General features: G+C 42.2%; 1 protein-coding gene across 2 annotated transcripts; it reads left to right on the forward strand.

The window, feature by feature from the left end:
* The first annotated feature begins 7,064 nt into the window (after positions 1-7,064).
* Positions 7,065-40,912, forward strand: LOC110496814 (voltage-dependent calcium channel gamma-7 subunit). 2 transcript variants are annotated; one of them, XM_036952720.2, is made up of 7 exons: positions 7,065-7,516; positions 9,610-9,784; positions 14,320-14,515; positions 30,249-30,338; positions 32,829-32,969; positions 35,383-35,528; positions 36,805-40,912. In XM_036952720.2, exons 3-7 carry the CDS (start codon positions 14,326-14,328, stop codon positions 37,279-37,281), a joined length of 1,044 nt encoding a protein of 347 aa, XP_036808615.1. In that variant the 5' UTR covers positions 7,065-7,516; positions 9,610-9,784; positions 14,320-14,325; the 3' UTR covers positions 37,282-40,912. The 2 variants fall into 2 exon arrangements, with proteins under 2 accessions (XP_036808615.1, XP_036808616.1); XM_036952721.2 differs by lacking the exon at positions 9,610-9,784 and having other exon boundaries at positions 7,094-7,516.
* Positions 40,913-50,627: the final 9,715 nt, after the last annotated feature.

Genomic DNA, 50,627 nt, shown 5'->3' on the forward strand with positions numbered 1-50,627 from the left:
TGGAATCGTGACCTGTTCACCGGACGTTCTACCTGTCCCAGACCTGCTGTTTTCAACTCTCTAGAGACAGCAGGAGCGGTAGAGATACTCTCAATGATTGGCTATGAAAAGCCAACTGACATTTACTCCTGAGGTGCTGACTTGTTGCACCCTCGACAACCACTGTGATTATTATTATTTGACCATGCTGGTCATTTATGAACATTTGAACATCTTTGCCATGTTCTGTTATAATCTCCACCCGGCACAGCCAGAAGAGGACTGGCCACCCCACATAGCCTGGTTCCTCTCTAGGTTTCTTCCTAGGTTTTGGCCTTTCTAGGGAGTTTTTCCTAGCCACTGTGCTTCTACACCTGCATTGCTTGCTGTTTGGGGTTTTAGGCTGGGTTTCTGTAACGCACTTTGATATATCAGCTCATCAGAAGGGCTATATAAATACATTTGATTTGATTTGATTTGTTATTGCTTTAAAAGCCTAAAGAAATGATTCAGGCGCACTTCAACAGAGATGGCGCCAAATCTTAATGCGTCTTTTGAATCCTTGACAAATTTCTCAACCCCCCCCCCCCCCCAATGATTCCATAATTCCCTCCTCCATTTTCCCAATCTTTCGTTTCTTCTCTCTTCCTTTACCAGCCACTGTAACCTTTTCCTTCTCCTCGTCATTCTGGTCTTCCTCTCATTCAACCCCTCATCCTCCCTTACCTCCCTTATCTCTTATTCCAAGCTTCATTCCTTTACTGCATTCCTCCATCTCTCACTTCTCCAATTTGACCCGGTCTCCTCCCTATTTTCTCTCTTCCGCTCCCACTCTTTCTCTATCGCACCTCCTCTGTCCTCCCTTTTTCCTCAGTCTGCAGTCATAAGATGCTGACCACTCCGTTTAGTAATGGTTGAAACAGCAAAACCTCTCTTTTTTTCAGTAACCCAAGCCTTCCTCCTCATCCCTCCCTCCCTCCCTCCCCACCACTTTCTTCCTTCTCCTTGTCCTTCTAAATTTCGATCTAAAAGTCTGAACGAAACTGCTCTACCTCTCTCCCTCACCTCTCTCTCTCGCTCCCTCCCTCCCACCCACCCCCCCATCTCTCTCTTGCCCTCACCTCTCTCGCCCCCCCCTCTCTCTCTCCCTCTCACCTCTCTCCCCCCCCTCTCTCTCTCCCTCACCTCTCTCGCTCCCACCCCCCTCGCTCTCTGTCTCTCTTTGTCTCTCTCTCTCTCTCGCCCCCCTCTCTCTCTCCCTCACTTCTCTCGCTCCCCCCCTCTCTCTCTCTCCCTCACCCTCTCTCTCTCTCTCTCTCTCTCTCCCTCACCTCTCTCGCCCCCCCTCTCTCTCTCCCTCACCTCTCTCGCTCCCCCCTCTCTCTTTCTCTCTTTCTCTCTCTGTCTCTCTCTCTCTCCCTCACCTCTCTCGCTCCCCCCCCTCTCTCTCTCCCTCACCTCTCTAGCCCCCCCCCTCTCTCTCTCCCTCACCTCTCCCCCCCCTCTCTCTCTCTCTCTCTCTCCCTCTCTGTTTGTACATACAGGTAGCTGTGCTGTATACATTACTGTTGATGTATATCTCTCTCTGCTTGTTAGTTTCAGTGTTTGTATCCCACCCACATTTCCCACCACTTTGTTTGGTCACCCTCCCTCCCCCTTTCTCTCGGTAGACCGCACCTCAACTGCTTCCCTCTCCTTTTCACCCCCCTCCCCCTTTCTCTCCGTAGAGCGCACCTCAACTGCTTCCCTCTCCTCTTCACCTCCCTCCCCCTTTCTCTCCGTAGACCGCACCTCAACTGCTTCCCTCTCCTCTTCACCCCCCCATTCACTCCGTAGACCGCACCTCAACTGCTTCCCTCTCCTCTTCACCTCCCTCCCCCTTTCTCTCCATAGACCGCACCTCAACTGCTTCCCTCTCCTCTTCACCTCCCTCCCCCTTTCTCTCCATAGACCGCACCTCAACTGCTTCCCTCTTCTCTTCACCGCCCTCCCCCTTTCTCTCCGTAGACCGCACCTCAACTGCTTCCCTCTCCTCTTCACCCTCCTCCCCCTTTCTCTCCGTAGACCGCACCTCAACTGCTTCCCTCTCCTCTTCACCTCCCTCCCCCTTTCTCTCCGTAGACCGCACCTCAACTGCTTCCCTCTCCTCTTCACCTCCCTCCCCCTTTCTCTCAGTAGACCGCACCTCAACTGCTTCCCTCTCCTCTTCACCTCCCTCCCCCTTTCTCTCCGTAGACCGCACCTCAACTGCTTCCCTCTCCTCTTCACCCCCTCCCCCTTTCTCTCCGTAGACCGCACCTCAACTGCTTCCCTCTCCTCTTCACCTCCCTCCCCCTTTCTCTCCGTAGACCGCACCTCAACTGCTTCCCTCTCCTCTTCACCTCCCTCCCCCTTTCTCTCCGTAGACCGCACCTCAACTGCTTCCCTCTCCTCTTCACCTCCCTCCCCCTTTCTCTCCGTAGACCGCACCTCAACTGCTTCCCTCTCCTCTTCACCCCCCCCTTTCTCTCCGTAGACCGCACCTCAACTGCTACCCTCTCCTCTTAACCCCTTCCCCCTTTCTCTCCGTAGACCGCACCTCAACTGCTTCCCTCTCCTCTTCACCTCCCTCCCCCTTTCTCTCCATAGACCGCACCTCAACTGCTTCCCTCTCCTCTTCACCTCCCTCCCCCTTTCTCTCCGTAGACCGCACATCAACTGCTACCCTCTCCTCTTCACCTCCCTCCCCATCACGAACTCACAGCTCACTGTCAAACCCCCTCTGCTATTTTTTTGTTGTTGCTGAACACATTTTTTTTCTCTCCCTCTCTCCCTCTCCCACCCCACCTTTTTCTTCTGACAGAATTTCTTTGAAGTCATGGTTGTCACAGCAACAAGATAATGGAAGTATTCAAGACCATCTTTATAAGGAGAGTGGGAATTTCCAACAGGACGCAGCCCCCCAAAACAAACACACGGATCACACGTCTTCATATACATCAACGTAGGCAGAATTATATTGTAACATTCCTGTTATAGCTTTGTTCTATTTATCATGCCACACTGGACATATTCATTGGCATAGGTTCAAGCATCAACATTGGCCTGAAATTCTAAGCAGGTGTCTCTGTTCCTTACATGCTAATTTGGAAACCATGTCATAATATGTCATAACAGCTGACATAACTTGACATAACTTGTCATGATCATAACACTGTCATGACACACATTTTTAGACCTGTTGTGACATATCTTGTGTTAGTCTATGGCTGGTTATGACACCTACATAAGAGTGTCAAAACCCATAAAACCTACCATGGTAGTTATCCTATGGCTGGTTATGACACCTACGTAAGAGTGTCAAAACCCATAAAACCTACCATGGTAGTTATCCTATGGCTGGTTATGACACCTACGTAAGAGTGTCAAAACCCATAAAACCTACCATGGTAGTTATCCTATGGCTGGTTATGACACCTACGTAAGAGTGTCAAAACCCATAAAACCTACCATGGTAGTTATCCTATGGCTGGTTATGACACCTACGTAAGAGTGTCAAAACCCATAAAACCTACCATGGTAGTTATTCTATGGCTGGTTATGACACCTACATAAGAGTGTCAAAACCCGCCATGGTAGTTATCCTATGGCTGGTTATGACACCTACATAAGAGTGTCAAAACCCACCATGGTAGTTATCCTATGGCTGGTTATGACACCTACATAAAAGTGTCAAAACCCACCATGGTAGTTATCCTATGGCTGGTTATGACACCTACATAAAAGTGTCAAAACCCACCATGGTAGTTATCCTATGGCTGGTTATGACACCTACATAAAAGTGTCAAAACCCACCATGGTAGTTATCCTATGGCTGGTTATGACACCTACATAAAAGTGTCAAAACCTACCATGGTAGTTATCCTATGGCTGGTTATGACACCTACATAAAAGTGTCAAAACCCACCATGGTAGTTATCCTATGGCTGGTTATGACACCTATGACAAAACGTTCCATTACACCATAGCCTACTTGTCACCCGTATGTTTTTGTTATTGTAACATGTTCTGAAAATTACCATATTAAATGATAATTGTAATTGCACAAACATTGATGTCAGACGTGCACCTACCCCCAATGACTGGGATGAATGCAGGAGCATATTTTAGGAGCAGGACAAGACACCCTCTTTGTGACTGAGGATTGACATAAGGGCATGTATGTGATAGGCCTTATCTGGCTTAAATGATTGTGAGGGTCATAATGCTTCTTGACAGTGTCATAAAAAGTGCATTTTCTTAGTCCAAGTAAAGCGACACAGGAGGGTCATAATGTTTAATGACAGTGTCATAAAGTGTCTTTTCTACAAGTTATTTCGGATGTAAAAAAAAAAACATGACTGTAAAGAATTAATTGCAACAACAGCAAAGGGCTTCAGAAACAAACTTTCAAACTAATGGAAACTTCTTGGCATTGAACAAAAACAAACACATTTAATGAATGAGGGTTTTGACAGTCAGTATGTAGGTGTCATCACCAGCCATAAAATAACACAATATATGTGCAAGTATATGGGTCATGACAGTGTTATGACCACATTATGACAGGTTATGAACAAGTTATATCAGTTGCTATGACATATGATAACATGGTTATGACCGTGTCACCTTTTATTTCATGTGTGGCGGTCAATGTACAGCATGCTATTTATATCACTGTTCATGTATTGGATTTCCCCAGCATGCATCTAAAAATAGACTGAAAAAAAATAGAGAAAGGAGGAGGGAAGGGGGACCATAAATAAATACAAAGGGGAAGGAAGAGGGAGGGATGATGAACGATTAAAATAATATGTCCTCTTAGTGTTGTTGGTGTTCCATGAGCTGGCTTGGGGTGTTTGGGTCAATGAGGCCCCACTTGCCCCTCTCTCAAGGGGGCTGTGTTCAAATGAAGGCTTCTTTTTAACATATTTCAGAAACATATCGTTTTTTTTTTCTGGTTTTTGAATCCTATTTTGTCATCTCAGATTTTCTGTTTTTTTTCCCCCCAAGTGCTTGATGATTCTACTAGCCTGGTCCAAGATCTGTTTGTGCTGTTTTGCCAACTCCTTTGGTCATTGTCACCTTAGGAGTTGGGATGAGAGCACAAAACAGTTCTGTGACCAAGCAAGTTCTGCAGTTCCCAATCCCCTTGTTCTAATGCATTGGTGCCATAGCAATAAACAGTTATACTCAAGTACAGCAAACAGGGAGTTACCCATTATTATAAACTGGGTGGTTCGAGCTCTGAATGCTGATTGGCTGAAAGCTGTGAAAGCTGAAAGCTGTATATCAGACCATATACCACAGGTATGACGAAACATGTATTCTTACTGTTCTAATTACGTTTGTAACCAGTTTATAATAACAATAAGGCACTTCATGGGTTTGTGGTATATGGCCAATAAGAACAGCCCTTAACTGTGGTACATTGGCCATATACCACACCTCCCCTGGCCTCATTGCTTAAATATAAGCAACGTAGAACCTGGAAATAGCTAACGGCTAACTACTCATGCAACTCAATGAAAACTTTACTAAATGTCAAAGAGCATCAGATCGGACCAATGATTGACAGCTATGGTGATAGCATCCATAGGGTTGAAAGGTCTAATTTCCCCCATCAATAAAATAATCTCTGATCTACTTTGTGACCTTTCAGTCTATTATGCAGGACTGGCGGTACAGTCGGTCCTGTGTGTGGTTGTGTGTGGTTTGGAAAGGGATAGAGTCCAATGCTGAGCACACACCTCTGTGACTCACAGCCATTCCTATCAGTCTGTTAAGGTTATTGTGGCTACTCGGGCATGAATGGGCGCATGCATGCATGAACATACACACACACACACACACACCATGGCGATTTATACATCTGGATGACCACAAAGTCAGGTATGCCCAGTGTGTGTGTGCGGCTGTGCAGTTGGCTGTAGGCATAGAAGCAGAGCGGTGTACGTCATGCGGTGGAGCAGCAGCCTGAACTGAGCTACTACTGCCAGTCCCTCCTCCCCTTCCCTTATACAACTTCAGCTCCCTCTGCAAGCTAGCGCAGCTCACTCGCTTGCCTTTTTAAGCATGCATCAAATATACACTGAAGAAAAATATAAAGGCAACATGTAAAGTGTTGGTTCCATGTTTCATGAGCTGAAATAAAAGAGCCCAGAAATGTTCCATGCACACAACAAGCTTATTTCTCTCAGATTTAATGCACACATTTCTTTGAATCCCTGTTATGTTTGCATTTCTCCTTCGCCAAGATCATCCGTCCGACAGGTGTGGCATACCAAGAATATGATTTTATAGGTATTTATTTATTTATTTATTTATATAGACATTTTTAGATCAGCTGTTATCTCCAAGTGCTGTACAGAAACCCAGCCTAAAACCCCAAACAGCAAGCAATGCAGGTGTAGAAGTACCTGCATGGCATGATCATTACACAGGTGCACCTTGTGCTGGGGACAATAAAAGGCCACTCTAAAATGTGCAGTTCTGTCACACAATGCCACAGATGACTCAAGTTTTGAAGGAGCGTGCAATTGGCATGCTGACTGCAGGAATGTCCACCAGAGCTGTTGCCTGAGAGTACAATGTTAATTTCTCTACCATAAGCCGCCTCCAGGGCCTAACAAATTTATTTCAATTGACTGATTTCCTTATATGAACTGTAACTCAGTAAAATAATTGAAATTGTTACATGCTGCGTTTCTGTATTTTTGTCAGTATATCTGTGAGCATGAAATAGTATTGATATATGATTCAAAACCATACATATATTGTCTCTGATCACTCCTCTCCGTAAAAAAAAACATTTTGTATTGAAAATCCTAATTAGACTCTAACTCAGGAGCAGTTTCTATATGCTTCCCTGTTCATTCTCTGTTTCAATTCAAATGATACATTAATTGGATGAACCAATGCAATGTTTCCAATTAGCACTGTGTTGTTGCGCGAGACTGGTAGAATAATCACTGTCCTCATTACCCTCTCCATACCACGTTGAATGCAATGTGTGTGTACGTGTTGCTAGTTGCGTGCGGGCTCGTGCTTGCGTGAGTGCGATAGCCAACCCAACTGCGTGTCCCTGCCTGCTTCTGTGTCGTAGGATTTTGGCTCCTTGCAAAAGTAGCACGTCTTCCGCTCGCAACTCTCCGCGGTCTTTCTGTCCCTCGATCTGTGTGGCGCTTTCCCCGCGCTTCAATGCATCTTCTGCGCGTTCCTCGGTGTAGCCCATTCAACCTATTCTCCGCAGTGCTGAAATAGAGAGTGAGTGAAAGGAGGGTGGCAAAAGAGAGAGAGAGAGCGGGAGAGAGAGGAGCAAGGGGCGATACGGGGAAACACACGAGAGAGAGTCAGAGAGAGAGAGAGAGGGAGAGAGAGAGAGAGCGGGAGAGAGAGAGAGAGAGAGGGGGGGGGGGGGGGGGGGGGGGGTGCCAAAGGAAAATTGCACAATCCGTCAAAGCTCCCTAGCGCGCGGATCTTTCGACGGCTGCACCATTAATTTGGACGGTCGGAAAGAGTGAGTAGTGCCTGTTGCTTATATGTCATCATTACGCTATAAAAATGACCATTCGTTTCATAAACCGTCTTGAAAAATGTCTCATCATACATCATCATAGTTTTCATTTTGGGTTATAGCAGTTCACACGTTTCATGATGATGTCCGTCTGTCAGTGTGTTGTGGGCTACAGTCAGTCTGTCTATAACATTTGCTGCATCTATTTAGTCTAGCTGAATACACACAGGAAATGCATGCGACTGACATTTGGTTTTGAAACATCTGAAAAAGAAGTCAATCATTCCATAATATACTGCCTTTGGTCTCTCGCTCTCTCTCTCTCGCTCCCCGCAAGATGTGCGTGTGGCAGGCTCTGAGAATGTTACCTTCGTGAATATTTCCTTCCCAAGACATTTCTTGATGATTAGAATCATTTTCGTGTCGCTTTTGCCACTGGTGAGCGTTGTTCATTGCAGTGCAACAGCGCACTGTAGTGTGTGGTGAAGCTCTGTGTGGAAGTGTGAAGGGAATGGGAATCACGACAATTTTGTTATGTAGTTGGTATGGGAGACTAAAAGTAATGCCTGTTACTTGGTGAAACCTGGGGGGAAGGTGATGGTATATGATGTGTGCTGCAGTAGCCTAGTTGTTCTGTATCTGGGTCCATGTGCATGTTTAAAATTGTGTGTGTGTCGAGTTTTTGATTGGGGGGGGGGGGGGGGGGGGGGTGCCAGGAGGAAAGAGAGGGAGAGGAGGAGGAGAGCTAGAGAGAGAGGGGGGGGGGGGAGTGTGGCTCTGGGTGTCCAATTGAAATGCTCGGATGGGTTATCCCTGTCTCCATCAGTCAGTTTTAATAGCTTTCAATGCCTCTGCATATAATGCTAAAGAAAACAGACATGGCTGTTTATAGATCCTGGATGTATTTGTGAATGGTGGTTGGTGCCCGTAACTGTAAGAAGAGTTGGCTCTGTACAGGCATGTTCAGTCAGAGCTCTTGGATGCTCCTACATTTTTGGGGGGCCAAGGTCTTTCCCTAGACATGTCCACCCCCCCCCCCCCCCTTCCCTCCCAGACATGTCTCCTCCCCGCCCCTCTCTCCATCACTCTCTCCCTACGGTTTATCTTCTTCCCTCATTGAGCACATTTGATGTTCGTTATCTCTGTATCATTCATGGATTCCAATGTACTACACTCTGTACATTCATACAACGTACTGCACTCTGTGCATTCATACAATGTACTACATTCTGTACATTCATACAATGTACTGCACTCTGTACATTCATACAATGTACTACACTCTGTACATTCATACAATGTACTACACTCTGTACATTCATACAATGTACTACACTCTGTACATTCATACCATGTACTACACTCTGTGCATTCATACAATGTACTACACTCTGTGCATTCATACAATGTACTACACTCTGTACATTCATACAATGTACTACACTGTACATTTATACAATGTACTACACTCTGTACATTCATACAATGTACTACACTCTGTACATTCATACAATGTACTACACTCTGTACATTCATACAATGTACTACACTCTGTACATTCATACAATGTACTGCACTCTGTACATTCATACAATGTACTACACTCTGTACATTCATACAATGTACTACACTCTGTACATTCATACAATGTACTACTCTGTACATTTATACAATGTACTACACTATGTGCATTCATACAATGTACTACACTCTGTACATTCATACAATGTACTACACTCTGTACATTCATACAATGTACTACACTCTGTACATTTTTTTTATTTTATTTTTTATTTTACCTTTATTTAACCAGGCAAGTCAGTTAAGAACAGATTCTTATTTTCAATGACGGCCTGGGAACAGTGGGTTAACTGCCTGTTCAGGGGCAGAACGACAGATTTGTACCTTGTCAGCTCGGGGGTTTGAACTCACAACCTTCCGGTTACTAGTCCAACGCTCTAACCACTAGGCTACCCTGCCGCCCCGTAGTACATTCATACAATGTACTACTCTGTACATTTATACAATGTACTGCACTCTGTACATTACTGTGTTTTTCATGTGCTTTCTCCTGTGCATGGTTTTTCTCACTCAAGAAGCTGATGTCAGACCTACTTTCCTGTCCCTGCTTTAAATACTGCATTCTTCATGCCAGTTGGCCGAGCCTGCTGACAGTGGAACATATTGCCGCCTCAACAGAAAACGACACCCTTCCTGAGCCTTCATTGGCCGCTTAGCTGGGAATATCAACTGTGGGGCTGGTCAGAAAGAGTGAGTAGTGGGTGTTGGGAGTTGTAGTTTCTGTACCACTCAGCAGTTGTCTTTGTCCACTTGACCCACGATCGCTCCAAATTGCCTTACCCATCCATCCCTTCTTCTTTCCATCATACTGTCCTGCGACGTTTAATCCAATGCTGTTCTAGGGAGACAACGGCACAATGAAGCACTCTGACTCTCCATAGTATTCCAAGTATTTCTCCCTATTGGATTCTATAAACTGCCGTGTGTCCTTGAAAGTCGCTGTATCAGCCACATTTCATTGAGAGAAGCCTAGTCCCATTGGACTGTACCTACACGCATGTCATCACACACTCAATAGAATTACGAGACCTGTCATAACACGCTATGACGGTTCATGTCAAGCTATATCATTTTGTCATGACACGTGGTGATGTTTTCAACACCAATGTTTTCATGCAGGCTGACATTGGATTCGCCACTAATGTCCCATCATGACATGTTAAGATAATGGATCATGCTATTCGTATGACAGCCCTATATGCTGCATGCTGCAGGGCACAATACCTCAAGTAAAGTGCCTATTCCCAGACTCCATTTCTCACTGGTGGAAGGTCTCAATTATTAAAACATATTAATATTATTACATACTTATTAACACCTGTATGCTAATGACCCAACATTACTACCTTAATGAATAAACCTATCTAATTAATTAAGTGTGACATTTGTTATTTAAGCTAAAAAAAAAAGAAGCTGACCCAGTACAGTAGTGTGCTTGGTCCCATACATGAGACTATAGGCTAATAGTGTCCTTGGTTTTACGCTATCTAGTTTTCTGGTATTTCAGCACCTCACTCGTGGACAGCTCCACACTCTAACCATGACCTCAAACATATTCCCCCTTAGCCAGTCTCTCTCTCTCTCTCTTGCTCTCTCTCTCTCTCTTAGTTTTAAGCGTTCTATTATTCTGTTATTTCAGCACCATACTAGTGGACAGATCCACACTCTCACTGACCTCAAACATTTTTTCCTTTGAAGCTTCTCTCTATTTCTCTCTCTCTCTCTCCAAACTCTCCCTCTACTGATCCCTCCTTTTATTTATCTCTTCATGGATTCCCTCCCCCATCCATGCTATAGCATAAGCCACCATTCACTATTCACCCCCCACATTCAAGTGGCATTCCGTACATTTGCTCCCAGAGACCTAAGCTCTCCCAGTCCCAACACAAAGTGGTGGAGCCTAGAGCTGGGACGATAGACTAAAAAGAATCGACACTGACCGCACCCATCACTTTACGCAGGCTTTTTGCTGATCAATATGATAAGTAGCCTATACTAGAGAAATGTGAAGTTTTAACAAGAAATAAGTTTGCTAATATTGGTAATTTTTAATGGGACAATTGATTTGACCAACCATCAAACTAGTAGTAGTAGTTTAAAGGATCATAAAAAAAAACTGTGGTGCAAATTCATGTTATAAACTTATCATTCTATTTCTCATTATCACATCAATTCAGGCAATTCATTGCAATATAGATGAATGTCCAAATTGCCTAGCTGTAATGGGTGCCTCATGGGAATTGTGGTTTATTCTGTAGGCTTTAACTACAAAGGGAATCTCATCCACCCCAATGCCCCATCTTAGAGAAACATAGGTCTCTTCATGTTACTGAAGTCCAGAGTGTTTCAAGGGAATGAAGAATCAAGGGAATTGTTCTTTCTCGTCTCTTTTCTCGCTTCAAAATGTGAGAGCCCATAATGAATGATCCATGAGGGATTGACCCGGTCCACGATCCATGCCTCTTACTCTTACTTTTGTCCATTCGTAAGGCCAGATGGTATCTATCACCCTTTCCACACATCGTGCCGACCCCAACCAAACTGTGCAGGCTTGGATATTTTATTTTTTACGTTGCCCTTTTCAGAACGGTTCCAACAACTATGTATACTGTGCATTCCATAAGTATTCAGACCCCTTGTCTTTTTCCACATTTTGTTACGTTATAGCCATATTATAAAATATCTTAAATGAATGTTTTTCCTCATAAATCTACACACAATACCCCATAATGACAAAGTGAAAACCAGTTCTTAGATTTTTTTGCAAATTTATTGAAAATAAAAAACAGAAAAACTTTATTTACATAAGTATTCAGACCCTTTGCTATGAGACTCGAAATTGAGCTCCGGTGCATCCTGTTTCCATTGATCATCCTTGAGATGTTTCCACAACTTGATTGGAGTCCACCTGTGGTAAATTAAATTGATAGGACATTATTTGGAAAGGCACACACCTGTGGTCCCACAGTTGACAATGTATGTCAGAGCAAAAATCAAGCCTTGATGTTGAAGGAATTGTCCGTAAAGCCCAGAGATAGGATTGTGTCGAGGCACTGATCTGGGGAAGGGTACCAAAACATTTCTTAAATGGAAGAAGTTTGGAATCCCCAAGACTCTTCCTAGAGCTGGCCGCCCGGCCAAAGAGCTGGCCGCCCGTCTGGAGGAAACCTGGCACCATCCCTAAGATGAAGCATGCTGGTAGCAGCATCATGCTGTGGGGATTTTTTTCAGCGGCAGGGACTGGGGAGACTTGTCAGGATCAAGGGAAAGATGAACAAAGCAAAGTACAGAGAGATCCTTGATGAAAACCTGCTCCAGAGCACTCAGGACCTTAGATTGGGGTGAAGGTTCACCTTCCAACAGTAACAATGACCCTAAGCACACAGCCAAGACAACGCAGGAGTGGCTTTGGAAAACAAATCTCTGAATGTCCTTGAGTGGCCCAGCTAGAGCACAGACTTGAATCTGATCGAACATCTCTGGAGAGACCTGAAAATAGCTGTGTAGCGACGCTCCCCATCCAACCTGACAGAGCTTGAGAGGATCTGCAATGTAGAATGGAAGAAACTCCCCAAATACAGGTGTGCCAAGCTTGTAGCGTCATACCCAGGAAGACTCAAGGCTGTATTCGCTGCCAAAGGTGCTTCAACAAAGTACTGGGTAAAAGGTCTGAATATTTATGTAAATGTGATATTTCAGTTTTGAATTTGTCATTAATGTCCTTAAAATGTATAAAAACTTGTTTTTGTTCTGTCATTATGGGGTATTTGTTTATCCATTAGAATAAGGCTGTAAATAGCAACATTTGGAAAAAGTCAAGGGGTCTGACTACTTTCCGAATGCACTGTAGGTTGGTTTGGCTTGGTTCGGTTGCTCAGTAGTGTGACGGACATTTTACTGCAAATTGTCATAGTATCTGTTTGAGAATGGTGTTTTCCCTCTCTCGGGCTGCCGTGTCTAGCACTCACAGTCAACACTGTTTATAAAGAAGCCTCTTCTCAGCTCCCATCCAAATGCGATGGCGTGCCTCATCTTCACATTCTGTTTGACCTTGCAGACACAACTCCCGAGCACAACAGATGCTAACGGTTTCACCTCCTTACCACCATCATCGGTCGCCTTGAGGGAATCTTGTGAGGGAATCTTGACACGTACACAGTCCTCCTTTTACCCTTGGTCACTGTCCTCTTGAGTTGACAATGTTTATTCAACGGATTTCTGAAGGTCTGGGTAGACTATTCACGCGAGGGAGACAGGATGGGGGGGGGGCTGCTTCTTACCATATCAAATATTTGTAACTGGTGAGTCATCATGAGTGAGAAAAATCCATTGTGACACTCATGAATGTGCAGTGCTGCATCTCAAATCGGTGATGAGGTCATTGGTTTTCGGGCACCACAGTTGCTCTCCTCCTCTCCTCCTCTTTTCCTCGTGCAGGTTTTTCCCTTTTTCTTTCTTCTCACCAGTGAAACGGTTTGAGTGGGTAAAGCCACACTGTCATCAGTGGAGGAGCCTCACCTGTAATTTGCAGCACGCTGCTCTGTGGCGGTGAGGTCGTTCCCATTCACTGGCATAGCGGGCTGTGCGGTCATGTGTTGCATTTTGACCACTGCTTATGCTACCTATAGCCTACCCGCTGCACACAGACGTCAATTTGACGTCTATTCCGTGTTGGTTCAACGTAATTTCGTCGGAATGATGTGGAAACAACGTCGATTCAACCAGTGTGTGCCCAGGGGGGTAGTTAAACCAGACTGACTGACTGCAACATTCAGCTTGGTTTAACCAGGTTAGTATGTACAGGATATGTACCAGTAGTCACCACTATGTATCCAAAGACACTGGCAGATAATCCTCCACTTTACACTGTCTGTTTCTCTTTTAAGATGAGTTGAAGACAGAAAACAGTTATTTGGTTAATTATCTTCAATGAAACGTGAAGCAATGTCATAAAAGGGATCATTCAGTCACGTGGAGAAGCTTTCTCTTCCTCTAAAACTAACCAAGTGATAAAACTAACCAAGTGGTTCCTCTACTGTAAATTGGTCTCTGTTCAGTTATTCTGATGAGAAAACCCACCAGGGGAGAGGCCAACTCCATTTCAACCAGGCTTTCCCATTCATCTGCTGAATTAGCTGCACTGAAATCGACTCGACCCCAAACCTCACCTGTCCTCTCACCTCCATCTCTCTCTTCTTTCTTATCCTCTCTCCTCTCTCCCTCAGACGAGCATGTTCAGCACGCGGGCACTCACGCTCCTGTCCTCTGTGTTTGGGGCTTGCGGCCTGCTCCTGGTGGGCGTGGCTGTGTCCACAGACTATTGGCTGCTGATGGAGGAGGGCGTGGTTCTGCAGCAGAACCAGAGCATGGAGGTCAGGATGGCCCTGCACTCCGGCATGTGGAGGGTCTGCTTCGTGGCAGGTATGCTGGAATAGACACATTTCGTTTATATGTACAGAAGCACGCATGAACGTATTGTACACATAATGCTTTGTGGCAGGTTTCACGTGAGGAAAGCGCTACGTATAAACAGTAGTTCATATGTACACAGGCACACAGTACCTTACTGTAATGCTTTGTGGCAGGTACTGGAATCAACATAGGCTATATTTCACATTTCGTTCTGTCACACACACACACACACACACACACACACACACACACACACGTGTTTTATTGTTACCCCATTGTCTTGCGTCAGATCGCATCACTCATACACGGAGCTCATCCCTCAATGGTTGTCACTAGTTACCAAAGCCACAAAGTCAAAATTGGCTATATTGTAAAAATTCTTAAAAAACAAAAATGTACTTTTTGGTCTTAATTTATGGTTAGGGTTAAGCATAATGTTAGCAGTGTGGTTAATATACACTGCTAAACCTTAATACCACACCATATACAATCGTTCTAGCAATGGATATAGGCTGAGCTTACAAAACTTTAGGAACACCTGCTCTTTCCATGATATAGGTGAATCCAGGTGAAAGCTATGATCCCTTATTGATGTCACTTGTTAAATCCACTCCAATCAGTCTAGATGAAGGGGATGAGACGGGTTAAATAATGATTTTTAAGCTTCATCACTCATCACAAGCAGGCTGTCATGTGCCTTTTACTGAGGAGTGGCCTCCGTCTGGCCGCTACCATAAAGGCCTGATTGGTGGAGTGCTGCAGAGATGGTTGTCCTTCTGGAAGGTTCTCCCATCTCCACAAAGGAACTCTGGAGCTCTATTAGAGTGCCATCGGGTTCTTGGTCACCTCCCTGACCAAGGCCCTTCTCCCCCAATTTCTCAGTTTGGAAGAGTCTTCTTCCATTTAAGAATGATGGAGGCCGCTGTGTTCTTGGGGACCTTCAATGCTGCAGACATTGTTTTGTTACCCTTCCCCAGATCAGTGCCTCGACACAATCCTGTCTCGGAGCTCTACGGACAATTCCTTTGACCTCATGACTTGTTTTTTTCTCTGACATGCACTGTCAACTCTGGGACCTTAATTAGACAGGTGTGTGTCTTTCCAAATCATGTCCAATCAATTTAAATTACCGCAGGTGGACTCCAATCAAATTGTAGAAACATCTCAAGGATGATCAATGGAAACAGGATGCACCTGAGCTCCAATTCGAGTCTCACAGCAAAGGGTTGTGCAAATAAGGTATTTCCGTTTTTTATTTAATACATTTGCTAAAATTTCGAACCAGTTTTTGCTTTGTCATTATGCGGTATTGTGTGTAGATTGATGAGGGAAAACATTTATTTAATCAATTTTAGAATAAGACTGCAACGTAACAAAATGTCTGAATAGTTTCCGAATGCACTGTATACTTATACTGTGTATTTAAAGAGTAATACACTGAGTATACAAAGCATTAAGAAACCTGCTCTTTGGAACGTCTTCAACACATTGAGTCAATGTCCCAAACAGTTGAGACTGTTCTGAGGGCAAAAGGGTGTGTAAACTCAATATTAGGAAGGCATTCCTAATGTTTTGTACACTCAGTGTATAATTAAGTGATAAGGCCTGAGAAGACAGTGTTTTGGAGGATATATTGGCAAGGGTGCCGTTACACCCGAGACGAAGAATAGTAACTTAGAGCACCCAAACAAAACTCGAATTAAAAACTCTTAAATCAATTGCTATAGTATTATAATGAGGTTTTCTCTAAAGCAGGTCATGGTCACACAGGGATTGAAAAAAACATTGTAAAAAGTGGGCAAAATTTGTAAGAATGAGGCAGGTGGATTTGAGCGTGCATTATCACCTGAGCATTATCACGGGCTTCAGTGAGCATGGAAGTGAACTGGGTAAGTGAAAGAGCTACTGTACCTCTATGCTAACATTATCTAGCTATAGAGCTACCGCATTTAGCTCACGACTTCCATCTAAATAACACTGATAAAACAAACCAAATGTTAACATGTCTGCCAGCTGTTGGTAGCTAACTGCTGGTGCTATCATACTATACATAAACTCAGCAAAAAAAGAAACGTCCATTTTTCAGGACCCTGTCTGTCAAAGATAATTAGTAAAAATCAAAATAACTTCACAGATCTTCATTGTAAAGGGTTTAAACACTGTTTCCCATGCTTGTTCAATGAACCATAAACAATTAATTAACATGCACCTGTGGAACGGTCGTTAAGACACTAACAGGACGGGGACCGATTTGGAGGTGGTGGGTTCGTCATGGTCTGGGGCGGTGTGTCACAGCATCATCAGACAGAGCTTGTTGTCATTGCAGGCAATCTCCACGCTGTGCGTTACAGGGAAGACATCCTCCTCCCTCATGTGGTACCCTTCCTGCAGGCTCATCCTGACATGACCCTCCAGCATGACAATGCCACCAGCCATACTGCTTGTTCTGTGCATGATTTCCTGCAAGACAGGAATGTCAGTGTTCTGCCATGGCCAGCGAAGAGCCCGGATCTCAATCCCATTGAGCACGTCTGGGATCTGTTGGATCGGAGGGTGAGGGCTAGGGCCATTCCCCCCAGAAATGTCTGGGAACTTGCAGTTGCCTTGGTAGAAGAGTAGGGTAACATCTCACAGCAAGAACTGGCAAATCTGGTGCAGTCCTTGAGGAGGAGATGCACTGCAGTACTTAATGCAGCTGGTGGCTACACCACATGCTGACTGTTACTTTTGATTTTGACCCCCCCTTTGTTCAGGGACACATTCTTCCATTTCTGTTAGTCATATGTCTGTGGAACGTGTTCAGTTTATGTCTCAGTTGATGAATCTTGTTATGCTCATACAAATATTTACACATTAAGTTTAAGTTTGCTGAAAATAAACACAGTTGACAGTGAGAAGCCGTTTCTTTTTTTGCCGAGTTCAGTACGAGTATGGGAAAGAGTAGTTTTGGCTACGCCAGAGGTCACTGTTACGGTAGAGAGCCCTATGGCTGGGGCCAAAACGATGTGCGTGGATGACTTGTCGGATGGATCCGCGCGGGTTGATGCAACACCTCCAGTAGAATTTTATTCTGACATCTACATGGACTTGGGCAGTGGTCTCCAAGGCTTTCCTAGTCAATCGCCAAATACTTCAGTAAAAAAACCCAACGATAGCCTTGCTTTCCTGTTTTTTATTAGTTTTGCGCTGGTTGCGGTAGCGGCACGTGTTTCGGGTTGCCATGGATTTTTAACCATTTCATTGCGTCTGACGGTACAAACTGCACCTACCCGGCAGGAGGCACTGAGACCAAATGAAGTGCACAGATTACCGCTGGCCAATCAGATAGCTCAGATCCCAGTGTCTGCAGAAAATACGGTATGTCATTGGTCTGCAGCTTTCACGAGCCCACGGCAAAGTCGATAGTCAACTCTACTGTGTGAGATTTCAAATCTTTAAAAAACATCACTAAAGACTGACAAATACAGCAAAGAGCTGCTGTTTTTATGAGTGAGTTCATGTTTAAGATTTTATTCAGCACTGTCAACACTTTATTCAACACATTGCTTACTTATTATATATATATATATATATATACTGTATAATTTTTTTTGGGGGGGGGGTAGATCAGCTTTAATATTGCAGATGGATTGTGGCTTCCATCAGCTTAATTTTCTGCATCATTTCCAATCCCCCATATCATTGTTTGTAAATATATATATACCTTTTTCGTAATATATTTCCCTTTATTATTTTCCCCTAACCCTAGTGTCAAATAAAAAAATATGATAATAAAAAGGTCACATGCACATGGTTAGCAGATGTTAATGCAAATGTAGTGAAATGCTTGTGCTTCTAGTTCCGACCGTGCAGTAATATCTAACAAGTAATCTACCAATTTCACAACAACTACCTTATACACACAATGTAAGGGGACGAATAAGAATATGTACATATAAATATATGGATGAGCGATGGCCATGCGGCATAGGCAAGATGCAGTAGATGGTATAGAGTACAGTATATACATATGAGATGAGTAATGTAGGGTATGTAAACATTATATCAAGTGGAATTGTTTAAAGTGACCAGTGATACATTTATTACATCCAATTTTTAATTAGAAAAGTGACTAGAGATTTGAGTCAGTATGTTGGCAGCAGCCACTCAATGTTGGTGATGGCTGTTTAACAGTCTGATGGCCTTGAGATAGAAGCTGTTTTTCAGTCTCTCGGTCCCAGCTTTGATCCACCTGTACTGGCCTCGCCTTCTGGATGATAGCTGTCACGACCGTCTGAAGAAGTAGACCAAGGTGCAGCGTGGTGAGCGTACGTTACTTTTATTTTGTAAATGTCGCCAACAAAACAAGAAACAAAGACACGACCGTGACGCTTACAAGGGCTATAGTGCCACTAACAAAGATAACTTCCCACAAAAACAAAAGGGAAAAAGGCTGCTTAAGTATGATACCCAATCAGAGACAACGATAGACAGCTGTCCCTGATTGAGAACCATACCCGGCCAAAACATAGAAATACAAAAACATAGAAAACAGAACATAGAATGCCCACCCAAATCACACCCTGGCCAAACCAAATAGAGACATAAAAAGGCTCTCTAAGGTCAGGGCATGACATTGGCGGGTTGAACAGGCAGTGGCTCGGGTGGTTGTTGTCCTTGATTAACTTTTTGGCCTTCTAGTGACATCAGGTGGTGTAGGTGTCCAGGAGGGCAGGTAGTTTACACCCAGTGATGCGTTGTGCAGACCTCACTACCCTCTGGAGCGCCTTACAGTTGTGGGCGGAGCAGTTGCCGTGCCAGGTGGTGATACAGCCCGACAGGATCCTCTCGATTGTGCATCTGTAAAAGTTTGTCAGGGTTTTTGGTGACAAGCCAAATTTCTTCAGCCTCCTGAGGTTGAAGAAGCGCTGTTCCGCCTTCTTCACCATGCTGTATGTGTGGGTGGACCATTTCAGTTTGTCTGTGATGTGTACGCCGAGGAACTTAAAAATGTTCCACCTTCTCCACTACTGTCCAATCGATGTGGATAGGGGGGTGCTCCCTCTGCTGTTTCCTGAAGTCCACGATCATCTCCTTTGTTTTGTTGACGATGGGTGTGAGGTTATTTTCCTGACACCACACTCCGAGGGCCCTCACCTCCTCCCTGTAGGCCGTCTCGTCGTTGTTGGTAATCAAGCCTACCACTGTAGTGTCGTCTGAAAACTTGATGATTGAGTTGGAGGCGTGCTTGGCCACGCAGTCCTGGGTGAACAGGGAGTGCAGGAGAGGGCTGAGAACACACCCTTGTGGGGCTCCAGTGTTGAGGATCAGCAGGGTGAAGATGTTGTTTCCTACCCTCACCACCTGGGGGCGGCCCGTCAGAAAGTCCAGTACCCAGTTGCACAGGGCGGGGTCGAGACACAGGGTCTCGAGCTTAATGACGAGTTTGGAGGGTACTATGGCGTTAAATGCTGAGCTGTAATCAATGAACAGCATTCTTACATAGGTATTCCTCTTTTCCAGATGGGTTAGGGCAGTGTGATTGCGATTGCGTCGTCTGTGGACCTATTGGGGCGGTAAGCAAATTGGAGTGGGTCTAGGGTGTCAGGTAGGATGGAGGTGATATAATCCTTGACTAGTCTCTCAAAGCACTTCATGATGACGTAAGTGAGTGCTATGGGGCGATAGTCGTTTAGCTCAGTTACCTTAGCTTTCTTGGGAAGAGGAACAATGGTGGCCCTCTTGAAGCATGTGGGAACAGCAGACTCGGATAGGGATTGATTGAATATGTCCGTAAACACACCAGCCAGCCGTCTGGGCCGGCAGCCTTGCGAGGATTAACACTTTTAAATGTTTTACTCACGTTGGCTGCGGTGAAGGAGAGCCCACAGGTTTAGGTAGCGGGCTGTGTCAGTGGCACTGTATTGTCCTCAAAGTGAGCAAAGAAGTTGTTTAGTTTGTCAGGGAGCAATATGTTGGAGTCCGCGACGGGGCTGGTTTTATTTTTGTAATCCATGATTGACTGTAGACCCTGCCACATATGTCTCGTGTCTGAGCCATTGAATTGCGACTCTACTTTGTCTCTATACTGACGCTTAGCTTGTTTGATTGCCTTGCGGAGGGAATAGCTACACTGTTTGTATTCAGTCATGTTTCCTGTTGCCTTGCCATGATTAAAACAGTGGTTCGCGCTTTCAGGTCTGCGTGAATGCTGCCATCAATCTGCGGTTTCAAGTTGGGGTATGGTTTTAATATTCACTGTGGGTACAGCATCACTGATGCACTTGCTAATAAACTTGCTCACCGAATCAGCGTATACATCGATGTTGTTATCTGAGGCTATCCGGAACATATCCCAGTCCACGTGATTGAAGCAATCTTGAAGCGTGGAATCAGATTGGTCGGACCAACGTTGAACAGACCTGAGCACGGGCGCTTCCTGTTGTAGTTTCTGTCTATAGGCTGGGAGCAACAAAATGGAGTCTTGGTCAGATTTGCCGAAAGGAGGCGAGGGTGGGCTTTGTATGCGTTGCAGAAGTTAGAGTAGCAATGATCCAGAATGCTGCCAGACCGGGTCGCGCATTCGATATGCTGATAAAATTTAGGGAGCCTTGTTTTCAGATGAACTTTGTTAAAACCCCCAGCTACAATGAATGCAGCTTCAGGATATGTAGTTTCCAGTTTCCATAGAGTCCAATGAAGTTCTTTCAGGGCCGTCAAGGTGTCTGCTTGGGGGGATATACAGTTGTAATTATAATCAAAGAGAATTCTCTTGGTAGATAATGCTGTCGGCATTTGATTGTAAAGAATTCTAGGTCAGGTGAACAAAAGGACTTGAGTTCCTGTATGTTGTTATGATCACACCACGACTCGTTAATCATAAGGCATACACCCCCGCCCTTCTTCTTAGCAGAGAGATGTTAGTCTCTGTCAGCGCGATGCGTGAAGAAACCGGGTGGCTGTACCGACTCCGATAACGTATCCCGAGTGAGCCATGTTTCCGTGAAACAGAGAATGTTACAATCTCTGATGTCTCTCTGGAAGGCAACCCTTGCTCAAATTTTGTCTACCTTGTTGTCAAGAGACTGGACATTGGTGAGTAGTATACTCGGGAGCGGTGAGCGATGTGCCGGTCTACGGAGCCTGACCAGATGACCGCTCCGTCTGCCCCTTCTGCGGCGCCGTTGTTTTGGGTCGATCCATTGACATGGGTGGTGGTCCAAACAGAGGATCCACTTCGGGAAAGTCGTATTCCTGGTCGTTATGTTGGTAAGTTGACGTTGCTCTTATATCCAATAGTTCTTCCCGGCTGTATGTAATAAGACTTAAGATGTCCTGGGGTAACAGTGTAAGAAATAATACAGAAAAGAACAAAATACTGCATAGTTTCCTAAGAACGCGAAGTGATACATTTTACAGACACAGAATAGTTTACAATAGTTATATTATGTTTGTTTCAACCCCACCGTTCAGGTACCAGCAACCCCTCCCATCTTTGAACACCAACCAGTTTTGATTCCTATTTGCCATATATATGTTCAACTGTGCTGTGATGTTTCACAACATTTCTGTACCTTTCTATTCTCATAGATTCTACATATTGTAAATTAAAGATAACAATTTTTGCTAAGAGTATTATTATATTATTAACGAATTGACTATTACTTTTTAAATCACCTAGCAGTACTATTTGCAGAGTTAACTCCAGGTAAATGTTGCAATTCTTCAGCCATTCCTGAATCTGCGACGAAAAACAAGCTACATATGGACAGTACTAAAACAAATTATCAAATGATTCTGTCTCTTCGCAGCAACATCTGCAGAGCTGGGATGATTGTATCCCCCATATATATATCATTCTATTGGTTGCAAGAATTTTGTATAATAATTTAAATTGAAAAACTCAACGTTTTGTGTATCAGTTCATAATCATTTCCCCAACTATTTAGCAATCTATATGGCACAGCTGTCAATTTTTTTGGTCCTTAAATGAAACTAGAATACTTTTTTATTTATCAAAAATGTCTTTAGACCATTTTGGTCTTTAATGCATGGCCGACAGACAAGTTCCTTACTTTCTCCCCCTTCCACTTGCCTCTTCCATTTTTTCGGTAATGCTGCAATTGGTTGTAATTTTGAGAAGAGCAGACATTTCCATATATTTTTGTTAGATGTGTGTGTGACATAACTCCACCAGTCCTATTTATGATATCATTTACAAAGATTAGACCAATTTTTTTATATTTTTTTGATCAATTAGTATATTTTAGTTTAACCATCATATTTGTTGGAATATTTGTTCTGTCGTTTCTGGTGGATTAAACTGAAATTGCAACCAACTTTCTATGGTTTGTTTAAAAAATAGCGATACTTTTGCTATTTTTTTCAAATACCCAAAGTGAATAAAGGGGAAAAGGATATTCTTGAACATGGGGTGAGACATTCTTACTAATCTGCTAATGTAAGTATACATTTGGAATGATGGAAGCCTTCAGTGAGAGGTCCAACGCTTCAATATTTAATCTCTGTTTGTTAACTTTCTATTAAAACATATTGTAATGAGATCACTTCTTTCTTTCGGGATATGAAAACCGAGTATGTCTGCTTTACTGTCAGACTGTTGTATTGGTCAAGTACACGGTAATGTAAAAGGTGTATTTTTTTGTGATCCAGAAAGGTTAGAAAAAGTATCTAGATCATCTATGAGGATGTGGAAGGGTGCAAATTGTGGATTTAAAAGAAAACATGAATCCTCAGTGTACAATGGCGCCTTTGTTTATAATACCTGGATTTCTAGGCCCTTGATATTATTGTTGGATCTGATTTTAATAGGTTCGAAGGCCCTAATAGGTAGATATGCAATAGTGGACAACATTGTTTTACTCCTCTTGACAGTTTAAAAATGACTGAGAAGTAGCCATTTTTTAAAACTATTTTACACCTAAGGTTACTATATATAATGTTAACCCATTGTATAAGAGATTCTCCAATATTGAAATATTCATTCCAGTCATACTTTATCAAAAGCCTTTTCAAAGTCAGCTACGAATACCATAACTGGTTTGACTGATTTTTCATACTGTTCTATTGTTTCCAGTACTTGCATGATATTATCTCCAATGTATCATCCATGTAAAAAAACCTGACTGATTAGGATGAATAATATCCTACAATACCTTTTTAATTCTAAGCGCTATGAACTTTGTTAGAATTTTTGCATCACAACACTGAAGTGTAAGGGTCCTCCAATTTTTTAGATTGACTGGATCTTTATACAGTATTTACCACTTGGGTCCTGTTTCAGTAATAATGAAATCAGACCTTGTTGAGTATCTGATAATCTACCATTTTTATCCGTACAACAGAGCATAATTTGCTAATTGAGAGGTGCCGGAACCAAAATTGAGTTCGAGAGGGGGAGTTCTGAGGTACCATCAGCATTGCATGCATATGGTCGCATTTGCGTAGTGCCATAGAGCAGTAGAGTAGAGGCACTTACAGAAGTTGCACACATGGGGTCTGGGAAAAATGTGGCTTTTTAGAAATGTATTTCATGCAATTCTACATCATTTTGGCAGAATCTTTGGCGGAATCTTTTTTAATACCGCACAAATGATAGAGATGGCAGGCCTCTTTGACACTGACAAACTGACATCAATAAAAACGACCTTGTCTTGAATCCATCAAAAGCCTAGGCCTAGGTGTGTGGAGACATATTGTAGGCTACAATACGAGGAGGACATTTTAGTACTAAAAATGCCAGTTTCACTGATTTACCCAATGATGCGCAGCTCACTCGCTGTTGATGGCCGGTGTGCGCATGCCAAAAGCCTCGCTCATTGTTTTACTTTGTATAACACTATCTGGAAGTTGATCAAATATTTTGGTAGCCTACAGCATAGAGTCTTCTCTTTTCAGCAGTAGCATTTTGCTTTCCAACCTGTGTTTTCCCTTGATTGTATTTGAAATGGTTTTGTCTGCATGCTGTTTGTGTCACTGACAGATTTGCCGCACGTTCCCGACTGTAGGCTATTCCTTGTTATTGGGCTACAATCCACAGCTAGGCTATTTTTAAAAGGAGCTATTTATCCTCCGTGGCTAAATGATAGTCCTTCTCGTGGTGTAGTAGGCTATTCTGGATGATTCCATTCATTTCTGAACAGACAGCAGTTATTCTATAACTTTGGAGGATGAGAGATACAGGCTCATGTCTATCAGGGCAGAGAGGGAGAGATCATAGAAAGTGAATCTCATTTTAGTTATGTAAGAGATACAGGCACGCTTCTATAACACAATCACAGCCACACATAGGCCTATGCCTGTGCAGAAATCTACTTTTTAACATTACGTTTTTTTTTTTGTGGGGGCAGGAGAATTAATGAAGAGGCAACTTGAATGAACTTAGATTTTTACATGACAAAAAGTGACAATTATTTTTCATGCCACAAGAGTTGCCGGATCCGACCAAATAGCTTCTTGAACAAAACAGTCCAAAACGGAGAAGTGCCAGGATCCGGCTCAAATTAAGCACTAATTGAATACTTTTATAAGCCATAAAACGCCCTCTCCCTATCCACTCGCGATACAACGTGTATTGATTGAGTTGCGTCGTTATTGTTAGCAGCTTGTGTCTATTTAATATCGAGGAATATTTCACGTTCTCCGGTCAGGCGAGTAACAACATGAATTGGTGCATGTGTCAGAAATAATGAAGTACGACTCGAGTTTTGCCATCAGCTCGAAGACGGGTGCCCCATTTTGAGTCAATCAGCAGCACTCAGTGGAGTTCTCTGCTGCTGTTTCTCTCTCTTTCTCTCTCTCTTTCTCTTTCTCTCGGCACTGAGAATAACCAACAGATATAGGCACCATCAGTCCAGTAAAGAAACAATTGATATTTTACAAGTGTGATCATATATATGTATATATATAAATGGTCTGAGAAGAACATTGGCGGGGCAATTCAAGAATAGCCCATATGCAGTGATAATGTACTAAACCTATAGCCTACTGCACAAACCTCATTGTTACATACCTTTTTTCAATAGGTTAATGTTGCATATGCTTACATCAGAAAAGGTTGGTGACCACAGGGCTAGGGCATCACGAAGATATTCCCTACACTGGATTGACTGCAGATTTTAGGAACGGAAAATTGAATATGTTGGGGCTGGCTGCCCGTTGTGGGGGCCATTCTGTGGCTCTGGGGGGGGATTTGCCGCTTCGCATTGGATCCGATCTTGGATCTGATGGCATTTCTAAGAAGCCCCGGAGACAGGATTTCTTTGGAGGGGTGGATTGTGGATGTAGCTTATTTCTTGATCTTAGAATCAATGTTGTCATTGTTTTTCCATAAAAAAAGTGCACACCAGTTTACAATGTATAGGGCGGCAGGGTAGCCTAGTGGTTAGAATTCAAATCCCCGAGCTGACAAGGTACAAATCTGTCGTTCTGCCCCTGAACAGGCAGTTAACCCACTGTTCGTCATTGAAAATAAGAATTTGTTCTAAACTGACTTGCCTAGTTAAATAAAGATAAAACAAATACAGTAGGCTACAAGTAATATGTTCCCCCACCGCGTGAGTCATAGAAATTATGATTTTGCGTTCGGAGGTTCCAGCGGTCTTCGTGGTTTTTATATGCAGGGAGCATAAATTGTACAATTCTATACTAACAAATACTTTTTCAAGGTAGAAACCATGTATATTAGTTAATATACAGCACCAACTAAATACGTACAGTTGAAGTCGGAAGTTTACATACACCTTAGCCAAAAACATTTAAACTCAGTTTTTCACAATTCCTGACATTTAATCCTTGCAAAATATTCCCTGTCTCAGGTCAGTTACGATCACCACTTTATTTTAAGAATGTGAAATGTCCGAATAAAGTAATAACATTTCAGCCTTTATTTTCTTCATCACATTCCCAGTGGGTCAGAAGTTTACATACACTCAATTAGTATTTGGTAGCATTGCCTTTAAATTGTTTAACTTGGGTCAAACATTTTGGTTAGCCTTCCACAAGCTTCCCACAATAAGTTGGGTGAATTTTGGCCCATTCCTCCTGACAGAGCTGGTGTAACTGAATCAGGTTTGTAGGCCTACTTGCTCACACACGCTTTTTCAGTTCTGCCCACACATTTTCTATAGGATTGAGGTCATGGCTTTGTGAAGGCCACTCCAATACCTTGACTTTGTGGTCCTTAAGCCATTTTGCCACAACTTTGGAAGTATGCTTGGGGTCATTGTCCATTTGGAAGACCCATTTGCGACCAAGCTTTAACTTCCTGACTGATGTCTTGAGATGTTGCTTCAATATATCCACATAATTTTCCTACCTCATGATGTCATCTATTTTGTTAATTGCACCAGTCACTCCTGCAGCAAAGCACCCACACAACATGATGCTGCCACCCCGTGCTTCACGGTTGGGATGGTGTTCTTCGGCTTGCAAGCCTCCCCCTTTTTCTTCCAAACATAACAATGGTCATTATGGTCAAACAGTTCTATTTTTGTTTCATCAGACCAGAGGACATTTCTCCAAAAAGTACGATCTTTGTCCCCATGTGCAGTTGCAAACCGTTGTCTGGCTTTTTTTTATGGCGGTTTTGGAGCAGTGGCTTCCTTGCTGAGCGGCCTTTCAGGTTATGTCGATATAGGACTTGTTTAAATGTGGATATAGATACTTTTGTACCTGTTTCCTCCAGCATCTTCACAAGGTCTGTTGCTGTTGTTCTGGGATTGATTTGCACTTTTTGCACCAAAGTACGTTCATCTCTAGGAGACAGAATGCGTCTCCTTCCTGAGCGATATGACGGCTGCGTGATCCCATGGTGTTTATACTTACGTTCTATTGTTTGTACAGATGAACGTGGTACCTTCAGGCGTTTGTTCAGCATTGAATGTGTGGACTAGGTTAGCTTCCTATTATTTTCATACGAAGTGACTGGCTTCGAACAACGTTAGCAAGCTAATGCCATGGACAAATTTAAGTTAGTTGTTGTGCACACATTGTCAAACTCCAGAAATACTGTCCTGTCAAGCACCAAACATCTTAGCTAGATGTACAAATTAGCTATTAAGACTTCCTCTCAAAAAAACAAACATATTACGGACCAATTTTAGGGTGAAATAGGATTCATTAGGCAATGTTACCTAGGTCATATCAGAGAGGGAGGTGGGGCATGGCGTGTAGTGACGATTGATTACACACCACACCTACCAAGTAGTGCCATGCGAGAGTTTGGTTCAATGGGGTCTGGCTCTGACAGATATGTGTACAAGCTAGCTAGTGTGTACTATCTAGTGTGCATGTAGTGACGTAATCAGTGGAGGATCCTCAGAGGAGGAAGGGGAGGACCATCTTCCAAAATGAAGAAGAAGCAAGAGAGAGAGAGAGAGAGAGAGAGAGAGATAAAACAAACATTTTAAATCGGTATCAGTTTCACTTACTTAGCAAATACAGCTAGCTAGTTCAGCCTACTCAAACACCCTGCTCAAACCAAGGGATACTATGTTAGCTAGCTGGCTATGACTATCCAACACAACACTGGAACTTTTTCAAATCAAGGTAAGCTTTTGGTTTTACTAATTTAATGCCACCATGGCCTGCCGGTGTAAGTGCTAAACTGCTTACTGACTGTACACTGTAACTGTAACGTTAGTGCATGATTGTAACGTGTTAGTTCTATTAGCTATGTTGACAATAATGCTACTTTAGCTAATATGGTAAAGATGATGTAGGCTGTGAGTAGGGGTTATGATATGGTTTGGCTTGGAAATGTTTTTTTTGCCTGGTCACATACAGCTGATGTGTTGTGCGTTGAATCCCACAAGCGAAGAGAAAAGGTGAGAGGAGTAGAGCGCGTAAATGCGAGAAGTAATACAACGTGGCTGCTATGAAAGTGAACTGTGTTATGTGTGATCATGGGCAATTCTGTTGAAATATTTTTCTTAAATGCAAACTCTTGTTGCAACTGTTAAACTAATAATTACACCCAAAATCAGCAAGATGCAGGCTAGAGTAGCGGTATTGAATGTGTCAACAAAGCATCCTTCACTCATACTGCCAAACATACCCTCGTAAAACTGACCATCCTACCGATCCTCGACTTCGGTGATGTCATCTATAAAATAGCCTCCAACACTCTACTCAACAAACTGTATGCAGTCTATCACAGTGCCATCCGTTTTGTCACCAAAGCCCCATACACTACCCACCATTGCGACCTGTACGCTCTCGTTGGTTGGCCCTCGCTTCATACTCGTCGCCAAACCCACTGGCTACAGGTTATCTACAAGTCTCTGCTAGGTAAAGCCCCGCCTTATCTCAGCTCACTGGTCACCATAGCAGCTCCCACTCGTAGCACGCGCTCCAGCAGGTATATCTCACTGGTCACCCCCAAAGCCAATTCCTTCTTTGGTCGTCTTTCCTTCCAGTTCTCTGCTGCCCATGACTGGAACAAATTGCAAAAATCTCTGAAGCTGGAGACTCATATCTCCCTCACTAGCTTTAAGCACCAGGTGTCAGAGCATTTTACAGATCACTGCACCTGTACTTAGCCTATTTGTAAATAGCCCATCTATCTACCTATCTCATCCCCATACTGGTATTTATTTATTTTGCTCCTTTGCACCCCAGTATCTCTACCTGCACATTCATCTTCTGCCGATCTACCATTCCAGTGTTTAATTGCTATATTGTAATTACTTCGCCACCATGACCTATTTGTTTCCTTAACTTACCTCATTTGCACTCACTGTATATAGACTTTTTGTTTTCTTTTGTTCTACTGTATTATTGACTGTATGTTTTGTTTATTCCATGTGTAACTCTGTGTTGTTGTATGTGTCGAATTGCTACGCTTTATCTTGGCCAGGTCGCAGTTGCAAACGGAACTTGTTCTCAACTAGCCTACCTGGTTAAATAAAGGTGAAATAAAATGTAAAAAATTAAACTGTAGACCTGTCCATTTATCAATGCCTGTTGCCTCAAATTCTTCTCTCGACTTGTGTGCACCTACATTGTAAACTTTCATTCATAGGCTAGATTGTAGCAACCTCATGATGGGCAGGGGGAAATCTATCATGAGTAGTAGTATCATGTAGTAGCCTAAACCTATCACTGTTACACTGAACTGGGTGAGTGGAATATGAATGATGGTCATCCAATATGCTGTAATATAAATAAGGCCATGCTCATGAAAAACAAAAATTGTCCTCCCGCATCTTAAACGGCACCGGCCGCCACTGGACATAATGCATGTAGTGACATAATGCTAATCGCGGTTGTACTGTTACAAGTACGCTCAATGGCAATGGTTGCGGTGTGTATTGGGTGCAGCGTGTAGTGGTCCCAGCGTGTAGTTACTGCAGTCCGACGATACATTTTATTGGACAGATCAGTGCAGGCGGAATCGACGCGCTATCTAACGTAAGACGTTGATTGTTACCCATGACTCAGAGGCATCAGTCTGCTAAAGTTGAAAGGATCGCTTAAGGAAGAATGTACACACACACACACACACACACGCGCGCGCGCTCCTTTAGCCAGAGTTATACTGGTGGCCTTCCAGCAGAATGGCGTTGTTTGCGCTGGTGCCTGGTACACAAGGTGGAATGTGGCTTTCCTCGCCGACTGTTCACCTCTGTGCCACTCTGATTAGGTGTCCCGCTCCCTGTCCAAATTCCAGGTTAACGACTTACTCCCTATTCCACCCCAAGTGTCTCTTCTGCTCATCTGTCTCTGTCTCTCTCTCTCTCAGGACCTGAAAAGGGGAGATGTGTAGCATCGGAATACTTCACCACTGAAGCTGAGATAGACATCGTGACCGAAAACACTGCAAATATACTAAGTAAGTGACAACAGCGATAAACTTGCAGGAAAATAACCCATGCATGTCATTGTGTCATTGCTTTATGCACCTTATGGCTCTATACAGGAAACATGGTGAGGCAAAATGGTTCCCAACCTCATTCATTTAAAACCTGTGTTGAACACTGCTGAAGTTCCCTTTTCTTTATTTATCAACTATTTAAATTATTCAAGATATGGAAACTTGGGAAAACCTTGTAAGGCGTAGAACATTGTGGCCCAAAAGTGGACTATATAGACCACAATGGGACCTGACACGCTACGACAAAGGACATTATCATTACTACAGAGTATTGTTTTGTACAGCTGGCTGCAGGCATAACAACCTGTAGGGAATGATAAACTGATGCAGGAAATGTGTTCTTGGGAAATGTTACTTGATCCTTATTTTGTATGATTTCCTTTCTTCGTGATTGACAAGTAAAACAATTGAATTTAGAATGGTGGGGGCTAGTATTACATAAAGTATTTATGTCGGTACAAAATTGCTCCCAACCTCATTCATTTAAAACCTGTGTTGAACACTGCTGAAGTTCCCTTTTCTTTATTTATCAACTATTTAAATTATTCAAGATATGGAAACTTGGGAAAACCTTGTAAGGCGTAGAACATTGTGGCCCAAAAGTGGACTATATAGACCACAATGGGACCTGACACGCTACGACAAAGGACATTATCATTACTACAGAGTATTGTTTTGTACAGCTGGCTGCAGGCATAACAACCTGTAGGGAATGATAAACTGATGCAGGAAATGTGTTCTTGGGAAATGTTACTTGATCCTTATTTTGTATGATTTCCTTTCTTCGTGATTGACAAGTAAAACAATTGAATTTAGAATGGTGGGGGCTAGTATTACATAAAGTATTTATGTCGGTACAAAATTGCTCCCAACCTCAGTTCAAGTCAACCTCTGTGACTACTCCATAAAGACTTTATAGTCATGTAAGAAAGGAAGTGAAGGAAGATTTTTCTTCTTCTGTATAATTCAAGTGTTCACTCGTGACGTTTTTCATTGTCCTTTTATTTTTCTTTAACCTTCCAAGGCAGGTCAATTAAAAGCAAATTATCATTTACAATGAACGCCTGGCAGACACTTGGCAACAGCACAGAAACATCAGCAGACAGACAGTGGAAATAAAGCAGGAGAGATACCATCATACGACACCTATGGCAACAGCTCAACATGGCAACAGCTCAACATGGCACAAACACTGTTAAGCGCAGACAACAACAGCACGAGGCACAAAATAGGCAGAGACGACGCACATCACGACAACAGAGACCACCGCAACACTACATGACAGGAGATCTATGGCAACAGCGCAAAACGTTGTAGGAACAGGCAATAGCACGAGAAACAAAGTAGGCAGCACGGATAGCAAAGTGTAATAGGAAAACCCTGTTAGAAGAAAAAGTGTCAGACTACAATACAAGTAACATAGCACTACTGAATAGACAAATAGACAAGGTAACAAATAATTGCAGCGCAAGCAGACAGACGTAAAAAAAAAGACACGTAGCCTTAGTTATTGGTTTGCGTAAAACAGCTAAAACACAACAGTTACAAATCGTTCGTACACGTATATAACATGTTGTTTTTTCTCTCCATGTGTTATGTACTGTGCATTCATTTACAGTACCGGTAAAGTTTTAGAACACCTACTCATTCAAGGGTCTTTCTTTCTTCCTTTTTTTTACTATTTTCTACTTTGTAGAATAATAGTGAAGAAATCAAAACTATGAAATAGCACGTATGGAATCATGTAGTAAACAAGAAAAGTGTTAGACAAATCCAAATATATTTTATATTTGAAGATCTTCAAAGTAGCCACCCTTTCCCTTGATGACAGCTTTGCACAGTCTTGGCATTCTCTCAACCAGCTTCACCTGGAATGCTTTTCCAACAGTCTTGAAGGAGTTCCTACATATTCGGAGCACTTCTTGACTGCTTTTCTTTCACTCTGCGGTCCAACTCATCCCAAACCATCTCACTTGGGTTGAGGTCAGGTGATTGTGAAGGCCAGGTCATCTGATGCAGCACTCCGTCACTCTCCTTCTTGGTCAAATAGCCCGTATAGCCCAAATAGTGTGTTGAGTCTTTTTTTCTTCTTTTTGGTTACTACATGATTCCATATGTGTTATTTCATAGTTTTGATGTCTTCACTATTATTCTACAATGTAGAAAATAGTAAATATAAAGAAAAACTCTTGAATGAGTAGGTGTGTCCAAACTTTTGACTGGTATTGTATTTATTAACTTAATTATTCATCAATAGAGGACACATAAAGCTTTTTTCACTTCATTATCCCAGTGGGACACTGAAACTTGGATTAAAACGATGTAAGAAATGTTTCATGTTTTTTCTAAATCATATTTTTCTGGAGTGTTGAACTTAACTCTCCCTCCTTATCTCAATATATCTTTCCCTCTTCTTCTGTATTTCTCTTGACCGGTTTCCCTCATCAGAGATGGTACGGACGGCCACACCGTTCCCCATGGTTTCGCTGCTTTTCGTCTTCACCGCCTTCGTCATCAGTAACATCGGACACATCCGGCCCCAGCGCACCATCCTAGCCTTCATCTCTGGAATCTTCTTCATCCTCTCAGGTAAGGAGCCACATAAACGTTTCCAATTGGCTGTTGTTTTAATGATGTTCAGTGTTCAAGATGCTTCTTGGTTGATGAAAGCTGCCAATGGTATCTAAATTAGGTTCTGTGTGATCTGGGTCTGGAACCCTCGTGATTGGTTTCTGATTTAGTGGCTTGGCTAACAGTTTATCCTGATCCTCAGTTGTTTATAAGATTACATCATTTTCTATTTGGGGGTATTGCATGTCTTGCTCACAGATGCTAGCCTAGCATGAGACGCTGCTGACAGAGCAGTTATGTGCCCATCTTGTCCTTATTACATGTCACTGACCTGCAGCAGTGAACGATTGCACTGTTTCAGGCGCAAATTGAATACATTGTGCTTTTCTAGTAGTTAACTCGATGAAAGGTATTTTCTGTTTATTATTTTTCTACTGAGCCATTTACTTTATGTTCGTATTCTTATCTTTTATTATTTCTTATTGTCGTTGCATTGTCGAGAAGGAACCTGCAAGTAAGCCTTTCGTTGGACGGTGTAGACCATGTGTATCCTGTACATACAACTTATACAACTTGAAATTTCCTGGGCTGTGAGCTGAGATTTTTTTTTTTTTTACAAATAAAACTTAAAATATTGTAAAACCACAACAGCTTCAGGTAATGGGTCTCAAAAAACGACTTGAGAAATCCACTGGACTTGAGAAAATATTCTGTTATTCTGAAACCATTTCAACAAACTGACAGCTCTCTAGTTTTTCTGCATTACATTGTTCTCAATGTCTGTTCTATAAAAATGTGGTTGCCATGGAATTACATTTCATCATAATTTCACAACACAAATGACTAAAAAAGTCCTCGCAAACAAAACGTTTTCACATCCTGATTCAGGATCAGCTCTCCATACACCTTTTCCTAACCCAAACCATTCTGAAGAAACAGAATGGACGACGCTTCAAACTGGCTCCCGGTGCAGCCTGCCTTTCTTCAGAGAGGGACAGTGTTTTCTAGCACGCCCACGCAGAACGGCTGACTGCTGCTGAGAGGGAAGCAGGCGAGGCGAGGAGCTAGCAGCAGCTAGCCACACAGCTCCCCCTGCTGACCCAGTAAGGGGAAGCCAGGTCACTGGTTCCCAAGAGCTTTGACCGCTGCATCTGCTGCTGCTGCTGCTACTGCTGCCTGCTCGAGCCTGCTGCCTGAATCTCCTCCTGCTGTTGTTGTTGTTGTGGTGCTGGTCAGGGTTGATTATGCAGTGGGGCTGTTGTGCTGGTTAATGGTGGAGGAGGATTTCAGGGTCAGAGACAGCAGCAGCTGAGGCTGGCCGGCTGGGGAAAAGCACAGACACGTCCTTTAATTAGGTTTTCTTTCTCTTCCACCACTGCTCTTGTCTGTTGTCCTTGTTTATCGCAGATTCGCAGGCAGTGGTTGGGATTTGGTTTCCATTTAGTACAATGAGGCTAATTTATTCCAAATAATGAATCGTTAACATGTGCTTCAAGAGGAAGTTTTGAGGACATTATTCAGTTGTTTTCTTGTTGCTTTTTAATGAGTCAGGGTAAATGTGCTCAAATGTTTGGCCATACGAGCTCTTTTCCGTGTGAAGGCAGAAACACGTAGCAAAAATGGTGGCTTTTGGAAGGCTAACTGAGAAAACATTTGAGAAACTATGATATTTTTTTTGCAGTGGTGACACTAATTTAGCTAGTCTAGTGTAATACAATCGTGGTGGTTGTAGTAGTAGTAGCAATGGTTGGTCATTTGCAGTGTATCGTAATCAGATTTTACCATCTAGAATGTATGATTCTTGTTTTTGTAAAATAATGTTCTCATAAAAGAACAATAACAATGGGTTGTCCTCAAAGCTCCTGTCTGTATCCTATGCCCTTTGAGTAGACTATTGACTTTGGCTCAAAATATGGTGTTTTTAATCCCATTCCAGCGGTGTGACTATAGGCCACATACTGTCCCACTTTCCAGCTGTCTCGCCCTTTATGTCAAGAGGATCTATTTGGATGCCAAGGCAACAAGCAGTCAGAGATGTACTCATATGAACATTCCAACTCTCTCCCTCCATCTTGCCCACTGTGTATCCCCCTGTCTCCAAATCTCTCTCTCGCTCTCCCTACCACCCACCCTCCCCTTCACGTTCACACTCTCTGACCCATTCCCCCATCCACTCTTGCCACTGGCATTTGTCCCTTCCCTCCTCCCTTCCTCTCTCTTCCCTCTACCCTTTTCTCCCTCTCGCATTCTAATTTACAATACCCTTTCTCTGTCACTCACTGTTTCATATAATCTTCCCAACCCTGTACACTCCTTCTCTCCATTCTCCCTCTCTCCTCTTCCTCTCTCACCCTCCACTGGCCCGCCTCTGCTCCCCCCCCTTTCCCTCCCTCTCTTTTTCTCTCCATCACCCTCCTCTCCCCCTTCTCAGGGCTGAGCCTGGTGGTGGGCCTGGTCCTCTACATCAGCAGCATCAACGACGAGGTGATGAACCGGCCACGTGAGCCCGAGCACTTCTTCCACTACCACTACGGCTGGTCCTTCGCCTTCGCTGCCAGCTCCTTCCTCCTCAAAGAGGTCAGCACACCAGTGGCCTGCTAGCGTAGCGCACGACCACTAACTACTAACCTCTGCTAACTGCTAACCAACGTCTAGCGCAGTACTTCATTGTTAGGACCCCCCCCCCCCCCCCCCCCAACCACCTTGCGTCAACATTCATAAATGTTAATAGCGCACACTTTAGGGTGACAGCTCTGTCACAGCGGCAGCTTAAAACGCTGCTGTCGTCACATGAATATACAGTTCGCTAGAGGGCTTTTTTTTTTCTCCAGCCCCTCTGCGGCGGCAGGAGGAAGAGGAGAGGGAATAGCGCTTAGCGCCAGCGCCGATGTGCTCAAGTTTCAAGGATGTTGTATCAAGATGTCAGCGATGAATAGTGGATGAGGTGTAAATGCTTGGCGCAACATGAATGCATTTTTGATAATGAGTTATTACACGGAGGAGCGGTTTGGTTGAGCCTGAGCATTATTGTCTCTTCAGTGCATTGCAGGGTAGGTTGCTAAGACACTAAGAGGTTTGTGCATCATATTATTAAAATGTTTCATATTTTATATTGATTCAAAATTTTTTTTTGTAGATCTTTCAGGAAGCGATATTACATCGTGTTGTATTGAGGGGGTATTGTGCTTTATTAAAGGCCCAGTGCAGTCAAAAACGAGATTTTCCTGTGTTTTATATATATTTCTAAACTGTGAGGTTGGAATAATACTGTGAAATTGTGAAAATTATTACAATGCCATTTTACTGTAAAGGCTGTATGAAAAGAACTCATGAAATGTCTTCCTGTTTGGGTGGGATGGAGTTTTGGCCTGCCTGGTGATAAATTAGGTGACAAATTAGTTAATATACCAATCAGAAAGAAAGTTGTTTTCACTTTTCCCCTCGGCACTCAGACCACTCCCAGACAGTCCTAGCAAAATTGTTGCTTGAGAAATGGCTCTTTGCTTTGAAGCAATTGTTCTTTCTTTTTTAAACATTTGCATTGAAAACAATCACAGTAAGGTACTTAATTGTTACCCACAAACTATTTGATATTGAGATAAAAATGGCTGCATTGGACCTTTAAATGTTCCAGTATTTATTGTATTTCATGGCCCAGTACTGTATGTCATTTTTATATAATATGATTTATTTTTAGTTAGACTTCTTTTTGCTGTGGTTTAGAGTGTGCCCGATGTATGTATGATGGCCCAATGTGTCACTTATGACTTCTTTATGATGTTGTTTCAGTTTCATGTCATGCGTTAATATGAGTCATGGTATCTCATAGTGTGCTTGCGCTGCTCTCTCCCAGGGGGCTGGGGTGATGTCAGTGTATCTCTTCATGAAGCGCTACGCCGAGGAGGAGATGTACCGGCCCCACCCATCCCTCTACCGCCCCCGCCTGTCCGAGTGCAGCGACTACAGTGGCCAATACCTTCATCCCGAGTCGTGGCCTCCTCCAAAGAGGGGCCGCAGCGCGTCTGAAGTCTCCAGCGACATCTCCATCCAGCTGAACCAGACGCCCCCGCCGCCCAAGGGCAGCTCCATGCAGCAGCAGCAGGCCCCGTCCTCTGGCCCCTCCTCGGGCGCCAGCTACCAGCCGTCCTCCTCCTCCTCCTCCTACCCCCACCACTCCATGTCCTCCCACCCCCTCCACTCCAGCCACCACACCATGTCCTCCCACCCCAGCGGGCCCCCTCCCCAGTCCATGCCCATGGCCATGCCTCCCTCTGCCCAGCCCCCTCCCCGATACCACCAACACATGCACATGAGTGCCTCGCCGTGCTAGAAGGGGGGAGTGAGGGATGAGGGAGGGAGGGAGGGGAGGGGGGGATAGACAGAGCAGGGGTTGGCTCTGTCGTACGTCCAACACACAGAGACAGATGCAAACGCACACACACACACACATGCACACATACGTGCACACACAGAAGTGTGGGAGGAGAGATGGAAGAGGGGAGAAAGGAAGGATATTTAGGAGATCAAGAGAAAGAAGGGAATAAACGAAGGAAAGAAAACGAGATGGGTGGAGGATGATTCACAATTGATGCTGTGCTTAAAATGAAGACAGATATTTTAAAAGAGGGAGAGAGAGAGGGAGGGATATGATCATCATTTACACAATAAGAAAAAGAGGGAGGAGGGGGGGGTTTAATAAGAAAGGGTGATGCTGTTTCAGAAGAAAAAGAATTTCGCATTTCAAGCACTAACACACACAAGAATCAAGAACAAATTGTATATGCATAGAGATTTATACTTAAACTGTATAGACATTTTTCTTTCTCTAAGTCCTGGAAAAACAAATGTTGAAATCTTAACCATGTTTGTCTTTCATGAGATGTGTATTCCTGTATGATTAGTTCTATCATTTCATTCATCGTTTGTATTTGAGAGGCAAGAATTGTGAGTACGAAGACGGAAATCTGAGACATCTGAAGATCATTCAAGAGGGTTCTGTGACTTATCTGCACATACTGTAACATCTCAGATTCCCCAAGGGTTCCAAAATTGTTCTTCGGCTTTCCCCATAGGACAACCCATTTTGGTTCCAGGTAGAACCCTTTTTTGGTTCCATGTAAAATCCTCTGTGAAAAGGGTTCGACATGGATTCTAAAAGGGGTCTAGCTGGAACCAAAAGGGTTCTACCTGGAAAGAAAAAGGGTTTTTTCTCCAATGAGGACAGCTGAAAAAAACCTTTAGGTTCTAGCTAGCATCTTTTGTGTGTGTGTGTGTGTGTGTGTATAAATGTCCAGGTCATAGGCTTCAGCATCCATAAAAAAACACTTGAATTGTTGTTTCATGTTTTTGACTAAAATGTCATGGTAACAAAGAAAATCCAGAACTTTCCAACATTTAGAAATATTTATTTCTGAGAATATAAAAAAAAAGCACCCATTTTACTACGAAGAATGAGAGCCTATTTGCAGATTCCATGAGACATATGATCCTCCTTTGATTGCTAATTAGCTTGAGTGTTCATATTCTGTAGCACATGGCTGCTTACCAGTAGAGTATCTTCCTTCTATTCATAGTTACCAAAAGAGCTTCCCATACAGCAATGGAGTAGATTGATGAAGTAAAGACTGTGTTTGTTTTGAAATGTTTACTTTTCTCCTTCTGACTGTGACTCGGTATATATAATACATGCTGCCTATGTAGCCTACCTAATGCACAACATGTTTACATTCTATTCTGATGTTTATTGGTATCCTTATACTAAATGCAACACACACGCACACACACACACACACACAAACCAGCTGCCACAGTCCTGCTATAACTACAATTACTACTATTTCTACTACTAATATCAAAAGAAAGATTGTGACCATTATCATTATCTATGTTTATAAACATCTGTATTATAATAATGTAAGTAAATGCAACTATATATGAATATATAATAAAACCATAGAGGATGTGTGAGAAAGAACGTGAGAGGCTGATAAGAGTTTAACAATGTCTAATATAAAGCACAGAAATCAACATTGAGTGTACCAAACATTAGAAACCCCTCCTCCCCCCTCAATTTGTCGGGGCATGGACTCTACAAGGTGTCGAAAGTGTTCCACAGGGATGCTGAACCATGTTGACTCCAACGCTTCCCACAGTTGGGTCTAGTTGGCTGGATGTCCTTTGGGTGGTGGACCATTCTTGATACACACAGGAAACTGTTGAGCGTGGGATAACCCTGCTACCATACCCCTGTTCAAAGGCACTTACAGTACGTCTTTTGTCTTGCCCATTCAACCTCTGAATGGCACACGTACACAATCCGTGCCTCAATTATCTCAAGGCTTAAAAATCCTTCTTTAACCTGTCTCCTCCCCTTCATCTACACTGATTGAAGTGGATTTAACGAGTGACATCAATAAAGGATCATCGTTTTCACCTGGTCAGTCTATGTCATGGAAAGAGCAGATATTCTTAATGCTTTGTATACTCAGTGAATTTCACAATAGCGTCTCTTAGTGAATGAAGGTCTAAACGAGAGCAAAACATGACCAATGGGTCTCTGTAGCACCACCTAGTGCTTTTGTCGTGAGTCTGATTGCTCTCCCTCGAGGTTGAACTTTGCCTTTTGTGTCATGACATGCTCATTTTTTCTAGCGAACCGATAGCAATTCCGGACTTGGGGGATAGAAGAACGACTTATAACAAAGTCTTGCAATATCTGCCTACAAATAGTGAACTAATTCCTGATCAATGTACATTCATTTCAATTTGAGACATTGAATTGCATTCCAATTGTTTTCCTAGTATGATGTGGTTGTTTTTCCGAATTCCAGATCTTTTCATGCGACCAGAAAACTTGATCAAATGTTTTTTAATATCTATATTGTTTTTTTTATGTAGCAGATGCACATACACATGTGATGAGTGGTAGCGTTCGTTTGTTTGGGACCCAGGACAGCGATGGACAGCCTATAATATAGTATAGAGTCAAATATATGAACGCATTAGCAAACAGGACTGGCTCCTGCTGGAGGGAAAACTATAACAAAATAATATTTGTAGCTTGTTCTGTAATCATAATAGGTAGAATAGTGTAGTGGTGTAGTTTTATTAACTCTATAGTGTAAAATATAGTAGGCCTATTCTGATTTGGTGTGAGAGGTTGATTAAGAGAGAGAGAGAGAGGGCGAGAGAGAGAGAGAGAGAGAGAGAGAGAGAGAGAGGTGAAAGGGGTAGCTATAAGAATTGTATCACATTTTATGTTGTCAATTAAATATTATCATCTGTTGTTTTTCCTCATTATACTACTCTGCTAAATTGAGGTCTCCTTTCGGAGAGCCATGTCTTGACTAGACCGTGAATGTTATTGGAGTTGAGGACGATTGTGGTTTTTCCGTAGCTCAAGTGAGATTCATTGATTTCCTCAAGCTCCTTTTATTGCCTTCACTTGTTTCTCCTCTTGCTTCCCACCCCCGGTAAATCCTACCTTTTGAACTTTATTGATCATTTGTCTTGGTTTGTCTCTCAAATCCCCGTTAATGTAATGTGGGGCAGACTTGTTCCACCTGTCTCTTCTCTTTGCAGGCCTCGTTTTTCACTCTTTCTCCATTTCTTTCTTCTTCTGTTAAGGCGCTCTCTTAGAACCTGTCTTTGAGCTTATTAAAATGAACTGTGCCTAACAACAGTAGCGGAGATCAAAGCTATTCATTATTATCATGATCATTATATAATTCTTATTGTTGTTACTATTATTATTAGTGTAAATATGTTACCCATATTTACCACAAAATCAACGATTTAATGGTAATAATGACAATAATGACATTTTCTTTTTGCTAAGCAATGCACTAATGAATCTGAAGAGATTGTTCATACCTGAGATACCATTTGTTATTGGATCGATGCCTGGGGGTTGCTGACTAACGTCATTGTTCCACAACTAATGAATAAATCCTAGAGGTAAACCTGTGTGTGCTTAATGTTTGTGGTCAGATGTCTGGCACACACAATCACACACACAAAACACACACAATCACATACACACACACAAACACAATCACACACACACAATCACACACTCAAACACACCTACCACTGATGTCAGGAACTTTTAGAGTTGAAAAGATCAACATGGCTAAACTATATTGAGATGAAATCCTGTTTGCACACTGGAGTAGAGAACGAATAGCATGACTGGAGACTGACATACTCAGTATCTTGGTAATGCCCCCTGCTATTGTGTTTTAATCCAAAGCTCTGCTTATTTAAAGCCATAAGAAATGTAGCAGTTCCAAGTGTGTGTGTGTGTGTGTGTGTGTGTGTGTGTGTGTGTGTGTGTGTGTGTGTGTGTGTGTGTGTGTGTGTGTGTGTGTGTGTGTGTGTGTGTGCGTATGTATGTGTGTGTAATGGTGTTAATGGGTGTTACGATGTTTTGCGTGTGTGTGAACTGTGTGTAGTGTGTGGACCAGAAGTCTCCACAAGAATAGTACCAAACAAAAATTGGACCAACTGGGGACATTTTGTTGGCCCCCACGAGATCAAATGCTATTTCTAGGGGGTTTAGGGTTAAGGTTAGAATTAGTGTTAGGGTTAGAATTAGGTTTAGGGTTAGGAGCTAGTGTTAGGTTTAGGGTTAAGGTTAGGTTTTTGGGTTAAGGTTAGAGTAAGAGTATGGTTTAGGGTTAGGAAAAATAGGATTTTGAATGGGACTGAATTGTGGGTCTCCACAAGGTTAGCTGTACATTACTGTGTGTGTGTGTGTGTGTGTGTGTGTGTGTGTGTGTGTACAGCGGTGGGTGGAGTTCATGATTTGGAGGCCCCAGGCAGAGGCCAGTCTGAGGCCCCCATGGGTTTTATAGTAAAGATGCAATTTCTCTGTAAGAATGTATTGCCTTTTAATGTTCCACGAACTCAACCAGCAGTGACGTTTTCATCTGATTGTCAAATCACTTCAAAGAATAGGTTAAGTCACGTTCTGACCTTAGATCTTTTGTTGTGTCTTTGTTTTAAGTATGGTCAGGGCGTGAGTTGGGTGGGTTGTCTATGTTCTTTTTTCTATGATTTGGGATTTCTGTGTCTGGCCTGGTATGGTTCTCAATCAGAGGCAGCTGTCAATCGTTGTCCCTGATCGAGAACCATACTTAGGTAGCCTGGTTTCACTTTTGAGTGGTGGGTGCTTATTTTCTGTTCTGTGTTTTGTTTCACCGTTCAGGACTGTTCGTTTTGTCGTTTTATTGTTTTGTTCAGTGTTCAGTGTTTCTTATTAAAACAAGATGAACACTTACCACGCTGCACCTTGGTCCTCCTCTCCTTCTCCTTCATACGACGATCGTTACAGGTCATCCTTTGCGCGTTCATCCAAAATAATTCCAGCATCCGAACAGTGCACTGTGCACCCGCCAACTTTCCTTCAATTCGCATGGCTGAAACGATCTCACGGAGAAAGCATCCGAGCGAGTGAAGGCCATACTCTTTTTGGCCAGTCAGCATCAGATACATGGGCTACATATGGTAAGACACAGGGGCGCTGTTTCACTCGCTCGGATGCTTTCTCCGTGAGATTGTTTCAGCCATTCGAATTGAAGGAAAGTTGGTGGGTGCACAGTGCACGTTTTGGATGCTGGCATAATAAAAAAAAATATATGACCAGCTCACAAGTCCGTGTGTGTGTGTGTGTGTGCGTGTGATGGGAGAGTACAGATTACACATTACCTATACAGAATCACCTTTGGATAAACTGGAAATACAAAGGAAAGCCATTGAAGTTTGCAGTGAACAGCTATTTCAGGCTCGTAATTTGTTTTATGCCCATAGGAATATCATTCAAATTCTGAGTAGGCTTACAAAGACCGTAGGGTGAATTCAACACATTGTCACAGTTAAGTGTTACACGACTTATGCCGGGCTGAATAGCAATTTTTCTCTCAATTGACTTCATTAATTGACCCACCATAGGCTATAAATCACTTCAGATTGCGCAGTCAAACGTCTTTCAAACGTTGTACAAACTGAAGCCAATACCATGAACTGTTGATGATAGCCTATATCTGCGAATGAACACAGCCCATGTCTTCTGTATCACAGAGATCCTATCCCCCCTGATACATTGTGACAAAATACACCATATTACCAACGATTGTTCTATCTGTGCTATTAACAGTGGTGACCTGTTTAGCAAAAAAAGAGTTTGCAAAGCTGTCATCAAGGCAAAGGGTGGCTACTTTGAAGAATCTCAAATATAAAATATATTTTGATTTGTTTAGCACTATTTTGGTTACTACATGAGTTGAATGAGTAGGTGTGTCCAAACCTTTGACTGGTACTGTATATATGTTTTTTTGTTGTTGTTTGTTATTTTGGCATTAATACGTGTCACATATCAGTTTCCAAACAAGGGGAAAAAAATCATAATTGAGTTATTAAAGCCGCATACAAACATGGTCTCTTTTTTGTTTCCTTGAGTAAGGCAGCTCCAAAATGCAGGTGTTTCAGCCTAGCTCAGTTTTTTCTGTAGTGGTGGGGCAGCCAGCAAAAAAAATCGGAGCGTATGGGTTGGTAATGCTCTCTAGTTGCACCGGGATTGGCTTAGGGTTCGGTCACTCATGGGGATACTACATCACCGCAAAATCTACGGGTAGAGCTAAAAAATTCAAGCCCCTCGGGTGCGGACATAGAGTTACATTAGAATTGCCCATCCAAGAAGGCTCAAGGTCATTTGCCACAGATAAAATTAAGTCAAATCATGTTACCATAGCTTTGATTGGTCTGATCATGTCAACATCATACTTTCAAAATCTTAGCTAGCAAACTAGACAAGCAGTTGTCATCATGCATCACGTCGACAATCTACTGGCAAATCCTTTTCAATCCATATGAAGAGAAAGTATAAAGAAAACATATTGGTGCTCATCGGCCATTGGACATAAACATTACACAGGAAGTTGGAAATCACAAATTCAACAATGAGTGGTTTGGAAGGAATCAGTGGCTAACTGCAAGCGTTGCAAAGCAATCACTAGCCTGCTATTCAGTGGAATGGGTGTGTGGTCCAGGTCTGTGTTTAAAGGTTTCTTGTCCAAGTTTAAAAAGATAAACATTCAACACCATGGGCCAGAAAAAGTTGAATACATTGGCCATGCTGTCAATCCAGCATGATTTATGCCTCGTTCAAAACAACTGGAAACTCAGAACTGGGAAATCTCAGACTTCAATGAGTTCTGAAAAAAAAATAACTCTGAAAAAAAATTAGCTTCGACTGGGAAAATTTGCTTTGAACGGTCATTAAAATTCGGGAATTACAACTTGGGATATCGGGTCTCTTTCTAGAGCTCCGACTTGAAGAACACTGACGTTGTGATTTGACCTTGTTTTTTTCTGAGTTCCCAGTTGTTCTGAAAGCATCATAAATCCAGAGAATGCCAGACTTTGATGCCAAAGTTTGATGACAAACATGGCCCACAAGAACAGCCGAGCCACCTTCCAGTTCAAGTGAGCACAGCACAACAAGGTGCGTCCAAAAATGTCTTATATGCTGAGGCATAAAGGATGTAACATGCCAGGGAGATATGTATACTGTAGCTAAGAACGTAATACTAAGTGTACTTTGTGTAGTAAGCTGTTAGAAGCCCATGTGCCTCACCGTAATAATTTGGTGCCTTTCACCCTCATAACTTCGCCTACTGTTGGGGAATTATTTTGTAGTACTATTAAAACTTTATATGAATGGGAACAGTTCCATTAAATTAAAGCATGGCACTTATCCTAGATTTGATTTGAAAATAGGAATTAGGCAAGGTTGCCCAAGTTCACCTTACCTCTTCCTGCTTGCAAACCCAACTTCTTACAAGTTTTGTTAAATCCAGCGATATAAAAGGGATCTCTAATGCTGACAGATATTATCATAAGTCAGCTTGCAGATGACACAATCCTCTTTTTGAAAGATGCTGACCAGATTTCTAGAGCAGTCGATGTGATAAATATTTTCTTGTCTTTGCCTAAACTTTAATAAGTGTGAATGGTTTGCTGTTAAAGACTGTGTGATACCTTCTATATGCAATATTCCAGTCAAGGAATAAATAGCATACCTTGGGTTTACCATATCTAAGGATCAACAGGGAAGATGCTCATTCAATTTCATACCTGTTATTGAAAAAAAAGAAAAGAAGTTGAATCATTGGTTGTTTGCAGAGGGATTTATCCTTGAAAGGTAAAGTAGGTAGTATTGCGTTCTAAAGCTGAAGGTATCTCCAGACTTACTTATGTAGCCCAGTCCCCACATCTTGACAACAAAATAGGTAAAGCGGTTGACCAGATGCTTTTCAACTTCATCTGGAAAAGTCATACACATTATATTAGGAAATCTGTCGTTATGAACACATAAGAATATGGTGGTCACAATTTTATAGGTTTTCCAACTTTGAATAATACTTTTAAGATGAATTGGGCTAAACACTTCTTAAAGAATCCAACATCAATTTGGAATTTCATCCCTCGTTATATCTTCTCCCGTTTTGGTGGTTTCATTTTTATGTTACTTTGTAACTATAACATTGATAAGATTCCTACAAAATGACCTGCTTTTCATAGAGAAGTATTCTTAGCGTGGTCGTTAATATATAAACCAAATTTTCCCCCTGCATAGGTATTTCATTTGGAACAATAAGGATATTTTTTATATAAAAACAATATCCCTGTTACACCTAGAGAGTTCACCATAGTCTTTGATGCTATTCCATCTGGAACTCTCATGTTGTTTAGAGGTGTAATCAGACTTCACCTTCTTGACCTTCCCTCGTTTAGTCCAGTTGACACTCCAATAGGAGAAATGTGTTTCTCCTTGCTCCCTCAGAACAACAGATCTATAATACTTTATTTCAAAGGGCCATTGTTTCCATTCCTTATTTCACAACTTACTGGAATACATTCATCAATGATATTTGTTGGAAAATGTCTGGTTATTACCACACAAATACCTGCTTGTTAACAAGGTCAAAGAGGTTTCTTACAGAATGATCCATAAATATTACCCTGTGAATCATTACCTAAAGAAACAAAACAAATACATTAATATTAACTGTACTTTTTGTGTTGAGCGTCCAGAAACTGTTTTGCATTTATTTTGGCGTTGTCTACATGTATAGAAATTATGGAAAGATATTCATAGTGATATTCATAATTGTTAATATTCTTGATGACTTAATTTTTTTATGGGAGAATGTGCTGCTTAGTTTCCTTAACTATAAAAAGGATAAAGAAAAAATGTACTTTTTCCTAATTTCATGGTATCCAATTGGTACTAGTTACAGTCTTGTCTCATCGCTGCAACTGAAAGTGAAAGTCACCCAGTAAAATACTACTTGTGAGTAAAGTCTAAAAGTATTTGGTTCTAAATATACTTAAGTATTAAAAGTCAATGTAAAAGTATAAATCATTTCAAATTCCTTAAATAAAGCGAAGCAGAAGGCACCATTTTCTTGTTTTGAAAATGTATGGATAACCAGGGGCACACTCCAAAACTATGCATTTGTGTTTAGTTAGTTGCCTGATCAGAGGCAGTAGGGATGACCATTTGTTCTGTTGATAAGTGCGTGAATTAGACCAATTTCCTGTCCTGCTAAGAATGCAAAATGTAATGAGTACTTTCGGGTGTCAAGGGAAATGTATGGAGTAAAATGTACATTATTTTCTTTAGGAATGTAGTGAAATGAAAGTAAAAGTTGTCAAAAATATAAATGGTAAAGTAAAGTACAGATACCCCCCAAAAAAACTACTTAAATTAGTACTTTAAAGTATTTTTACTTGAGTACTGTACTCCACTGCTGATGCAAATGGTTGCCCAATCAGGCAGGCTAGATGCAGTTCATTCGAAATGAACATGCATTCAAAACGCCAGGCTTTTGAGCAGTTTACAGCATAGAGTTTTGTACTCACGTGAACTACCTACGATCAACTTAATTTTGTTTTCTTTGTAAATTGACTGGAAATATTCACTGTGGTATGAAGCCTAACATTGAGTTTATGAATAATGAGCTAATATGCATACGCTTCTAACATAGGCTACATGTTACATCTCCCAGCCTGTCTGTCTTCATTGTTCTGTAGTGCAATTATGCACCTGCCCTCCCCGGCTGCCATGGTTATTCCTTTTAGATCTTGTGGAGTTCCAGGAAAAGCCACACTACAAAAGCTTGATGGACACTTATTTCGATTTCCTTAGCCTACTAGCCTATAGGAGGAGAGATGCAAGCTTGTTCTTGCTTGCTGAATGTAAAATAGGCTCCAGCATTAACGGGCTGAGAGTTGGAAAGGAGAAACCTATATGTTCCTATAGTAGGCCTATCTTAACACCAGGTTACATCCTGACAAAATAGACCTTCGCCATGAGTGGCCTGCTAATGTACCTTCTAAACTAACGAGGAAAGACCCAAACTGATCCAAATGGTTGCATAATGAGGCCTATGCAGTTTTTCATCATGAAACAAAACAGGATGTGTGCGTGGTTATTAAAATGACCCAATACATCACTGCAGTTTACAGCCTATGAACAATAATTGTGTATTCACTTGATAATAATTGTCAAAAAATGTGGGCCTTATCAATAGTGGAGCTTTGCGTGCCCAGGGACCACAGAGTGCAGCCTGGAGGAATTTAATTTCATAATTTGTTAATTTATTTTTCTTGCACTTTGCCAGGTAAATATTTAGCTTATAGTCCTAATATTTAACTAATGAATAGCCTAATATGTAGCTAATATTTCGCTTTTTCCCTCGGGGTCACATCATTAGCCTCTCTCTTCCAGCTGCTACCGTGCGCAACAGGCGATAGACTACGAAAGCCTCTCCACAAAAGGCAATTCCTCTTCTCGTGAAATCCCAGGAAAAGCTATCGGCTACAAACGATATAGGACATTTATTAAAATATGTTTTAATACTAGGCCTAACAGCCTATTCGGGGAAAGAAGCAGGCTTGCTCTTGCTAATTGCTGAACGTATAACAGGCCTACAGCATAGAAAATGCATGTCGGAAATCACTTGCAAACCACTTGAGCAACGAGGCCAATACATGCTGTAAAAGATGCGCTGGCTAATGGGCGTTTGTTGTTGAATTGCTACATTTAAATACGAGTTACTATATTTTCATTAGGCCTACATGTACATTTAAGTATTATTTGCAGTTGTCACTATGACAATGAATACACCCTGAAAGCACTGAACGGTCTGAACCAGTATCTCAGTATCTGTGTGTTAGAGAAGATGTGCGTTAGGATGCCTTGATCAGTTGATTGACAGGTGTAGGGCTGTTGAACGATACATGAGAAGCTTTCCTCCAAACTTTCCTTCCTCCAACGTTGTATAGTTATGTATCCTATAGTTTATCATTAGAGTTATCGTTATAGTTATTGACTTGGTGGATGGCTCAGGCCTTAACTCTGACACAACACAACTAACGTTATTATCACAACAGAACTAGCCTACTAGTAAGTCTAGCTGACGTTAGCGTTAGCGAACTTGAACGAAATACCTAGAAAATTACACCTGTACACTCACATTTATAATTGTTTACTTGACTTGTATACTCTATAAATTGACTCTTTCAAATGATTTACTCTGTTGTTTGGCTTTGCCCATAGCAATGTTTGAAAATGAGGTGGACACATAGAGGTCCTATTAAATTACTAGAGGGGCCAGAATTGGGTGAAAATGGCAGCGATGGTTCTAATTGGAATGAATGTCAGTAGAGGCATAATCCTACATTTACTTATGCAGGAACATCAAAGTAAGGCATGTGATATATCAGATATTGTGTAATAGAATTATTGTTAAGCTACAATATTTTCATATAAATATAGATACAGTTTATACAGGTTTTTACAAATTTTCTGTATAAATAGCCTGTAACATACATGCAAACAGACCATAAATGTCTCAATTTCTATTTTCTTGTAAAACTCTGGCTGCTATTGTATGAAACAATATGATACTTGTTGCATTTACAACTTGTCTATGTCCTATCATCAACTGATTTCATCCAGTGTCTGGCTGTGGATTGACTGCATTGTTTTAATGGAATTTTGGCATATTGGCAGTTAATTAGAAAAAGTTATATCTCTAAAACTGCCAGGCTAGCTAACAAACATTGGCATACAGTGCAGATTGAATACTTCAAATTCATTAGTTTAGACATTATCATATCACAGCACTGCAAGGCATGGTGTAACAACTCCAGGACCAAAATGGTTGACATTTATACCGTCTTAAGATGGTTCATGTAGGCCTAATAAATCCACTTGAGACTGGCATTACGTTCATAGGCTATAACCCCCCTCCCTAATAAACCTTGATAAATGAGCCAATAATCGTTTAAAAAATCCTAGCCTATTCATTTATGCAATAATGTTTATTATAATGGATGACATAATTCAAGGAATTAAACGTCTGATTTGACCTTTTATTCAAAAACAGCTTTTTCACTCACTGCACCCCCCCATGTACCCCAAAGCTGTACATTCATGCATTTCAGTATGTGGTTCTGGTTTGTCCGTGAACTCGATCTCTTCCTTTATCATCATTCTGTGTTGATGTGCTGCCGATGGCAAAACCCCTCCATATCTGTGCATCTAGGTTATTTGCTTTCTAAACAGTACGTACAGAAACAACTATAGAAACATAAACCTTCTAATGGTTTTTAATATGGAGGAAGATCATCTTTGTGTATAATTTAAACACGTTTCAGTAGGTTCAGGTATGGATTGAACAAACTTTGCTTCTTGAAACTGGGGTAGGAATAGTGAGTCATAAACCACTGTTTGATGACTATCACCTAACTTTTGGGCTGTTATATTATCATTACAAGGCTCCTCCTGCAGTACACTGAATCATTTGATGAATGATGCATCCATCACCTAATTTAATATAGAAAAAAGTTGCATTTTAGGTCATTTCTGTAAACGTAACTGTATTTGCTGCTCATGAATCATTCTGTATGTACGTTTGCATCTTATGATAAACAAAAGTATGTGGACAACTCTTCAAATGAACGGATACGGCTATTTCAGACACACCATTGCTGACAAGTGTATAAAATTGAGCACACCGCCATGCATTCTCCATAGACAAACGTTGGCAGTAGAATGGCCCGTACTGAAAAGCTCAGTGACGTTCCAACAAGTACATTTGTCAAGTTTCTGCCCTGCTAGAGCTGCCCCGGCCAATTGTAAGTGCTCGTATTGTGAAGTGGAAACATCTAGGGGCAACAAGGGAAGTGATAGACCACACAAGCTCACAGAATGGGGCCGCTGAGTGCTGAAGAGCGTAGCGCGAAAAAAATTGTCTGTCCTCAGTTGCAACACTCACTACCGAGTTCCAAACTTCCTCTGGAAGCTAAGTCAGCACAAGAACTGTTCTCCGGGAGCTTCATGAAAGTATTGTCCATGGCCGAGCAACCACACACAAGCCTAAGACTACCATACGCAATGCCAAGCTTTGGCTGGCGTGGTGTAAAGCGCAGTGGAAACTCGTTCTCTGGAGTAATGAATCACGCTTCACCATCTGGTAGTTCGATGGACACCAAAAGAACACTACCTGCCCGAATGCATAGTGTCACTGTAAAGTTTGGTGGAGGATGAATAATGGTCTGGGCTGTTTTTCCTGGTTTGGGCTAGGCCCCTAAGATCCAGTGAAG

Source organism: Oncorhynchus mykiss, chromosome 18 (assembly GCF_057628025.1).
Source record: "Oncorhynchus mykiss isolate SJ-2025 chromosome 18, ASM5762802v1, whole genome shotgun sequence".
NCBI classification, from domain to species: Eukaryota; Metazoa; Chordata; class Actinopteri; order Salmoniformes; family Salmonidae; genus Oncorhynchus; species Oncorhynchus mykiss.

Excerpts from the sequence above, each read along its gene's own strand:
- LOC110496814 (XM_036952720.2), top strand. The coding sequence starts at position 14,326 with ATGTTCAGCACGCGGGCACTCACGCTCCTGTCCTCTGTGTTTGGGGCT. Across the intron at positions 32,970-35,382 it reads AATCTTCTTCATCCTCTCAG|GGCTGAGCCTGGTGGTGGGC; the intron begins GTAAGGAGCCAC and ends CCCCCTTCTCAG. Across the intron at positions 35,529-36,804 it reads GCTCCTTCCTCCTCAAAGAG|GGGGCTGGGGTGATGTCAGT; the intron begins GTCAGCACACCA and ends GCTCTCTCCCAG.